Source organism: Bufo gargarizans, chromosome 6 (genome assembly GCF_014858855.1).
Source record: "Bufo gargarizans isolate SCDJY-AF-19 chromosome 6, ASM1485885v1, whole genome shotgun sequence".
Taxonomy (NCBI): domain Eukaryota; kingdom Metazoa; phylum Chordata; class Amphibia; order Anura; family Bufonidae; genus Bufo; species Bufo gargarizans.
Window position 1 is genome coordinate 30,934,547 of NC_058085.1, and position 72,089 is coordinate 31,006,635.

Consider the following 72,089-nt stretch of genomic DNA (forward strand, 5'->3'; position numbering starts at 1 on the left):
ATGTAAACATTCACAGTGTAGGTGGAAAAAGTATGTGAACCCCTAGACTAATGACATCTCCAAGAGCTAATTGGAGTGAGGTGTCAGCCAACTGGAGTCCAATCAATGAGATGAGATTGGAGGTATTGGTTACAGCTGCCCTGCCCTATAAATAACACACACCAGTTCTGGGTTTGCTTTTCACAAGAAGCATTGCCTGATGTGAATGATGCCTCGCACAAAAGAGCTCTCAGAAGACCTACGATTAAGAATTGTTGACTTGCATAAAGCTGGAAAGGGTTATAAAAGTATCTCCAAAAGCCTTGCTGTTCATCAGTCCACGGTAAGACAAATTGTCTATAAATGGAGAAAGTTCAGCACTGCTGCTACTCTCCCTAGGAGTGGCCGTCCTGTAAAGATGACTGCAAGAGCACAGCGCAGACTGCTCAATGAGGTGAAGAAGAATCCTACAGTGTCAGCTAAAGACTTACAAAAGTCTCCGACATATGCTAACATCCCTGTTAGCGAATCTACGATACGTAAAACACTAAACAAGAATGAATTTCATGGGAGGATACCACAGAGGGGACTGTATGGTGGAGGGGCTGAGGCATTATGGTTTCTGAGGACACTAAACGGAAGAACATAACTACAGGGGGCATTATAAATACTGGGGAGCTTCAGGGTGAGCATTATAACAGTAAGGAGCAGTATAAATACTGTGGGTACTTTAAGAGCATTATAACAGTAGGGGGTGATATAAATACTGGGGCACTTCAGGGTGAGCATTGTAACAGAAGGAGGTGATATAAATATGAGGGCACTGTGGGGGCATTTTAAATCCAGGGGACATTAGGCATTCTTATTACTACTGGGGGCTCTTATAGATCCGCATTATTTCTACTAAGGGCACTGTGGGGGCCTTATTACTACTGACAAAGCCGCTGAGGTAAAACTCGCGTTGAGGTCCTGCGCTTAGGCTCACTATATCTCCTTGGGTTTTTGTCATGTCTTCAGGTACGTCCTGTGTTAGGTGTAGTTAGACACCATTACACACTCTGCTATACTGTATATCACATCCATATTAGGCCTATGTTATCGTTCAGGCCGTATATATGTTATCATTGTGCTGTGCTATAGACTAGGCTGTGGATAGACTTTATTAAGCCTGTCATATACATGTTGTCTATGGCCACCTAGGACGCAGACTTTGGATCTCACTGACACCCGGGGAATTCTCATATATTGTGGTATCACGTTGTATAGTCCCCCATTGGGGTGTTTATGTTATTTCTATCAGTGGTACACACATTGGGTGTCTGAGTCACAGTGTCTGACCTGGTACCCAGTAAGTGCTTACCAGCCTTGTGGGGATACATGACAGTCCAGTAGTATATTTTTCCCTTCGCTTCTCTGTATCCTTTTTTCCATCTTGCTTTTTTCTACATATTTTAATATATAATAAAATTGATACTATTTTGAATATTATTTCCACTGGCTTTTTTGCTATGACATTGGATGTTTTTCCAGGTGGAATGTTGTGCTGTCAATCATAGACAGAGAGGTTTTGTAGGTTTGCAAACTATGGAACTCTGCCTGAGGAGGTGGTGATGGTGAGTTCACTAAAAGAGTTCAAGAGGGCCCTGGATATATTTCTGAAGTGTAATAATATTACAGTCTATAGCTACTAGAGATGGGTTGTTGGTCCAGGGAGCTATTCCAATTGCCTGACTGGAGTCGGGAAGGAATCTTTTTCCCCTAAAGTGGGGAAAATTGGCTTCTACCTCACATATTTTTTTTTTTGCCTTCCTCTGGATCAACTAGTAGGATAATAGATGTCTTTTTTCAGCCTTATAAACTATGTTACTATGTTACCCTGCTTACCACTGTTTAAGGACAGGAGAGAACACAGGAGAGGTGAGAACTGATTATATATCACCACTAGAACATCCTGCTTATCACTGATTATAGTATACGGACAGGAGAGAACTCCGGAAAAGTAAGAACTGATTCTCTATCACCAGTAGAACACCCTGCTTATCATGGTTTTTGATAAATAGGAATCCTATGGTGGATTTACACTACAAAATTGTTAGGCCAATTATCAGGAACTAACGTTACTTCGAATACTCATTCCTGATAACAGGTCTGTGTAACTGTGCTGCCAATTAACAAACACTTGTTCATCGGGTGGGTTCATCATTCATACAGCACATTAAATCATTGTTTCTAGGCAGCAGACTGTGATGTGTGAATAGCGATCTGCTGCCCAGAAGCAATGAATCTGTATGAGGATGAGCGATGGCCGTGGCGTTGAGGAGATCTCTGCATGTAAAAGCAGCTGTTCACCTCAACTGACGAGCAGGCAATTATTGGAAAGGAAAGGTTCCTTAATAAATGAATTACACAATATTAATACCATACAAATTTTTTAGGCTATCGGGTATTTTTTTTTTTCATTCAATACCATGCTGTTGGCCAATATGGGGAAGCAGGGAGAGGAGCACGATGGGGGCACTCTTTAGGGGCTTTTTATACTGTCACACATTATGGGGGACATCATGGGGCTTCTACTGGGGACACTATATAGGGGCATTATATTTGTACTGGCACACTATAGGTATTTTTTGACTGTCACACATTATAAGAAGAATTATTACTATGGGGGGGGGCGCATTATGGTGAGCTTTATTACTACTGGGGGATTATGGAGAACATGATTACTAGTATGGTCACTATGGAAGAATTATTACTTCTGGGGCACTGTGGGGACATTAGTACTGTTGGAGGCACTGTAGGGGCACAATTACGACTAGCTGTGCTCTGGCAAAGAATTATTACCATTGGTGGGACTTTTGGATGCACTAGTACTGTGGGAGGCACCCTGGCACAGTGTTGGGGAAATTACCCCTGCGTCTATGATTATCGGGGTTCAAATCAAAGAAGAAATCATATGTGCACATATTGAGAAAATCTGATACAGTCAAGATGGCTGGATCAGTAATCTGCTTTATTGTAAATTAATAGAGTCTTATACCATGATTATTGGTAGACGCCTAACAGCCGTGTGTCACATAACATGAGCAGAAACCACAAAGACAGAAGAAACGAAACATCTTATCAGAAAAGAGGATGCGAAAGTGACCAATAAGAATTTCCATTTCTAAGAATAGAGAAGGTGGTCAACTGGTCCCTGGCACCTGCAAAAAAGCTGACATTCACTAACATCTTAGTGAACTCTGGCCTTCTATCTCTCACAATTACCCCATTTTGAGAAATCTTTGGAACTGTTATTACCCAAAGGTACTTCAGAACAAGCTAACCTTATTCTGCCTTAACAGGATTCCCTTCACGGTGGAACAGTATCACATATTTCTCAAAATGGGGGAATTGTGAGAGATAGAAGGCCATCTTGTCTGTGAACCAGAGTTCACTAAGAGGTTAGTGAATGTCAGCTTTTTTGCAGGTGCGAGGGAGCAGTTAACCCCCCCCCCCCCCACCTTCTTACAAACTTTATTATTAAACATAAGTATAAGCTTCATTACAATGTATATAACTAGTATAATTAGTACCACTTGTGCTATTGTTTGTATGTGTTCCAATAGCCAGCCACCGAGCCCTTTGAACCAATTGGCAGGATTTAGGAAAGAAAAGGTGTCACCCCACCATGAGTCTTTGTCTGCATTATTTTCCTCTAACCATTTGTCTCTCATGGCTTTCACCTTTTCTATTACAGCTTTTACCTGTAGGTTACATCGGGGATCTATATAATGGCAACAAGCAGGTCCTACAACCTGACACATACCTCATTCCTTTGCTGTCAGGTAGTCTAAAACCAAGGTGTATTGATTGGTTACAATGATTATCTGGTTCTGGAAAATGTTAGATGTTATTCTAGCAATTAAATACTGGTTGTTGCAGGCCAGATTCTTACCCTTTACAGGATCTATACCAACACACTGCACCAGTATGTTCGGGTTAGAGTCATTGCAGCCGAATTTGTCATGATGACTAAAAGACATACCTTTCTACTGTATTTGCAAACAATAACAGTGTGTCCAACTTGGAAAGCATGACACATTGCACCACATGTTCTAGTTCCAGGGGGTAGAGCTATAATCAACTGGTGGCACTGATCTGTTTACCATGAGCCATGGGGGCTCAGCCCATCCTGCAATGGGTAAGGGTACTTCCCCGTCTCTAGTTTTAGACTTAACATGCTTCATGCCTGAGAAAAAGATAGTAGAGTTGGACAGGTCAGTCAATTCAGAAAAACTTAATAGGGCATACTGGCTGAACTCACTGGACTGTGAGTACAAATCCAACAGTCTCTCAATTTTTCAATGTCATTCAGTCCTTCGAAGAGTACCTGATGGTGCCATATCAAAGCATTGTCCCATTCATCATTCAGTGGACGAAACACTGCTGACATGCTCATGGTCAGAGCCACTGTCAGCAGAAGGACCTTCAGCCTATGGTTCCAAGACTGTCTTGCAGTGAGAAGCGTGTATCCAGTTGGGATTTCCTTCCACCTTTACAGCGGTGTGGGTGGTCAACAGTACTTGAAAGGGACCATCAAATTTGGATCTAGTCCTTTTCTCACATGCCTCTTTATCACCACCCAGTCTCTGGGCTGCAAGCTGTGAGTTCCTTCTACTGAGTCAGGATCTGGAAGTGAAGCAAACACTTGTATATGCAGGTGTTCTAGCCTTTTTGTGAGGGCCCGCATGTAACTGGTGAGACTGTCATTATTCATCTGCAGCTGCTTAGGAAAGTATAACCCTAACATGGGGGCATTTGCAAACAAGATCTCAAATGGGGACAACCCTGTCTTCTTGTTTGGGGTGTTCCTTACTGAATACAGGGCCAGAGGTAAGCAGTCTGGCCAGGGCCTCTAGATCTCCCGCATGGCCTTTTGTATTTTCAGTTTCAATGTGCCATTCAGGTGCTCAACTCGGCCACTGCTGGGGATGGTAAGCTGTATGGAAGGCTTGGGTCAACCCTAATGCTTGTATAACCTCTCTCATCACTTCACCTATGAAATAAGAACCTCTGTCTGACTCAATAACCTCAGGAACACCATACCTGCATAACAGTTCAGTGACCAGTTTCTTTGCCATATCCTTGGCATTGGCTCCTCACGGGCAGACAGGATTTTTCCCCAGCTTCCATGGCTGGCCTTCCGGTCGGACCACTTACTCTGCCCCCTTGTCTGGCAATTCCTCCAGACTCTCGTAGGCAGAAATCTCTTGTAGTCTCCGTCAGTCCCGTCCCTGCGCTCAGAGTCCAACCTCCTGCCAGGGGTATTCTTTTGCCCTGGTTAATTGCTACCTGGGAGGCACCTGACACACAACACAAACTACAGAAAACACAGAGAAGAATATCCACAATAGAGTAAAACGTTCCTTCTCAGTCTGAGGTTCTAAGGACCCAAAATTTTAACACCAGTTACTACTCACAGTATGATCATCGTCCAGCAGACAGACAGCAGTGACGTAACGAAACAAAGCAACTAGAGGTAGGCAAGATTGCTTACTTTCTCATCGGGCCTCGGTCCCCCCCTCAAGTGCCTTTCGAAACACACCGGAGGTCAACTATGTCGGCTACCTATGCTTCATTCTCAGACCTCACCGGACCAAGACCTAAAGCCAGAAGTGTTAATTTAGCAAAATATTCTATCAGTTTTACAGGTCTGTGTTGTTTTTTTCATGTTGACCATGATGAGGAGAACTGGAGTAGTTGTTAGAAGCGTATTTACCACATGTGGACTGAGTGTGATCCGAAACAGCTACCATTCTTAGACATTCTCATCATCAAGAATCAAGACGGTTGTCTTGAAACAACAATTTTCCGAAAACCAACCTCAACGAATTCCCTCCTGAGGTGGGACAGCTGTCATCCTTTCCCCCTCAGGAGGGGGATCCCTCGAGGCCAATACCTAAGAATAAGGAGAAATTGCTCCAAGGAGGCAGAATTCCAAAAACAGGCGGCAGACTTAAAAAAACGCTTCATGGATCGGGGTTACCCCACTGGCACACTAACACCGGCCTATAAGGCCGCAAAAGCCCGCACTCGTAGTTCCCTTCTCACTCCCAATAAGACAAATAGTACTGACAATATGTCTCCAACAGAGACACAGGAGACACGTCTGATCAGTACATTTAATGAAGCTTCTGCAGGTGTAAGAGAAATCATACATCCTGAGACACTGGCATGTACTCAGGATGGACCCTGACCTTTGTGCCACCATAAAGGAATACCCCATATTAAACATACAGGAGGGGGAAGAGTGTACGTGACTGGACGGTGAACAGTCATTTCTCCCCTAAGCCAGCGCAAAAAACCTGGCTAGATAAAGGAGTTCATGGTAACTACCGATGTGGAGGGTGCATAGCCTGCAAATACATGCAGTGTGGAAAATCCTTCAGGAGCAGCAATACAGGGAAAACATATGTTGTCAGAGATCTGATAAACTGTAAAACCATAGGGGCTGTTTATAAAATCACATGCACCTGTATGAAAGAATATGTTGGTAAAACAAAAAAGTTGAGAAGGAGAATCAGCGATCATATAAATGATATCCACAACTGTCTGGACACTACAGTCTCGCACCATGTACGTGTTGCGCATGATCGGGACCCAAGATGCCTCTCCTTCATGGGCATCGAAAAAGTGAAGCCACCTTTAAGAGGTGGCGATTGGGATAAAAGAATACTCCAGTGTGAGGCGAGATGGATATTCTACCTCAAGACGGTATATCCCAATGGCCTCAATGAACAACAGAGCTATACATGCTTCATTTGAATGTTAAGTGATGATGAACGCCATGGCATCTGGTGCGCACTGACCCACGGGTGCTAATTGTTCCACCGGTGTGCATTGATCTATGGGGGCTGTTTGTCACACTCTGACATGAAGCGAGGGAACATTAATGCTGATATAAGTGATGAAGACCTAACATATAGGAAGATATAATGATGAGAGAATGAATTATTGGCGTAGGAATGCATCTTTTTGTTGTTCCGCATATCCCCTTTATCTGTACCACATGACTAACTACATGTATGCATCGGTATGGACGAAAATCTACCTAACAAATCCATATTCGAATGATTGCATTATATGAAGTTACCATCCGGCATCTGAGACGTCTATCAGCGTGAAGTGTCTGCGCGTCATCCGGTTACCTAGTGACGGGTGACGCTCAGACACAACTTCCGGCAGCCTAGGCGATCATGTGACGCGACGTTCCGGTGTAATGGAGCGCATGGAAACGGCATGCGTTCCACCGGGAGAGGGTGGAGCAGTAGGGCGGAAACAGCTGGAGGCGCTGATTTTAAAAGGTGACACAGCAGTGTATGCTGTGTCTCCACACTGCTGGCATCTTGCAGTGAGGCAAGGCGAGGGTATCGTTGGGGATACTTCCCTATACCCCTGAGGGCATGTACCACTGACAGTCCACACCGCTTTGTATTTACAAAGAAAGAAACTCTCTGCTGAAGCAGTAAGTTGCAAATACATACCTAAGAATGTTATCTGGATGCATATGAAATTGAGCACATTTAGTGATTGTGTTTTTGCCGCATTTACTTTGTGTTTTTATAAAAACCTTCTGACTTCAATAAGCCCCTGATGAGTTCCATCGTTATTGGAACGAAACATGGCATGTAGGGCAATACAGTGAGGGAAATTACAGGGAATAGGCCCCATTTTAAGGACAGGTTCCGTATGGGGTCGCCCCTGTCGGGGCGGGTGCTCCGTGTCATTGAGGCAGGTTTATGAGGATAGCCCCTAACCATCCATATAGGGAGGGCTCTAGACCAAGGCATTATAGGAGTGTCCAGACTGCCATATTATCTGAAGCATTTTGGCCAGACTGCCATATCATCTGAAGCACTTTGGCCACCATTGCCTATACCACACAGGAGCACTACGCCACCCACCATCTATTAAATCGTATGTCTACCGGACGGGGTAAGATCCACCCGTTATTATTATTTTCTTACACACGTTTCTGGATGGTGGTAATATATGTGTTTATATGTATGTATGTTATTTTGTCTTTTGTCCCACTGCAACCACCAATGCTTTTAGTGAAATTAGAGTAAAAGTTATATTAAATATACTCAGTCCACATGTGGTAAATACGTTTATTGGAGGTGTGACATATCTCTGCATATAAATACCTGGTGCATAGAGATACATTACTGTACACTAGTTGTTAGAAGCACTCCGGAGTGATCAATGCCACTAGTGTGCAGATCAGGACCCCAGAAGTGGAGGGTTTCTAAGAAGCTGATGAAGTTGTGCAGTTTCCATCTCCTTGACAGTGTTCTGGGTGTCTATTGACCCCCCTCCCCTTTATCTTCAACTGCACCAGCTTCAAAAAAGTTCTGGTAGAGGGGCTAGGGGGAAGTAATATGACAACATAATCTCTTCTAATGCTGCTTTCTGTAACACCTTTCAGAAAGCCATTCAGATAGAACTTGAGACAAATTATTCCTTTTTTTCTTCTTGTTTTTAAAGGTTTAGTGGTCCTTGTCAAATTTTCAGTGCACATGGTGGATATATAGGTGCGGAATATAGGTGCTTTATCTGAATTCTATTTGCTTGTTATAACAGATATTTATTGGTAACTGGATACATTTCTTAATCATCATTTAGTGCTGTTAATTGCATTACCTTTCTTTTGTATGTCGCTTGACCTTTATATAACTGTAACCAATATATTTGTTCTTGTATTGTAACTTCCCTGTATGAGTTTGATGGTGGCAAAGAAGAATTGATTTTTGATTAAAACAATTGCCACATTCAGAACATGATTATGGCTTCTCTCCTGTGTGAATTCTCTGATGTTTAACAAGATCAGATTTCTGGCGAAAACATTTCTCACATTCTGAACATGAAAATGGCTTCTCCCCCGTATGAGCTCTTTGATGGTTGACAAGAGTTGATTTCAGAGTAAAACATTTTCCACATTCTGAACATGAAAATGGCTTCTCCCCAGTGTGAGTTCTCTGATGCGTAACAAGCGCCGATTTCTGGGTAAAACATTTCCTGCATTCAGAACATGAATGTGGTTTCATCCCTGTGTGAATTTGTCTATGTTTCAAAAGAATTGATCTGTTTGTAAAACATTTCCCACATTCTGAACATGAATATGGCTTCTCTCCTGTGTGAGTTCTCTGATGTTTAACAAGATCACATTTCTGGTGAAAACATTTCTCACATTCTGAACATGAAAATGGCTTCTCCCCGGTATGAGCTCTTTGATGGTTGACAAGAGTTGATTTTAGAGTAAAACATTTCCCACATTCTGAACATGAAAATGGCTTCTCCCCAGTGTGAATTCTCTGATGTGTAACAAGCGCTGATTTCTGGGTAAAACATTTCCTACATTCAGAACATGAATGTGGTTTCATCCCTGTGTGAATATGCCTATGTTTCCAAAGATTTGATCTGTTTGTAAAACATTTCCCACATTCTGAACAGGAATATGGCTTCTCTCCTGTGTGAATTAACTGATGTGTAACAAGATGTAATTTCCTGTTAAAACATTTCCCACATTGTGAACATGAAAACGGTTTCTCCCCTGTGTGAGTTGTCTGATGTCTAACAAGATCTGATTTAATGCTGTATTGTTTCCCACATTGTGAACATGAAAATGGGTTCTCCCCTGTGTGAATTCTTTGATGTATAACAAAAGCAGATTCTAAACATGAAAATGCTTTCTCTCCTGTGTGAGTTCCTTGATGTTCACCCCTTCCGAGACTTTTATTTTGCTTAACAGTCTGTGATGAATCAGTTGATAGGACCTGTTTGAAAGGATCAGATAACAGATTTTTGCTTCGAATGTCTGAAGGTATATCTGTGGCAATGGCATGTTCTTCATATGCATCTTGTGTGATACTCTGATTTTCTAATTTAAAATCTGAAGTCATCAGATGTCCCTCTGAGCTCTTGGTAAAGTTATCTGCCAAGAATACAACATAAAAATAATAAATTAACAGTATAGCTTGGATGGAAAGTAATAATAATAATATCAACCTTGGGAGATAAGCAGGGCCCATATAGCCCACCTGGGTTTACAGGGTATGTTCATAGTCAGATATCCCAGTCCATTATGGCCAGGCCTGTGGAGAGACGAATACTTACCTGCTCCTGCCACTGGGTCCTGGCTCCTTAGCGCCTCCACCCTCTTTATTGAACTTGGGTCCCCATCCGGTTTGAGACCACTGCAAGCCAATGACTGGCTCCAGCAGTAACCTGCCCACTTTGTGTCACATCCATAGGTCACGTAATGCAAGAGAGGCAGGCTACCACTGCAGCCAATGACTGGTTACAGTGGAAGCAGATTAGATGTTGACACTAGGGGAGCTGATGGCAGCAGAGGTGGCTAGGATCAGGCAAGTATATTTATCTCCACAGGTATGGCACTAACTGGGAAACCTGTCGAAAGAGCCCCAAAAGATGAAAAACCCTTTTAAAGGGGTTGTCCCACTTCATAAAATAGGTTTTATCTAATCTATTTACCCCCACACAACATATCTTCCTATCCATGTTATTATCCAAAAGCTACCTTTCATTCAAAAAATCATGTAAAGCGATTCCTTTGTTGTTTTCTGTATCCCATGGATACGGCCTCTTTCGTCCGGCCGCATCGCTGTGCCGCGCCTGCGCACAACAGCTGAACCAGTACTCGGGCCGCCTCTCCATTCTTACAAGTACGCGAACGCCCGCGCATGCGCAAATACAGCAGGCGGGTGCCGGAATCAAATAGCCGGCACCCGACCTCTATGACAGGGAGCGGGACCTTAGGGGTTAACTGCCGCTGATCGCAGCCCCCTATCATAGAGGTCGGGTGCTGGCTATTTCACTCCGGCACCCACCTCCTGCATTTGTATTAACATTGGTGGCGCAGTGCGCCCCCCCCCCCCCCCCCGTATAATATACATTCAGTGCGGCCACCCCCCCCAGTATAATATACATTCAGTGCGGCCACCCCCCCCAGTATAATATACATTCAGTGCGGCCACCCCCCCCCCCCCCCAGTATAATATACATTCAGTGCGGCCACCCCCCCCCAGTATAATATACATTCAGTGCGGCCACCCCCCCCCAGTATAATATACATTCAGTGCGCGCCCCCCCCCCCAGTATAATATACATTGGTGGCGCAGTGGAAAGTGCCAATGAGGGTTAAAAAAAATAAATAAAAAATTAACTCACCTCCACCAATTGATCGCACAGCTGCCGGTCTCCTGTTCTATCTTCAGGACCTGTGGTGACGTCACTGAGCTAATCACATGGTCCATTACCATGGTGATGGATCATATGATGTACCATGTGATGACCACAGTGATGTCACCAAAGGTCCTTTCACAGGTCCTAAAGATAGAACAGGAGACCGGCAGCTGCGCAATCAATTGGAGGAGGTGAGTTAATTTTTTTATTTATTTTTTTAACCCTCATTGGCACTTCCCACTGCGCCACCAATGTTTATTATACTGGGGGGGTCCGCACTGAATGTATATTATACTGGGGGGGCGCACTATATGTATATTATACTGGGGGGGGCCGCACTCAATGTTTATTATACTGGGGGGGGGGGGCGGGACCTCACATACGGCTCCATGTGGATGACTCATACACATGAACGAGCACGCAGGGTGAGTCATGAGGAGGCGTGGCCTTCACTCAACTGCCTGAGAACCAGGAAGTTATCAGGACATCTACTGCTGATAAGATTAAAAAAGCAAAGTGGGACAACCCCTTTAAGTCTCTCACTGGATTCAATACAGAAGTTCTTATGACCTGTAAGAACATGGATGCAAACTATGATCCTAAGAATACGCTTGTGAACGTAATGCCCCTTCTTACAAATCAGAGGCACTGCTTTGTATCTAAGATCAAAATAAAATAATGCCTTAAGAGTAGAAAATGCTTTAAGGGCTTCAGAAGACCAATCGTAGATGACCTGCACATTAACAGGGGACACTCTCCATCGCAAACTCATATTTCCCCATGAGTCTCTCTCAACTTAAGAGGACTCTTTTGCTCTCAATAAGATTTTTGTTAAATTGAGAAAAACGAAATGAACAAAGAGTGTAAAAGAAATTCTGAACACTCATCTCAAAAATCAGCATGAAATTACTAAAAATATAAAAGATAAAGAAGGGTCTCCTGATTGCCGGGTCCCTTTCAATGACACAAAATATACAGGTGAAACTCCAAAAATTTGAATATCGTTCAAAAGTTCATTTATTTCAGTAATGCACCTATAAAGGTGAAACTAACATATGAGACTCATTTCATGCAAAGCGAGATACTTCAAGCCTTTATTTGTTATTATTTGGATGATTGACTTACAGCTTATGAAAACCCCAAAGTCACACTCTCAGGTCCCCTTTGCTCAGGGGGTATGGATTAATGAGATGACTAGAGTGTGACACTTTGAGCCTAGAATATTGAACCTTTTTACAATATTCTAATTTTAACACGAGACAGAGACATTTTGTTTGTCAGGGCAATGCAGTGTAAAAGTGATCATACCTGCCTGTTCCTGTCAATCAAAGTGCAGAGAGCGTGGCAGTGGCAGAGAGAGCAGAGCGCCTAGGTGTAACGGCAATGCACCCAGTTCTCCTAGAGGCTCATTTGTACATATTAAAACTTAGGGTACTTTCACACTTGCGTTAGAGGATTCTGGCAGGCAGTTCCATTGCCGGAACTGCCTGCCGGATCCAGAAATCCATATGCATACGGATAGCATTTGTTTCCAGATGCGGATCCGTCTGCCAAATGCATTTAAAAACCGTATCCATCTCTCCGGTGTCATCTGGAAAAACAGATCTGGTATTTAATTTTTGACATTTTTAAAAGGTTCGCGCATGCGCAGATCGGGAAACCGGATCCGGTTTTCCAGAACACTTGGTATCGGATTCGGCATTAATACATTTCAATGGAAATTAATGCCGGATCTGGCATTCCAGCAAGTGTTCTGGAATTTTGGCCAGAGAAAATACTGCAGCCACATACCGTAGGAGTGACTGAACTGAAGACATCCTGAATGCTTACGGAACGGAATGTTTTCCATTCAGAGTGCATTAGAATAAAACTGAAGTGTTTCTCCCCCCCCCCCCCCCGCCCCGGTATTGAGCCCCTGTGATGGAACTCAATACTGGAAAACTTTAACGCTAGTGTGAAAGTACCCTTAGGACCATGGGACCAACACAGATACCTTCAACTGCAAAGTGCAGATGCAACCGGTCAGCCAGTGTCACAGGTACAGATCTGCTGACAAATGCCCTTTAAAGAATTCGACATAAAATTATTGTATCCAGTGAAGGAGTAGAATCTGGGAGACCTCTTTGCCTTACTTAGTGGTTACTACTCACCTGGGCGGTTATCTGTAGGAAGGTCCTCTATACTCTGCTCATCGCCCCTCACATAGGTCTCTGTAACATATATGATGTTCAGATCTTCACCCGGATTCAGAACCTAAGAAACAAATATTGTAAAAGACAGTTGGAAAAGTCGTGTGGAAGGTTTGGTTTAGAAAATATCATTAGTTGGTAAAACATTCAAAATCTGAGAGTTGGGATTATCTGGCCCAAATATCTGCAAGTCTCCTGCATAAATCCCACCTGGTGTTTCTTTATTCCAAGCACCAGACATTAAATTGTGTCTTAGGCCTCTTTCACACTTGCGTTGTCCGGATCCGGCGTGTACTCCACTTGCCGGAATTACACGCCGGATGCGGAAAAACGCAAGTGAACTGAAGCATTTGAAGACGGATCCGTCTTCAAAATGCTTTCAGTGTTACTTTGGCAGCCAGGACGCTATTAAAGTCCTGGTTGCCATAGTAGTAGTGGGGAGCGGTATACTTACAGTCCGTGTGGCTCCCGGGGCGCTCCAGAATGACGTCAGAGCGCCCCATGCGCATGGATGACGTGTCCATGCGATCACGTCATCCATGTGCGTGGGACTCCCTGACGTCACTCTGGAGCGCCCCGGGAGCCGCACGGACGGTAAGTATACTGCTCCCCCGCTCCCCACTACACTTTACCATGGCAAACAGGACTTTAGCCTCCCGGCAGCCATGGTAACCATTGAGAAAAAGCTAAACGTCGGATCCGGCAATGCGCCGAAACGACATTTAGCTTAAAGGGAACCTGTCACCGGGATTTTGTGTAATTAAACCTGAGATGAGTCCTGTCCCTGACTCATCACACGTACAGGACTCATCTCAGGTTAATTTGCATATGTATCAAATCGTGTTTTTTCCACAATAAAAGCACACACAGCTATGGGGACTGGGTATTGCGGATGTGCTAGCGGCCATCTAGCAACCGATGTCCTCAGCTCTATACACAAAATCCCGGTGACAGGTTCCCTTTAACCCCTTAAGGACCGAGGACGTACCGGTACGCCCTATTTCCCGAGTCCTTAAGGACCGAGGACGTACCGGTACGTCCTGACTTAAAATCTGCATTCCGGCGCCGCGGGGGTTAATCGGAACGGGACGCCGGCTGAAATCATTCAGCCGGCATCCCGTAACAATGCAGGGGGGGGTCATTTGACCCCCCCCCGTGTCGGCGATCGCAGCAAACCGCAGGTCAATTCAGACCTGCGGTTTGCTGCGCTTTTTGCAGTTTCTGATCCCCGCGGTCCCTGACCGCGGGGATCAGAAACTTCAGAGTGCCTAAAATCAATATTGCGCACCCCCCCTGCACCCCTGCATGATTTGATGGCGGCGGGTGGTGCAGGGGGGGTGTCGCAGGCAGTGGGGGCGTTGCGGGCATTGCATAATCGTTGGCGTCTAGTGGGTTATACCAGGGTGCCAGCACATTGCTGGCACCCTGGTATAAACGGCTGACATCGGTGATGCGATGTCAGCCGTTTAACCCTTTCCATGCAGCGGTCCGTACGGACCGCTGTATGGAAAAGGTTAACAGCGCAAGGAGCTCCCTCCCTCTCCGATCGGGGGGCTGCTGTGCCTTTGCAGCCCCCCGATGGGAGAGGGAGAGAGCCCCCAGAGAGCCCCCCGAAGCCCCGTCCTCACCCTTCCCCGTCTGCGAAGTTGTGACAGACGGGGAAGGTTCCCATGGCAACAGGACGCCTGCTCAGGCGTCCTGCTGTCCATGGTGCTGAACAGATCTGTGCTGAAAGCATAGATCTGTTCAGTGTAAGTAAAATACAGTGCAGAAACCTATATAGTTTCTGTACTGTATTTTACAGACATCAGACCCACTGGATCTTCAAGAACCAAGTGGGTCTGGGTCCAATTTTTTTTAAAAAAAGTGAAAAAAGTTAAGATAAAATAAAAAAACATTTATCACTGAATAAAAATAAAAATAAAAAAATACACTACACATATTAGGTATCGCCGCGTCCGTAACGACCTGATCTATAAAACGGTCATGTTACTTTCCCCGCACGGTGAACGCCATAAAAATAAAAAAATAAAAACTATGAGAAAATTGAAATTTTGCCCACCTTACTTCCCAAAAAAGGTAATAAAAGTGATCAAAAAAGTCGCATGTACGCCAAAATAGTACCAATAAAACCGTCATCTCATCCCGCAAAAAATGAGACCCTACTCAAGATAATCGCCCAAAAACTGAAAAAACTATGGCTCTTAGACTATGGAAACACTAAAACATGATTTTTTTTGTTTCAAAAATAAAATAATTGTGTAAAACTTTTATAAATAAAAATAAAGTATACATATTAGGTATCGCCGCGTCCGTATCGACCGGCTCTATAAAATTATCACATGACCTAACCCCTCAGGTGAGCACCGTAAAAAAAAAAGAAAAAAAAAGTGTAAAAAAAGCAATTTTTTGCCATCTTACGTCACAAAAAGTGTAATAGCAAGCGATCAAAAAGTCATATGCACCCCAAAATAGTGCCAATCAAACCGTCATCTCATCCCGCAAAAAATTAGACCCTACTCAAGATAATTGCCCAAAAACTGTAAAAACTATGGCTCTTAGACTATGGAGACACTAAACAATTTTTTGGTTTTAAAAATGAAGTTATTGTATAAAACTTACATAAATAAAAAAAATTGTATACATATTAGGTATCGCCGCGTCCGTGACAACCTGCTCTATAAAATTACCACATGATCTAACCTGTCAGATGAATGTTGTAAATAACAAAAAAAAAACGTGCCAAAAAAGCTATTTCTTGTTACCTTGCCGCACAAAAAGTGTAATATAGAGCAACCAAAAATCATATGTACCCTAAACTAGTACCAACAATACTGCCACCCTATTCCGTACTTTCTAAAATGGGGTCACTTTTTTGGAGTTTCTACTCTAGGGGTGCATCAGGGGGGCTTCAAATGGGACATGGTGTCAAAAAAACTGTCCAGCAAAATCTGCCTTCCAAAAACCATACGGCGCACCTTTCACTCTACGCCCCGCTGTGTGGCCGTACAGTAGTTTACGGCCACATTTGGGGTGTTTCTGTAAACAGCAGAGTCAGGGCAATAAAGATACAGTCTTGTTTGGCTGTTAACCCTTGCTTTGTTAGTGGAGAAAATGGGTTAAAATGGAAAATTAGGCAAAAAAATGAAATTCTCAAATTTCATCCCAATTTGCCAATAACTCTTGTGCAACACCTAAAGGGTTAACGAAGTTTGTAAAATCAGTTTTGAATACCTTGAGGGGTATAGTTTCTTAGATGGGGTCACTTTATGGAGTTTCTACTCTAGGGGTGCATCAGGGGGCTTCAAATGGGACATTTTGTCAAAAAAACTGTCCAGCAAAATCTGGCTTCCAAAAACCATACGGCGCACCTTTCACTCTACGCCCCGCTGTGTGGCCGTACAGTAGTTTACGGACACATATTGGGTGTTTCTGTAAACAGCAGAGTCAGGGCAATAAAGATACAGTCTTGTTTGGCTGTTAACCCTTGCTTTGTTAGTGGAAAAAATGGGTTAAAATGGAAAATTAGGCAAAAAAATGAAATTCTCAAATTTCATCCCAATTTGCCAATAACTCTTGTGCAACACCTAAAGGGTTAACGGAGTTTGTAAAATCAGTTTTGAATACCTTGAGGGGTGTAGTTTATAGAATGGGGTCATTTTTGGGCGGTTTCTATTATGTAAGCCTCGCAAAGTGACTTCAGAGCTGTAGTGGTCCCTAAAAATTGGGTTTTTGTAAATTTCTGAAAAATTTCAAGATTTGCTTCTAAACTTCTAAGCCTTGTAACATCCCCAAAAAATAAAATATCATTCCCAAAATAATTCAAACATGAAGTAGACATATGGGGAATGTTAAGTCATCACAATTTTTGGGGGTATTACTATGTATTACAGAAGTAGAGAAACTGAAACTTTGAAATTTGCTAATTTTTCAAAATTTTTGGTAAATTAGGTATTTTATTATGCAAAAAAATTAATTTTTTTTACTTTATTTTACCAGTGTCATGAAGTACAATATGTGACGAAAAAACAATCTCAGAATGGCCTGGATAAGTCAAAGCGTTTTAAAGTTATCAGCACTTAAAGTGACACTGGTCAGATTTGCAAAAAAATGGCCTGGTCCTTAAGGTGAAAATGAGCCCGGTCCTTAAGGGGTTAAGGCCGGATCCGGATCAATGCCTTTCAATGGGCATTAATTCCGGATCCGGCCTTGCGGCAAGTGTTCAGGATTTTTGGCCGGAGCAAAAAGCGCAGCATGCTGCGGTATTTTCTCCGCCCAAAGAACGTTCCGGTCCGGAACTGAAGACATCCTGATGCATCCTGAACGGATTTCTCTCCATTCAGAATGCATTAGGATAAAACTGATCAGGATTCTTCCGGCATAGAGCCCCGACGACGGAACTCTATGCCGGAAGACAAGAACGCAGGTGTGAAAGAGCCCTTACTCGAAAGTGCTGTTGCCAAGTTGTGTGCCTTAGGCTGCCCTAAATTGATTGTGCACCTGTATACATGGAGGCAACACCAGGCCCTGTCTGTATCACAGGAGGAGGGGTTGAGAGTCAGTCCAGACCCACGCAGAACGTGATGCTGACGTGGTGCTAAGCAATGTGTTGTATTATATTAGTGTTGGGTGCGAATATGCGATTCGCAAATATTAATTGCGAATATCGGCACCTTGAGAATTCGCGAATATAGTGCTATATATTCGTAATTTCGAATATTCTAGATTTGTTTTCATTAGTAACCTCTTCCTGGGCCAATGAGAAGGCTGCAATGTCTTTGTCTGAGCTTAGCAACATCCCTAGCGACCAATAGGAAAGTTGCCTACCACTTACTATATAAGACCCAGTGTAGCTGATACATACATGCTACGGACATAGTGCTGTGATGTCACAAGTTCACAACAATACATAGTGCACCAATCAGTAATATGTAGTCAGACCTGCTAAAATGTGAAGTTGCACGTATTGCGGCAAAATATTTGTATCATTAATTGCCGATTATATTGGAGCACTCTATCTGCATACAAAGCTGTTGTAATGTTCTGCCGTGCCAACCATTTTCTCCAGTCTCAGGAAACTTCTAGCAGCTTGAAAAATGTAGCTATAGTGACCCACACCTGTATTTTGAATGCATTATGCGAATATTACATTGCCAATTTTTTGCAATCAAGAAAATAAGCTCAAATTTGCGAATATATGATGAATATTCCCAAAATATTGCGAATTCGAATATTGCCCCTGCCGCTCATCACCATTTGTTATCTGTATCTGTATGTGGTCAGACTGCATGGGATGCCTGAGGACCTCGATCAGAGCAGGCACAAACAAAGCCATCACTGAGTGCACCAGTGGGCCAGAGATAGAGCGTCAGGAAGCCTGAGTGGAGCAGTGGAGCGGCCCGCAAACGGCAGGTCGGCAATCCAAAGCCAACGGCCGCGTTCACCCAGCATCACGGATGAGGACCCATTCACTTGAATGGGTCAGCAATTCCGGAGATGTGGAACGGAACACTAGGTTATAGGCTAGGGAGTGACAACAGCACCCCTCTATATCAGCAGCACACTGACAACTGTAGGCATATATCTGGTGACTAGCTTCAGAGAGAGCTATATATAGCACACAGCACTGGCTGTACTTGGCCTATGGAATCTGGTCTATAATTCAACCACTCACCCACATACATCCGCCTCAGTGATTATTACGTACACTGCTTGATACAATTAGTACCATACACACTGCTTGCACACAGCTATGTTTGGAAAGGTCCTATCTGTAGCCAATCATCCAAATCATATTCACCGTGATCCCTATTAATGCTCTACAACCTGTTCAGGAAACAGACATCTACAAGTAATCTCCTACATTGGGAGAGCGGGCACCCATTGGCCCTGAAAAGAGGCATCCCCAAGGGGCAATACCTCAGGGCCAGGAGGAACTGCTCCGAATTGGGTGAATTCAGAGCAGTCGCAGCAGATTTGAGGTGTCTGTTTGTGAACCGCGGATACCCACAGTATAAACTGAGAAGGGCTTTTCATCACTCTATGAGTGTTGATCGTAGCAAACTTCTGGTTCCGTAGGTCAATACTAAAGACGATTGCACACCTAAAATCATAGCCACTTATGATAAAGCTCACCAACAGATTCAGGATATTTTATAGTGCCACTGGCCGATCTTACAGTCAGATCCAGATATTGGGACACTGATCCCGGATCGTCCATCTATTACCTATCGCTGTAGTTCTAACTTACGGGATCGTCTGGTACACAGTCTATACACATGCCCTAAACCTAAAACATGGCACAAAGTGATACATAGAATTTCTCAGATTTTAATAGATTATCCCAATAAAGTATTTTTTGTTTTCTTTTAATACGTTTATCAGGCTGTATCAGCTGTAATCCTGCCATCTCAACCTTTCTCATTATACAGGAATAAAACATATAATACTGGTGGATAAAACAAGACCAAACACAAGATCTTCACAGCCTTCTACAAATCATAGGGAACATTTTAGGAGACCTTATCTCCATCTACCTGATCATCCCGTGGGACATTGTGATGTTCTTCTGAACCATCCTGTGGAAGAAGAGGACTGGGACATCTCTCCGGTGTTCTTATCTCTTCCTTAACTGTAGGAAACACGTCCAGTGACTGAATTCATTCCTTACATACAGATAATGAGAGGACATGTGTATTTAGTCATGTCTATTACCTTGGTATGTGAGGGGCTGGTGATCCTCCATCATGACGTCCTTGTACAGATCTTTGTGTCCTTCTAAATACTCCCACTCCTCCATGGAGAAATAGACGGTGACATCCTGACACCTTATAGGAACCTGACAACACAATGATACAGTCATCACCCAGATCCCTTCATAGTGTTCCTGTATAATGTCCCAGCATTCCCAGCAGTGTCACCTCTCCAGTCAGCAGCTCAATCATCTTGTTGGTGAGTTCTAGGATCTTCTCTCTATTGATTCCCTCATGTATCAGGGGGTGAGGTGGAGGCCACGTGATTGGGCTCAGGGTTCTTCCCCAATCTTCAGACACAGGGGCCTGACAGCGCTCACTAGAGGTCTTCTTCACTACAGTGTAGTCCTGGTTATGGAGAGACACAGTAATAAATATCACTCCATACATCTCCAGAGTCCCTCACCTCTCCAGTCATGTCCATCTGTTAGTAACATAGATAAGATGATGTAATGTGACATCATCAGAATATCTCACCTCTCCAGTAAGACGGAAGAGGATCTCTAGGGTGAGATTTATTATACTCTCTGCCATCTTGTCCCTGTCCCTATCCATTCTTGAAGGGTCAATCAGGAGAAGGATCTTATATAGAAGATATACACTGAGCTGGTCCTATATTGTAGGAACCTGAATAGAGAGAAGATGAGAGGATGTAAAATCCTACAAAATGCCACGTAAAATACAATAACTGGAGATAAGAGGAGACATTAGAAGAGATAACAAAGTGCAGATGTTGTGTTCTCTCTCTTTTTGGATAAATTGGAACACAAGTTGAATAGCTTAGTCAAGGCTGTTCCTCCATGTGTGAGGTCAAAGCAATTTTATGGTATGTCACACCTTCCTACAGTGAATTAAAGACGTCATCAGTGATGCCAGAATGAACAGCACATGACCGCTATAGACCATCATAGGCCTCAATGGTCAGGCGATATACATACTGCCATCGGAGCTCCAACCAATACTGTCCCTGCAGTGATGTGAACAGACTGAAGGAGACCACAGGAGCCTCAGTGCTGGAGCAGTGGAGGATTCTACAGGTCCTATGTTATCCGGGTAATTGTAAAAGGCGGTGGAATATGTTGGCGATACATAAATAAAGATTATTATTACTATATAGACAGACATTGGATTGGCAGATTTTGTTTTGACAGCTCCTCACAAGCATTCAGATTTATTTTTAACAAGCAGCATGATTAAATACAGCGGTCTTAAGGGGGTTGTCTTACCTAAGTAAATAGCATTTATCATGTAGAGGAAGTTAATACAAGGCACTTACTAATGTATTGTTATTATCCATATTGCTTCCTTTGCTGGCTGGATTCATTTTTCCATTACATTATACACGGCCAGGACTGCAGGAGAGATATAGGCAGGAGCTTTTTCCTATTTTATACACTGATATAAAAGGCTTCTCACACACAGCAGAGCCAACCCCAAGACGAAGGCAGCAGCTGAATCGCGTGTCGGGGAGGACACATCCCCTACAGATGTCTGTCATAAGGGTTGGTGATTTTACCTCATTGTATTTTACTATTATTTATTTCAGGCACTTTACTTGAGAATTTCCTTTCGACGTTCTACGATTTCTTTCTGGTCAGCGCCTTACACTGGAGGCTCTTTCATATTTATAATCTACGAGCAGAATTATCCGTCTTCACACCGGCCCCCCATAGCAGTGACATCCACAGTGCCCCCTGTATTGCTAACAAATCAGATAACTTGCTAACAAATGCACTATTTCAGATTCAGATACTCTGTACACAGAGACTGCACACTGCAGTTTAAGAATAGTAAAATATGTAACATTTTTTAAGGGACTCGGGATAGATAGGTAAATATATGTCCTTTTTAGCAAAATTAGGTAAATTCACCAACACCAAATAGAAAACTGACATACAATAAAAGGTTAGACAAAATATAACACACAACTACTAATTCCATGATTACACCCAATCTTCATCTAGAGTCCTGACCTCATCCAGAATGAAGGTACTTACATCACCAACTGAGTGACCATCATCTGACTGCGACACATTAGCTGGAAGCCGGTTCAGCGAGAGACGTCAGAGACTCGATTGGGAAGAACATTTTTCTACGCAGATACATCTATCTCATAGATGAACTCCGAGTGTTTACCCGAAAAGATTTCATACTGTTTTAACCAAAGAGCTTCACCCCCTAATGGAAGGTAGCTAGATTATGTAATCCATGATGGTCACTGTGTATACCTTGTTTATCTGTTATTATTCTGGACCTTGGGTCGGCCAATTCTCAGATCCACAATAAATCAGAATCCCAAGACAAGCTATACAGACAATGCTACCTCTCCCGTACACACATTTATAACCAGGTCCTTGTTTATGCAGAGGTCCTCTAATAAACGAGACAATACCTGGTACAGATTTCAGACCGGTCTTCTTTGCTCAGTCTATCAGATAAAATGAACAAAGCCTTCCACAAACATTTCCACACCGGTTTCATTTCATCTGATAGAAATGGACAAGGTCTCAAATAAACAGTTAAGACAAATAACAAGGACACAGTTTAACTATTCAAGTACAAACATTGCCAAAGAGCCTTCACTTCATCCAGAGGTGAGAAGAATTATATCAGACCCAATGGATTCCAAATGATGAGAGACATATTCATATTCGGACTTCGCCCCCACAACAGTGCCATCCACGGCGACCCCACAACAGAGCCATCCACGGCGACCCCACAACAGAGCCATCCACGGCGACCCCACAACAGAGCCATCCACGGCGACCCCACAACAGAGCCATCCACGGCGCCCCTACAACAGTGACCTTGTTGCACTCCGCTTGGTGTGCTAGAAGTAGGGTTTCCACCCCGTTCGTATACAATAAAAAAAAACTCCAGCACGAAACGGAACTTGTGAAATTAAAGTGGTATTTACTGAAAGGCGGATGTACAAATCGCGACTTCTCGGCCAATGAGGCCTTTTTCAAACTACAGCAAAACAATAAGATAAACAATACTATAAGTCTGATAGACGGAGCCGGCTGTAGGGACAGGAGTATACATAACTATATATAATAGACCATCGGTGATTCCCGGGGCTTTATTACTATATTTCTGCAGGGGATCTGTGTCTCAATATAGTCATGGTCAACTATAGTAGTCAAAAACTAATATAAAATACAACACAAAATAAAGTATAATATAAAGATACTATAAAGTAGGTGTCCCCAGCGGTAGTGGTCTATGCTTCAGGCTAAAGACTATATTAAAGCAATCCGTATAAAGGTATATAAAAGGTTAACCAGTGAAGGTGCGATGCACGATCCCTCAGCCGCCCTATACAAATAACTTCGGGAATTAATTTTTACTGTAAAAAACCTTGATACAGAACTCGGGTTCGGTTCCAAGTAATATCTTCGGCTCATCGGAGCCAATACATTCTAATACTATAGTGAGCGCTCGCTCCATACAGCTAACAGACACCCGCCGGCCCCATTCACTGTAATACATGCTGAGAAGCGGCCGGGGCGGAAACCACTGCACGCAGCAGGATTTGTCCGGACACTTCTCGGCATATTTGCCGGATCGCCGCTGGTCGCCATTATAGTGAATGGGGCCGGACAGCAAAGCTTGAATGCAGAGAGACATCTGTGGATGTGGTGAGTGTTTCACTTACCTGGGGTCGGACGTGTCCTCCTCCTCTGACAACCCTTCACCATGGAGCGTTCTGTGACTGCACTTCTTCCAGAGTCTACAGGAGTCAGGCTCCAGGCTGTGCTGTAGGAGGAAGTAAAGGACCTGTGATGTCATGACCATGTGATCAAATGTAGGAGGAGTCTTGGTCCAGGTTGTGTTCCAAGAGGAAGTAAAGGACCTGTGATGATGTCATGACCATGTGACCAGATGTGGGCGGAGTCATACGCCAAGTTGTGTTCCACGAGTAAAAAGAAGGACCTGTGATGATGTCATGACCATGTGATCAAATGTGGGCGGAGTCATGCTGCCGGTTACGTTCCAAAAGGAAGTAACCTTTTGTGATGCCATGACCATGTGATCATGTGTGGGAGGAGTCAGGCTCTAGGCCGTGCTGTAGAAGGAAGTAAAGGACCTTTGATGATGTCATGGCCATGTGTGGGCGGAGTCATGGAGATCACATGACCAGGTTTATCTGCTCTGTGTATGCAGGGCTCTGCTGTGCTGTTTGTAATTCCAGGGTGTATGTAGCAGTGCTGTAGAGCTGTAATGTTTATGTAGCTGAGCTGTACGCGTGTAATGGCTGTGTAGTTAAGCTGTATGTGTCTAATGTTTAAAGGGGTTGTCCGGATACAGAGCTGAACCCAGACCTGTCCCTGTGTTCACCCAGGCAGCCCCCCTGACATGAGCATCGGAGCATTTCATTCTCCAATGATCTCCCGTGCCCTGTGCTGTATCGCGCAGGGCAAGGGCTCTTTGTTTATAATAACACTGGTAGGCGGAAGCTTCCGCCCAGACATGTTCCAGTGACGGACAATTATGGGATTTTACTAAAGTATGACGTAAAGTCATGATTTTATTAAAGACACGGAGGCGAGTATTGCTTTAACCTTTCTTTACTTCTACCATAGCAGCAAAGAGAGAAAATGGTATACAAAAAAGAAACCATGGTAACAGACTCCTCCCCCTTATCCCAGTATATCCTTCCTTGTCTGTCTGAGCTCTTCCTCTTTCTTTGTGTCTCAAACAGCGCTGGTCAACCGGAACAACAGACGCCGAAACCACCGGGTAACGAAAAAACCCCTTGAACTCGTCGGCTTGGACCGCCACAACTGGACCTCCGACCGGAACTGTGTAACTCTAAAACATGAAGCCGTAAGCCTCTCAACCTAGGAAAAAAGGAAATAAGAGAAAAACCTTCTAAGAGCATAATCCAGTGCATTAGAAACATAGGATCCACTAGTTGGAAACACAGTAACAACTTTAAAATTCTGACCATACGGTAAATCAACAAAACATACTTACGTCAAAAACCCCAAGGGGTGGGTCCAGGGAGGGCAATACTCGCCTCCGTGTCTTTAATAAAATCATGACTTTACGTCATACTTTAGTAAAATCCCATAATTTTATAACAAGACACGGAGGCTCCTATTGCTTGTTTAAAGCTGAGCCACTATAGAATCAAAAGCATGCGAAGCCGGTCGGAAATAAAACTCCCGGAAAGTGGAAGATCTGGACCAATCCGCCAATCTCATAACATCCTCCAAACGAGCCCCAGATAACGTCATGGACGTAGCTGTCGCACTGCGGACCGAATGTGCCGTGAAGATAGACGTATCAATCCCGGAAAGGGATAGAATCCACTTGACCCAGCGAGATAACGTAACACTGGTAACCGGAGCAAACGGGCTGCGAAACGAAATGAATAAGTGGGGGAGAGAAAGAGACCGCAGTGGACGGGTTCTGTCCTCATACTCGCGTAAGCACGCTACAGGACATAGCTGTGGAGAAGTCGGAAAACGGGGGTAAGAGACCGACCGGATACTGGTTTTCGTGCGACGGGAAATGTTAAAGTGGACCCCCTCCGGGGTGAAGGATCTGGCGTCCCAATCCAAAGCACGCACATCCGAAACTCTCTTACAGGAGATTAAACAGAATAAAGTGACCAATTTGGCCGATAACTGACGTAACGACAATAGCTCATTTGAGGGCCAACTGACTAGAAATTGCAAGACATCCGACACATCCCAGGTAGACGAAAACCGTGGCCGAGGTGGTCGGGCCAAACGTGAACCCTTGAGTAAACGACAGACCAGGGGGTGTTGACCCGCTGGACGGCCGTCGACACCGTTGTGTCTGGAGGAAATTGCTGACCTAAAGACATTGATGGTGCGGTAAGCCTTCCCTGCCTCAAAAAGTGAGGATAAAAAGGCTAAGATGGAATTGACAGGGGCCGTAACGAGATCCAGAGTCCGGTCGACGCACCAGCGAGACCAAGAACCCCAGGCGGCTCGATAAGCCCGTCTCGTCCCGGGCGCCCAAGCGCAGTGCAATAAGAACCTAGCTGTTCCTGAAAGTCCAGCGCCTCCTCCTGGACTCCCGATATCTTGCAAGCTAGGAGGCGTAGCGACCCGTTCTGCAGGAGTGGGTGAACTTCTCCTGCAGGCCCTTGGAGTAGTGACACCTGAGTGGGAAGGAGAAACGGAAAGTCCACTAGAAGTTCCAGGATCTGAGGGAACCAGGACTGGGTTCTCCAAAACGGAACAATCAGAACCAGGTTCGCCAACTGCTGACGAACCTGAAGGAGCACTCGTGGAATGAGCGCGAAGGGAGGGAATGCGTACATCAACGCTCCTCCCCAATGTTGAAGCAGAGCGTCCACTGCCTCCGCCAAGGGATCCGGCCTCCAGCTGAAAAACCTGGGCAGTTGGGTATTCAAACGGGAAGCGAAGAGGTCGACTGCAAAGGGACCCCACAGAGAAGAAATAGCAGAAAAAACCGTCTCGTCTAACTTCCAGTCGCTGGAGTCCGATATGTAGCGAGAACTCCAGTCCGCCAGAGTGTTGTGAAGGCCTGGAAGGTACTCGGCCACCACAGAGATGTTCCTGTCGAGACAGAATTCCCAAAAATCCTTCGCCAAATGGGTCAGAACCACCGACCGTGTGCCACCCATACAATTGACGTACCTGACCGCAGATATATCGTCCATGCGGAGCCTGATGGCTGAGCTGACCACACCATTGGCAAAACTGCGAATGGCAAACGACCCTGCTAGGAGTTCCAGGGCGTTGATGTGAAGATGGGATTCTTCTGGAGACCATGGACCGCCCGTGGACACACCACTGCAATGTGCTCCCCATCCGTGCAGGCTCGCATCGGATTCTATGATCAGATCCGGTTGGGGACCCACGATCGCTCTGCCATTCCACACTGACAGGTTGTGGATCCACCATCTCATCTCGTCCGTCGTCTCGGCATCTAATGAGACCAAATCTGCGTAAGAGGCCCCCGACCGAAGGTGAGCAATTTTGAGGCGCTGCAACGCACGATAATGGAGGGGGGCTGGGAAAATGGCCTGTATTGAGGAGGCCAGAAGTCCGATTATCCTTGCCAAATGCCGCAACGACATCTGAGGTAGGCGTAGAGCATGCTTCAACTCCTTGCGGATAGCCTTGACTTTCGAGAGTGGAAGACTGAGGGATAATTCTTCCGAGTTCACCTGGAAACCCAAGAACTCTATGGATCTGGAGGGGGTCAAACAGGATTTCTCCTGGTTGACAATGAACCCCAAGTCGGAAACGAGCGTCACCGTCAAGTGGAGGTGTCTCAACAAGAGAGCCCGTGATTGGGCCATGATCAAGATATCGTCCAGGTAGACGATCAGACGAACACCTCTGCTGCGAAGCCAAGCCACCACTGGGCGCATGATCTTGGTAAAGCACCAGGGGGCGGAGGACAGGCCGAACGGAAGGCAGGTGAAGCGCCAGGCCTGACCGTTCCACAGGAACCGCAGCAGGTCTCTTGAAGAGGGGGACACTGGGACCGTGAGATAGGCGTCTTGGAGATCTATCTTGGCCAACCAATCGCCTGGAAGGAGCAGATCCCTCAAAAGATGGATGCCCTCCATCTTGAAATGTCGGTATTGTACAAAATTGTTCAGGGCTTTCAAATTGATCACCGGGCGCATCTGGCCCCCTTTCTTTTGCACCAGGAAAATACTGCTGATGACACCCCCACGATTCTCCGGTGCGCGTTCGATCGCGCCTTTCTGCAGAAGATCCGACAATTCCCTCTGAAATTGGGACCGTGCCGCATAGGACAGTGGTACCGTAGGGGGGGCTGGGATGGAGCTCGGATCGGCAATCAGATCTATTGTGAACCCCTGCACAGTAGAAAGGACCCATTGGTCTGAGGTTATGCCTGACCACACATGAGAAAAGAATCGGAGTCTGCCCCCGACTAAATGGTCTAAAAAAGGAGGGGGACGAAGAACATAACTTACCGAATGGTCGACGGGAGCCTGGATTCCCTCGGAAACCTCGTGACCTGAAGGGAGCGCCTCGTGAGGGAAAAAAGGACGGCTGAAGTCTCTGATCCTGGAGGGATGCTCTATAATTAAAGGATCCTCTGCCGGAACCTCTGGCATGAAAGTTGGAACGGCCGGACAGTCGGCCCCTAGCACTGCCGGCCCTGTTGGAAAAACGCCCTTGAAAGACTCGACGCATCGAAGTCTGGGCTTTATCAAGAGCCGTAAAAGCTCCTACATATTTCCCTAGCTCTTTAATAAAAGAGTCGCCAAAGAGCAACCCCTGGGCGTCCTTGCCCGCTTCAGTCAATGCTAAGTTCGAGAGCTTTGGCTCGATCTTAATTAGTATTGCCTTCCGCCTTTCAATGGCGAGCGAGGTATTGGTATTACCCGCTACGCATATGGCTCGCTGGGCCCAACCTCTCAATTCTATAGGGTCTACCTGGCTACCTGCCGCGATAGCGGACTCAGCCAAATCGAAAATCTTTGCTAAAGGACCTGTAATGTCCAGTAGCTTGTCTTGGACAGCCTTCAAGGCCGCGTCTAGCCCTTTACGGGGGTTAAACCCCGTCTTCGCCAGAAACTGGACCATCTTTGGATCCACTGATGGCGTCTCGCACACTTTGTGTGGTATTAAAGGACGAGGGCACTCCGCCCGCAACTTATTACGCGATTCCTTACTAAGCGGATTGCGTATGCGAGCCTCCATATACTGCGCCACATGTGTGGCGGGCATCCATTCCGCGGAGCGGGGATGATGCAGCTCCTCGGGGTTAAACAGCGGTTCCCCAGACGGATCCAATAAGAGATCCTCTGCTGATCCCTGTTGTAGTAACGGGGCTTCCGGGTCTAGATTACGAACCGGATCCACAGCAATATCCGCCAAATCGTCCTCCACCTCATCCGTCAATTCATAGACGTTGTCATGAGTCTCCTCCTCTGACTCCCTATCAGAGTCTGACCTAGGCTCAGGTAGAGACCTGGCAGTCTTCCATGCCCGCGTTTTTTCTGCCTGGCGGGTACAAGCTCGTTTACGCGACTGAAGCGCGTTGTCTTGGGATGGGGATGGCCCATCAATCTGAGGTGTTCTGGAGACAATAGGAGGTGGTCCTGGAGGTGGGACCAAAACCTGGGTAGTAGTAGCAGGGCGCGCCATAAGGGCCTGAGATATAGACTGGGTCAATGCAGATGACATCGAACCCATGGCGGTTATAATGGCATTAGATATGGATCTTTGCAGTGCCACCTCATGGTCGTCCGGGTGGATCACCTCGGACCTCCTATCCTGCGCAGGGGAACCCTGATCTACTTGGGGGGCTTCACTAGGGGCCACAGAGGCAACGGAATTTTTTCTGACAGACATGGTGAAGTAGCAAAAGGCAGGGGTTAGTCACCCCGACCGGAGCAGCAAAAATAGCACTAGAGGAGAAAAAGAGAAAAGGGGATAATGAAGCCAGGAATCATAGCCAGCTAGTGGGTAGACGAAATGGAATAAAACAGAACTTACAAGGCTCAAGAGCAGTGGAAAAAGACCGCCAGGAGATGCGCTGTGCAGAGCGGGATGTCCGGTGTGTGCAGAGCGGGGAAACGCACAGGGACGGCGAAATCTCGCGAGATCTCGCCGTCAGTAGCAGCCGAATGCGAAAAAATGCGAAAATGCGAAAATATGCGAAAATATGCGAAAAAACGCGCGCGAAATCTCGAACTCGCGAGACTTCGGGCGAGAAGGAGAGGAAGAAGAAGCAGAAAGCGCGCGCAATGGCGGCGCAGTCTGAGGTAACGAGGGACAAGGATGACAGGGCAGAGAAACGGATCACACGGGGGGAAAGCGGGGAAGCCGCAAAAACTGTTATAAGGACAAACCCCTAGGCAGAACGGCCACAGAAGTACCTGAACGAAAAAACATATACATATATATACGTACCCTAGATAAATAAATATATATATATACAGGAGAGAAATATGTATCTACGATAAGAGTCTAATCAGAATCTAATAAAGAAACCGAACGAACCGATAATCCAAGCACATAAAAATACAAATATACCAGACCCTGAGCAATGCCACAGAGCTGGAGAGTACTTATCTGCCTGGTAGCAGCAAAGAAAGAGGAAGAGCTCAGACAGACAAGGAAGGATATACTGGGATAAGGGGGAGGAGTCTGTTACCATGGTTTCTTTTTTGTATACCATTTTCTCTCTTTGCTGCTATGGTAGAAGTAAAGAAAGGTTAAAGCAATAGGAGCCTCCGTGTCTTGTTATAAAATTGTTACAGACACGGCGATACCAAATATGTCTATTTTTATTTATTGTTTTACATTTTACACAATTAGAGCATTTTTAGAAAAAAAAATCATGTTTTTGTGTTGCAATTTTCATAGAGCCATATTGTTATTTTTCTGGCTATGGTCTTATGTGGGTGTCATTTTTTGCAGAATGAGGTGATGTTTTTATTGCTACCATTTTGAGGTAGATGCGATTTTTTAATTTAATAACATTATGTTTTTTGGGAGGTCAGGTTTGGGAGGTTTTTTGGGCGCAATATTAATTTTTTTACAGCGTTCACCTGATGGGGTAGATCATATGATATTATAGAGACGGTCGTAGATACCAAATATGTCTATTGTATTTTTTTTTTCTTCTATTTTTTAAATAATGGATTTGGGAGGATTTCTTTTTTTTAAACTTTATTATTATTTTTTTATATTTAATATCTTTATTAATATATAAAAGAAGTATCCGTATTTTTCGCCCTATAAGACGCACCTAGGTTTTTGAGGAGGAAAATAAGAAAAAAAATATTTTGAACCAAAAGATGTGCTTTTGGTGGGTTTTGAACTAATTGTGGTCTGTGGATGGCGCACTGTTATGGGGGATCTGTGGATGGCGCACTGTTATGGGGGATCTGTGGGTGACACTTATGGGGGATCTGTGGATGGCGCACTGTTATGGGGGATCTGTGGGTGACACTTATGGGGGATCTGTGGGTGACACTTATGGGGGATCTGTGGGTGACACTTATGGGGGATCTGTGGATGGCACTGTTATGGGGGGGATCTGTGGATGACACATATATAGCATCTTATGCTATGTGTCATCCACAGATCCCCTCCATAAGTGTCCCTGTAGTGAATAACCCTCAATACAGGGGGTGGGGGTCGCATCTGCTTTTATAATGACAGCGGGGCCTGTGCAGTGACTGTATTCTACTACACGGGCCCCGCTCACTGTATAATCGTATCTGTAATAGTTAATTGTTATGTATATAATCGGGTAATCAGCGCCTGTATACTTACAACTGCAATCGCCCGGTAGCAGAGAGGAGGGAGGAGGCAGGCTGGGAAGACGGGCGCTGGCAACGTGAGTCACTACGTCACGCACCTGCGACTCCCACTTTATGAATAAAGCAGGCGGCATGGGCGCATGACGTAGTGACTCATGCTGCCAGCACCCGGCCTGCCTCCTCCCTCCTCTCTGCTACCGGGCGATTGTAGTTGTAAGTATACACAGCGCTGATTATGCGATTATATACATAACAATTAACTATTACAGATACGATTATACAGTGAGCGGGGCCCGTGTAGTAGAATACAGTCACTGCACAGGCCCCGCTGTCATTATAAAAGCAGATGCCGGCCCCCAGCCCCTCCTCCTTCACAGCTGATACACCCGCCGCGCGGCATCGCGGCGGGTGAATCATTGAAAATTCGGCAAAATCAGCAGCATTCGCCCCATAAGACGCACTGCTATTTCCCCCCCCACTTTTGGGGGGGGAAAGTGCGTCTTATAGGGCGAAAAATACGGTACACAAAGAAAAGAATTTGAGTAAATACTCAATATAGTTAATACCTTTTTTTCTTCTCCCTCTTCCCCCAACCCAAACCGCCCTCCCCCCCAGCCCTGTGATGCGTCCAACCCCCCCCCCCCCCCCCGACCCCCCCTTCAACAAAAAGAAAGGGGCAGGAGACAGGAAGAGAGGGAAGAAAAAAAAAAAAAATAATATAAAATATTACAGTCAATCAGATCTTCCAGCCATCCCATATCTTAATCTACTTCTCGTCTACATCTCTCTGCCTATAAAGAATCTGTTCATAATTTTTTACCTTATTAACCAAGTTCATCCAGGTGTTTAGGTCTGGAGTATGACGCGCAAACCAGGTCCGGCTGACCAAGAGTCTACCTAGAAGAATCTTTTGGTATTTATGACTACTTATTATGGAGAAATCATTCGGCAAGAACAATTGTGGCTCAAAGGAGATTCGTATTTTAAGTTTGTAAATAAGAAAGTTTTTGATGCTATTCCAGTATTCTCTAAGTTCCAGATCATATGGAGGTAATCCGCACCTAAGGTATCACATCTGTGGCACTTAGATGTATCTCTAAGCCCACATTTGTTTAGCCATATAGGGGTAACATATAATGTATGACAGATACTAAACTGCACTAGAACATGGTTGAAATTATGAGATAGTGAACCTAAATTAGTAAAAATATCCCCCCACCCTTCTAATTGTATATTTGGACAATCCAACTCCCAGGCCCTTTGTCCTGGTGATTGTGTATCACAAAACCGTGCCTTAAGTAATAGTTTATATATATTTGAAATCTTGATTCTTAGGGGTGTCATCCCTATCCAATCGTTAAAAATACAGGAACTGTCTATAGCCATCAATGATTTATCATCCAAACTATATAGTGCCCACCGCAACTGAAAATACCTAAACCAAGAGAGGTTTTCTACATTATGTGATAACTCTGTGAACGACTTGATCTCTATCCTTGACTACTTGTGAAATGTAAAAAATCCTATTCTTTTGCCAAAATGTATCCGTTGCAATACCATCTAACATCTGTAGATAAATGTAAGTGAACCCTTTACCCTCAACCATATTCTAGTAGTAGCCCACATTTTAGAAAGTAATTTTGTAGTCTCTTTATAGCCCAGCTCTTGACTAATCAATAGTCCAGATTCCAAAAGAGTAAATATGTTATTATATGAATAACTCCCTACTAGGCTCCTTAAAAGTGCACTATTTTTCCATTCATGACACATCAATAACTGGGCGGCAATAAAATAACCTTTGAAGTAGGGGAGGTTTAAACCCCCAAATTCCAATGGTTTGTATAGATATTCCAATTTTAACCTGGCTCGTTTTCTTCCCCACACTAAATCATTAATTATTCTTTCCATGGAGTTTAAAATATTTATCTTCTACCCAGATAGGTGTATTCCTGAGCACATACAGGAATTGTGGTAGAATCACCATTTTGACCAGTGAAACGCGATCAGCTCTAGATAGAGGGAGTTTCAACCAAATCCCTATTTTTGTATTTCGTTATTAATGGGATCAGATTGAGTTGGACAAAGTTTTCAACCCTAGGCGATATCATCAAGCCCATGTATTGAAGAGTATCAACAACATCCAACTGGGTTATCAAGACCTCCTTATGGGATAACGGGTCTATTGGCATCACACTGGTCTTAGACCAATTTATGTGAAGACCAGATAACCTCACCAAATAGTTTAACCATTCGGATGATTCTTGGCAGAGTCATTTCCGTGTGGTCTATAACAAAAAGGACATAATTCGCATATAATAAGGAGATACGATCTTCCACTCCTAATGTTCCAAAACCTTTAATTTGATCATCCTGCCTAATGGCCAGAGCTAGGGGCTCGATGTAAATGTCCAATAACAATAGAGATAGTGGACAGCCCTGTTTAGATCAAAACTAGTAGTCAGGATCCCATTAAGACTCAGTTTCGCTCAGTTTAGATCTATACAGTAATTTAAGGATATTTATGAATCTTTCCCCAAAACCCATCCTGGTCAGAACCCTCCAGAGGAAACGCCAATCCACCCTGTCAAAGGCCTTAGAGCAGGGATCTCAAACTGCGGCCCTCCAGCTGTTGCAAAACTACAACTCCCAGCATGCCCGGACAGCCAGGTATCAGCCTACAGCAGGGCATTGTGGGAGTTGTAGTTTTGCAACAGCTGGAGGGCCGCAGTTTGAGATGCCTGCCTTAGAGGCATCCAGTGACAGGATGGAGCGGGCGGCCCCCCCAGGGGACTGTATGTTGGCAAAGAGCCGATAAAGATTGTGATGAGTGCCCTTGTTTTGAATAAAGCCATTCTGACCCGGATAGACAATGGAGGAAATGACCCTAGAGAGCCTTGTGGCCAAAATCCTTGCGAGGAGCTTTATATCTGCATTAAGCAGTGAAATCTAAGCAGTGAAATCGGTCTATACGATCCCAGATCTGAGGGGTCCTTGCCTTTTTTTTTAATTAGTGTTATTACAGCTTCCATCATTGAGTCTGGCAGTTTCCCATCCTCCACCGATTCAGCAAAGACCCCCAACAATCTAGGGAGAATAATCTCCTTATATTTACTATAAAATTCATATGGGAGTCCGTCTGAACCGGGGGTGGAATTACCCGAACATAATTTAATTTCCCCATCAAGTTTCTGAATTGAGAAGTCTACCTCAAGTGCTTTCTTTTGGTCCAGGTAATAGTTGGAAAAACAATACCATCGAGATAAGAATCCATCATTTCATCTGTAATCTTAGATTCAGCTTTATAGAGATTAGAAAAATAATCCAAAAATGCTTTCTCTACAGAACCTTGTCCACTAACCATCCTACCATTGGCCAGTCGGACATTATCTATATATTTTTTTGATTCCTGGCTCGAAATTACTGTAGATAGAAGTTTCACAGGCTGCCCTGACTCTGTAAAATATTTTTGCCCCTTGTCCAACAAAAAGTTGGAGTATGCTTGTGTAGTCTTCTGCATATTTTCCTCTGTCTTATTTATATAGAAGGATTGTGTAGCTTTATTTATGTAGCTGGGCTGTACGCGTGTAATGGATGTGTAGTTGAGCTGTATGTTTCTAATATACAAATATTTAAATGGGGTTGTCCGGATACAGAGCTAAACCCAGACATGTCCATATGTTCACCCAGGCAGCCCCCCTGACATGAGCATCGGAGCATTTCATTCTCCAATGATCTCCCGTGCCCTGTGATGTATCGCACAGAGCAAGGGCATTTTGTTTATAATAACACTGGTAGGCGGAAGTTTCCACCCAGACGTGTTCCCTGTGATTGACAATTGTTCCGGATGAGGCGATACCAAATATGTCTATTTTTTTATATATATATATATATTTTAGACAATAAGAGCATTTTTAGAAATAAAAATCATGTTTTTGTGTTGCAATTTTCATAGAGCCATATTTTTGTTATTTTTCTGGCTATGGTCTTGTGTGGGGGTCATTTTTTGCAGGATGAGGTGATGTTTTTATTGTTACCATTTTGAGGTACATGTGATTTTTTTTATTGATTAACATTATGGTTTTTGGAAGGTCAGGTTTGGGAGGGTTTTTTGGCGCAATATTTATTTTTTTACAGCGTTCACCTGATGGGGTAGATCATATGATATTATAGAGCTGGTCGTAGATACCAAATATGTCTATTGTATTTTTTTCTTCTATTTTTTAAATAATGGATTTGGGAGGAAATTATTATTTTTTTTACTTTATTTTTTTTATTTTTACATTTTTTTATCTTACATTTTGTGTCCCTCATAAGGTCATACAAGACCTCTGGGGGACATTTAACTTCATTTTTTCCCCCCGACTATTGACATAGTAGCCCCAGTTACAGGGGAAATACACCCCCCAGAGAGGCTGTGCAGCACAATACAGCGCTGTACAGCCTCAGTGCAGGGCTGATCGAGGTCTGTGGAAGACCTGACCGCTCCTGCACTCTCCCGACCCTGGCGATCACATGACCAACAGCGCTTGTTCATCTAGAAGGCAGGGACACCGAGGAACAGGCTTTAAAGGGCTTCTGTCACTCCACTAAACTCATTTATTTTTTTTGGTCTCCCTACAATCCTTATGCTGCGATTTCTTAATATATATGGCTATTACACTGTTTGGTTCAGTAGTTCTATCAAAAAACAGACTCTTATATTATGCTAATTACCTCTCTAGCAGCAGGCAGGGCGGCTACCTGCTGCTAGCAGCCGCATCCTCCATTCATAATGACGCCCCCTCCTCATGTTGATTGACAGGGCCAGCGGACGCGCTCGTACTCTCACTGGCCCTGTCTGCGTTTTTAAATCTCGCGCCGGTCTTCAGTTGGAGGAGGACGCTCGCTCAGCCGCTCCATCCTCAGCGCGCCTGTGCCGATGACGTCACATGTACACCCGGCGCAGGCGCACTGAGGATGGAGCGGCCGAGCGAGCGTCCTCCTCTGAGTGCGCCTGCGCCAACTGAAGACCGGCGCGAGATTTAAAACGCAGACAGGGCCAGTCAGAGGACTAGCGCGTCCGCTGGCCCTGTCAATCAACATGAGGAGGGGGCGTCATTATGAATGGAGGATGCGGCTGCTAGCAGCAGGTAGCCGCCCTACCTGCTGCTAGAGAGGTAATTTGCATAATATAAAAGTCCGTTTTTTGATAGAACTACTGAACCAAACAGTGTAATAGCCATATATATTAAGAAATCGCAGCATAAGGATTGTAGGGAGACCAAAAAAAAATAAATGAATTTAGTGGAGTGACAGAAGCCCTTTAATGCTGCCCTAGCAGTTTTACAGGCTAGAACAGCGCTAAAGCCGGCCCATTAGTGCTGGTGAAGGCAAAAGGTTCACTGCTAGACTGAAGCCTCCACTTAGCAGTCTCTATGGAGAGCCCGGTACGTCACCGGATCTCCATAAAAAGCTCTTTTCCTGCGCGATTTAGTGCAGGACAAAAGAGAGCATTGGAGCATGAAATGCTCAAATACTCATATTAGGGGGGCTGTCCAGGTTCAGCTCCGAACCCGGACAGCCCCTTTAAAAGGTCCAATGTCTGTGCCAAAAATTTAGACCACAAATTTCAAAAAACAAATATAGATTCTTTTCTTAGGGATCTACGACATGATGAACACTGCCTGTGTATACTTCTGATGGTAGGGGTAAAGCAAACTTCTTTGAGGCAGCCATTTTAGCCGAGTCCCAATATAATACTAAATGAAATTTAAAAAAATTGTGTTATAAACATTAATTCACAGGTTGAAATAAATGTTCATTATCTACCCTATGATGCTATTGTCATGATCAGCGGGTGTGGACCACTGTGTCACATGACCAACTTCCAACGCTCCTAAGGGCGGTGTCTAAATGAACCTCTCATTCTTCACAGTACCCCAATTGGTAGGGATAGACTTTCCCGAGGAGAACACCAGGTCGTTACCTGTTAAGGGAGGTCTGGCACACAAAGCAGCTGGCCCAGACCGATCAGGGGGTACTGGTGCAAGGCACCAGAGGTACAGGCGTAGTCCACAGGCTGACTTATAACCAGGTGAAACAGTGCAGGACCAAAGACTGAGGCAGAGATGTAGTCGCACAATCAAAGGTCAGAGCACACAGCTCAGCTACTAGTCAGGCAGTCCGGGTCAGAAACAAAAGAGCCAAAGCAGAACAGGAAAGAGTCAGACACGTAGCAAAATCCAGAAGGCAGACATGGGTCTGGAGTACAGGAACTCTGGACGTAAGTATGTGGACCTTCGCAGGACACCAGGACCTATGATTTGCACAGGCAACTAGGAAGAGGGCAAGACCAGTAAAATAGGTGCAGGAGGACTCGGAATGGCCGGGGACCAATACTAATTACATGTGCTGGCTCTTTAAATTTGCTGAAGTGACATGCGTCGCCCTTTAACGCGCGCTCATAGGAAGAAGGCTGGGAGAAGACAGTGGCGAAAGCGGCAGGTAGAACAGTATGCACCCAGACAGAGTCAGAGGCCGTGGCGGTGAGTAAGGGAATGGCAGTTACCGCCGTTATAGTGCCCTACACCTTGTGCCCCCTCTTCTTGGATTTAAAACGAGACTTGAACCTATTTATCAAGCTTGGGGCATGGATGTTCTCCTCTGGTTCCCTAGATCTCTCCTCAGGACCAAAACCTTTCCAGTCCACAGGATAGTAGGTCTTTTTGCCACACTACTTGATATCCAAGATGTTTTTTACCTGAAATACATGGTCAGAATCTCCAGTCACAGAAGTTGAAATAGATGGATCAGCAAAAAAGCTATTAGGGCTGCAGCTAACGATTATTTGAATAATCGATTAGTTGCAGATTAATTTCTACGATTAATCGGGAAAAACGACAAAATTACAAAACAAAGCGGTTTATATGATTTTACCAGAAAAATTATGTTCAAAGGCCATATTAAAACAAATTGTGGATGGCACTGTTATGGGGGGAATCTGTGGGTGGCGCTGTTATGGAGAGGGGGATCTGTGGGTTGCGCTGTTATGGAGAGGGGGATCTGTGCACTGTTATGGGCATAACAGTGCACAGATCCCTTTCCCCATAACAGTGCACATATCCCCCCTCCCCATAGCAGTGCCATAGACCGATCCCCCCTCCCAATAGCAGTGCCATACACAGACCCCCCCTCCCCATAGCAGTGCCATACACAGATCCTCCCCCCTTCCCATAGCGGTGCCATAGACCGATCCCCCTACCCATAACAGCCCCGGCCCTGCTGCTCACAGCAGACTAATCACTCACTGCATCTTTATTTTACCTTACAATCGTGACACTCCAGTAACAACAGGCAGAGCGGAAGGCGGCGTAACGTCACTTACTCACGTGATGCACCTGCTCTGCCCACTTTATGAATGAAGGAGGCGGAGCAGGTGCGTCACGTGAGTAAGTGACGTTACGCCACCCTCCTCTCTGCCTGTTAGTTGTTACTGGAGCGTCACGATTGTAAGGTAAAATAAAGATGCAGCGACTTAAAGTAAACAGCCCGCCCGGCACCCGCCCGCATAGAAACGAATCCGCGATTATTCGATAACTGGATTCGTCGACAACGAATCCAGTTATCGATTATTATCGATTACATTGATTAATTGTTGCAGCCCTAAAAGCTATTTACAACTACTTGTTTTAGCAAGGACACATGGAAGGAGTTGGGAATCCGCAGACAGAGAGGCAGACGTAGCTTATAGGAGACCTCATTTATCTTCTTCCACACTTCAAAGGGTCCCAGGAACCTAGGGGGGAATTTGAAACTAGGGACCTTTAGGCCTCTTGCACATGACCGTATGTATTTTGCGGTCCGCAAAAAATATGGATGACATCTGTCACGGCCTTTGGCGTGCGCCGTGACATAGTTGCCGTGCATGCTGTTGCCAGCGGCAACGTGTTTTACTTACAGCATATAGGTGCCTCCTCCTTTCTCCTTGGGCCTTCCCTGCCTGGTGCCGGAGGGGTTAATTATCTAGCTGGTAGGGATTTAGGTGTGTCCTTGGTGTGACCACGAGGTTTATTTTACCTGTGGCTTCCAGGCTGGAGTAAGTGTACTCCAGCCTTGTTGGGTATTGGAGCTCTGCTCCTTTCCTGGGTGAACCTGCCCAGTCCTTGAGGGCCACCTTGTTGGACATAAATTGTCTTCCTTTTGTATCCTCCTTTTACCCTACCTCACTTTGTATGTTTGGTGTGGGTTTGCGTTCAGGGTGTGTTGTACGTCATGTTGTAGTTACATGTCTGGTCTGTTGATGTTGTTTGTCCCAGCATGTATGCTAGACGTTTCCCCATGTGTTACCAACGGAAGGGGCTTTCATGGTTTCCCGGAGGGGTAAACCAATAGTCAAGTCAGTGAGCTGCTATCATCCTGTTGCAGCGGCAGGTAAGTGTCTTGTTTCCCAGACCTGTTATCCAGGTGGGAGTCAGGTCTCTGGGTGGTTCCTGCTTATTCTGTTGAGGGCTCACTCTCTTGTCTCTATTACTGTTGTGGTGTTTTTCTAGGGGTCAGGTGTACCCACTATAGAACATGACAGTAAGAGTTGTTTACTTTCTTATGTTGTTTCATGTACAAGGGGTCAGGTGGACCCTCTCTTGTACATGACTGTAGTTCCGTTGCTTTTCCCTTTGTCTTTGTTTGTTTGGCCTATGGAGACTCCGGTTCGTCTGTGTCCTTGAGGAACTGGTAGTATCCTATTCCTGACCCCTATGCTAGGGATTGTTAGGGTCAGTAGGGCCCAGGTTACAGTGCATGAGTCCTCCCACCATTAGGAGACGCTCATACAGTCAGGAGATCAGGGCTAGGATGAGGGTTGTATTGGAGGTTTTCTTCTTCCCTATTCTTGCTTACAGGCTTGGTTTCATCCTTTAATACCTACCGGATATGGTGGGGAATTTTCCCCACTCCCCATCGTGACAACGTCCGTGTGCATTCCGCATTTCGCGGAACGGAACAGCTGGCCCCTAATAGAACAGAACTATCCTTATGCGGACAATAATAGGACAAGTTCTATCTTTTTGAGAAACGGAATGAACACATAGAAACATAGAATGTGTGGGCAGATAAGAACCATTTGGCCCATCTAGTCTGCACACGGAGTACCTCTCATTTTTTTGGGACCCATTGAAATGAATGGTTCTGCATACGGTCCGCAATAAAAACGGAACAGATACGGAAAGAAAATACATTCGTGTGCACGAGGCCTTAAGCAGATATTTTTAGGGGAGAGCCATACTTTGTCTCCTGATGAGAACTGAGAAAGTCTTCTTTGTGTCTTGTCTGCATTTCCTTTCATATGTGTCAAAGCCTTGCTAATGCAGTCTTTGGTGTGACGCCATTCTTCAAGCAATCTCTAAAGGAAGAATCTGCAGATGGAACCCCAGAAGACATGGTAACAGGGAGAGGGGCACGAGGATGTTGTCCATAAACGGCAAAGAATGGTGAGGACCCAGTAGACTCACTAGAATGTTTATATTATAGAAAACCTCTGGCCAAAGTAGAAATTGTACCTAGTTTTCAGGTTGGGCAGAGACAAAGTATCAGAGATAGTTATATAGTATTTGATTTAGCCGCTCTAACTGCCCATTAGTCTGAGGATGATATCCAGAAGAAAAGTCCAATTTTATCTTGAGCAGCTGGCAAAGTGCTCTCCAGCGCTTAGAGGTAAACTGAACTCCATGATCAGAAACTATGTGCAAAGATAGTCCATGCAATAGTATTATGTGCAGTACAAACAATTTGGAAAGTTTTGCATCAGATAAAGAAATTAAGTCAGCCATTTTGGAGAAATGGTCCAAAACCACCAGATAGCTGTTCATCTGGCAGATGTTGGAAGTTAGTTGACAAAATCCATGGCAATGTGTTGCCACGGGGAGTCAGGAATGGGAAGATGAAACAGCAGACCAGGTGGTTTGGTCCTGGATATCTTATTCCGAGTACAGATGGTATGGGCAGGCACGTAGTCACGCACATCATTTGGAAGTGTGGGCCACCAGTAGTGGCATGATAAAAATTCAAAAGTCTTGCGAATCTCAGGATGACTGGCCAACTTGAATCCATGACCCTAGTACTTTTGGCAGGTGTCACAAAAATCTTCCCAGGAGGAATGTCTTTAACCAGGACAGGAGCCATGATAATCATTCGAGTGGGCACGATAATGTACTGGGGTTTTTCGTGCTGGTCCGAGGAATCAAGCGACCAAGACTGAGCATCAGCCCTGACGTTCTTCTCAGCTGGGCGGAAATGTAACTTAAAATTAGAACAAGAAAAGAATAATGCCCATCTGGCTTGGCATGGATGTGAAGGCCGTGCTGTTGGAAGATATGTAAGATTCTTGTGGTAAGTGAAGATGACCACTGAATGTTAGGCACCTTCCAACAAATAACGCCTTTTCTCCAAGGCTAGTTTTATGGCCAGAAGTTCTCGATTTCCTATACAGTAGTCCCTCTCAGCAGGGGAGAAGAGCTTGGGAAAAAATGCAGGTGACATCTTGCCCATTTTTCTGTAATAAAACTGCCCCACCTCCCATGGAGGAAGCATCCACCTTTAAGAAGAACTGTCTGTAAACATCTGGATGGTGAAGAATAGGTGCTGATGCAAAGGGATTTTTTTTATTGAATAAAGGTGTCTTCTGTCTCTGGAGTTCACCCCTTTAATGGTAAGAGCAGAGATAAGGGATGTGAGAGACGAAAAATTCGGAATGAACTGGTGATAAAAATTTGTGAAGTACATGCCAATTCTCCACTTCATTCAGCTCCTCTGTAGCCATCTGAAACCCTGTGTCAGCGACCGTATACCCCAGGAAGGGCAGAGAAGCTTTCTCATAGTTGCACTCTTCAATTTTGGCATATAATCAATTCTTCCGGCTGTAAAGCTAACGGTGCATGCCTTCAGTGAGAAGTCAGATCTGGAGAATAGATCAGAATATTATCCAGGTAAACTTTCACGCAAACATAGAACAGGTCCCAGAAGATGTTGTTAATAAATTATTGGGACACCGCAGGAGTATTACATAGACCAAAAGGCATGACGAGATACTGATAGTGACTGTCATGGGTGTTAAAAGCGATCTACCACTCGTCTCCCTCATGAATGCGGAAAAGATTGTACGCACTGAGCAGGTCTAATTTTGTGAAGATCTTAGCTCCCCAGATCCTGTCGAAGAGTTTGGAAATTAGTGGTAAAGGGTACTGGCTTTGGGTGATTCTGTGCAGGCTGGTTGCTTTTGGCCTCGTGCTGGCTGTGGTGTCTAGTGTGAAACTGCCCGTGTACTTGTTTACCCCTTTGACTGTATCTGTATTTCTGTTCCGGTATTCTGGTGCAGTGTTCCTGGTTGCCATGGGCAACAGTCCGTACTGCAGGGTTCTGAGGTTTGTGTTTCTCCCCGACCTGGAAGGGTTAATCTCCCTGTGTTGTTTCCAGGGGTGTGTCCTCCCAGGTGCCCTCATTAGGCAACCTTATCTTCCTGTGAGCTGGTTGCTGGGGGTCAGTGTTTGTGCTTTTGTCTGTAGGTCAGTTCTCTGCTCGTTTCTGTCTCTACTCTGTCTATGTGTTGGTTGTTGTCCCTTTGCTGCTGATCCTTGGGGTCATTCTGTCCGCACTTTGGTGTGGTTTCACCTGATTCTGCAGTTATGTCATTTGTCATGTTTTCAGTTACCCGTTCAGTATGTGTAAGCCTAGCAGTGCTTAACTGCATCAGATTCTGATCTGTACTTGCCCTGTCTTTTGTATCCTATTATGTTCCCTGTTTTCGCCTACCAGAGTGTATCTGCATCTGAGCGCCTAGCAGTGCGTAACTGCGTCCGTTATCTGTTTACTGCTTCTGATGTTTTACATAGTAACATAGTATGTAAGGCTGAAAAAAGACATTTGGCCATCCAGTTCGGCCTGTTATCCTGGAAGTTGATCCAGAGGAAGGCAGAAAAACCCCTATGAGATTGAAGCCAATTTTCCCAACTTAAGGGGAAAAAAGTCCTTCCCGACTTCATAGAAACATAGAAACATAGAATGTGTCGGCAGATAAGAACCATTTGGCCCATCTAGTCTGCCCAATATATCTGAATCCTATGAATAGTCCCTGGCCCTATCTTATATGAAGGATAGCCTTATGCCTATCCCATGCATGCTTAAACTCCTTCACTGTATTTGCAGCTACCACTTCTGCAGGAAGGCTATTCCATGCATCCACTACTCTCTCAGTAAAGTAATACTTCCTTATATTACTTTTAAACCTTTGCCCCTCTAATTTAAAACTGTGTCCTCTTGTGGTAGTTTTTCTTCTTTTAAATATGCTCTCCTCCTTTACCGAGTTGATTCCCTTTATGTATTTAAAAGTTTCTATCGTATCCCCTCTGTCTCTTCTTTCTTCCAAGCTATACATATTAAGGTCCTTTAATCTTTCCTGGTAAGTTTTATCCTGCAATCCATGTACCAGTTTAGTAGCTCTTCTCTGAACTCTCTCTAGAGTATCTATATCCTTCTGGAGATATGGTCTCCAGTACTGCGCACAATACTCCAAGTGAGGTCTCACCAGTGATCTGTACAGCGGCATAAGCACTTCACTCTTTCTACTGCTTATACCTCTCCCTATACATCCAAGCATTCTGCTGGCATTTCGTGCTGCTTTATTACATTGTCTTCCCACCTTTAAGTCTTCTGAAATAATTACTCCTAAATCCCTTTCCTCAGATACTGAGGTCAGGACTGTGTCAAATATTCTATATTCTGCCCTTGGGTTTTTACGCCCCAGGTGCATTATCTTGCACTTATCCACATTAAATTTCAGTTGCCAGAGTTCTGACCATTCTTCTAGTTTTCCTAAATCATTTTCCATTTGGCGTTTCCCTCCAGGAACATCAACCCTGTTACATATCTTTGTGTCATCAGCAAAAAGACAAACCTTACCATCGAGGCCTTTTGCAATATCACTTATGAAGATATTAAACAAAATTGGTCCCAGTACAGATCCCTGTGGAATCCCACTGGTAACATGACCTTGTTTTGAATGTTCTCCATTGACTACAACCCTCTGTTGTCTGTCACTCAGCCACTGCCTAATCCACTCAACAATATGGGAGTCCATGCTCAATGACTGCAGTTTATTGATAAGTCTTCTATGTGGGACAGTGTCAAAAGCCTTACTAAAATCTAGATATGCGATGCCTACTACACCTCCACCGTCTATTATTTTAGTCACCCAGTCAAAAAAATCTATAAGATTTGTTTGACATGATCTCCCTGAAGTAAACCCATGCTGTTTTTCATCTTGCAATCCATGGGATTTTAAATGTTCCACAATCCTATCCTTTAATAGGGTTTCCATTAATTTGCCTACTATTGATGTCAGACTCACTGGTCTATAGTTGCTCGATTCCTCCCTACTACCTTTCTTGTGAATGGGCACGACATTTGCCAATTTCCAATCTTCCGGGACGACTTCAATCAGAATAATTCCCTGGATCAACGACCCCCCTCTAGTAGCTATAGCCTGTAATATTATTACACTCCAGAAATACATCCAGGCCCCTTTTGCACACTTTTAGTGAACTCACCATCACCACCTCCTCAGGCAGAGAGTTCCATCGTCTCACTGCTCTTACCGTAAAGAATCCTCTTCCATTTTTGTGTACAAACCTTCTTTCCTCCAGACGCAGAGGATGTCCCCTCGTCTCAGTCCTGGGGATAAATAGATGATGGGAGAGATCTCTGTACTGACCCCTGATATATTTATACATAGTTATTAGATCTCCACTCAGTCATCCTTTTTCTAAAGTGAATAACCCTAATTTTGATAATCTTTCTAGGTACTGTAGTCCCCCCCCCCATTCCAGTTATTACTTTAGTTGCCCTCCTCTTAAGCCTCTCCAGCTCTGCTATGTCTGCCTTGTTCACAAGAGCCCAGAACTGTACACAGTACTCCATGTGTGGTCTGACTAGTGATTTGTAAAGTGGCAGGACTATGTGGTCATCACGGGCATCTATGCCCCTTCTGATGCAACCCATTATCTTATTGGCCTTGGCAGCAGCTGCCTGACAATGGTTTGTACATCTTAGTTTGCTGTTCACTAAAATTCATAGGTCCTTATCCATGTCAGTGTTGCCCAGTGTTTTACCATTTAGTATGTACGGGTGACTTGCATTATTCCTTCCAATGTGCATAACCTTACATTTGTCAGTGTTAAACCTCATCTGCCATTTATCTGCCCAAGCCTCCAATCTATCCACTTCCATCTGTAGCAGTATACTGTCCTCTTCCATGTTAATTACTTTACACAGTTTAGTGTCATCTGCAAAAATTTATATTTTACTGTGCAAGCCTTCTACAAGATCATTAATAAATATATTGAAGAGAATAGGGCCCAATACTGACCCCTGAGGTACTCCACTAGTGACAGTGACCCAATCTGAGTGTGTACCGTTAATAACCACCCTCTGTTTTCTATCACTGAGCCAGTTACTTGCCCACATACAGACAATTTCTCCCAGTCCAAGCATTCTCATTTTATATACTAACCTTTTATGCGGTACAGTGCCAAATTGACACGGTGGGGAGTGGGGGAAACCCCCCACCATGCAGTGTCAAAGGGTAAAGGGGGATCAGCCTGGCCAAAAAGGAGTAATAAGGGAGCAGGTCACCTCCTACAACATCCCTAATCCTCTCCCTGACTCCTCACCGTATGAGAGGACCCCGATTGTAGCACAACTCATACTCAGGATTTCTAGAAACCCTGAGTCGCCCTGGTAATCCCTCACCAAGGAGCAGGGAAGAGTCGACCTGTTCATCCCAGTAATGGAGGAACAGGAGTCTCTATCTGAGGCCAGGCTGCAAGGAGAGGGGAACACATACAGCATAAGGAAAGTGAAACCAATACCTGCCACAGACACACTGACTGGAACCCGTCCACTACTGCTGCTGTCCACACCAACATTAAAGGACACAGCACACACCACAATCCACACAGGAACCCAGGACCCCCATAGCTGCAATAACATGAGACAGGGGAATGTCTAGTAAACATGCTGGACACCAATCACCACCAGACATGTAACACCAAACTAGACATACAAACACCCTGAACATAACCCACTCCATACAAATAGGGACAGGAAGGGAAGGAGACACCGGAACAACATTGATGACCACAAGGGTGGCCCTCACTGGACAGATGGAACACCCTGGACTGGAGCAGAGCTACAGCACCAACCACAGCTGAAGTACCACTGACTCCAGCCAGGAAACCACAGAAGATATAAGCCAAGTGACCACACCCAGTCAGGGAGTTAACCCTAACAGCACCAGACAGAGGGAGGCGACAACTTAAAGGGGAAGTGCACACACAATCATACTAAACCACGTAACCGCCGGCAACAGCATGCGTGGCAACCATGTCACGGCAATCACCCGGAAGGCCGAGACACTGCCACCGCATGCTCTCACAGCAACACATTGCCACAGGCAACCGCAAGTGTGGCAACAGTGTCACAGTGTACACCATAAGCCATGACACAAATGCTTTGGAGAAGTCCAGATATACGACATCGATTGATTCGCCTCTGTCAAGTCTAGAACTTGCCTCCTCATAGAAACTAATTAAATTAGTTTGAGATGACCGATCCCTCATGAAGCCATGCTGATGTGGCGTTATTTGCTTATTTTCATTGATGTACTCCAAGATAGCATCTCTTAGAAAACCTTCAGTTTACCTACAACAGATATTAAACTTACCGGCCTATAGCACAATAGTAGTGAAAATAAAAATAAGGCGGCACTGCCGGTCATCACCCAAAAAAAAATAATGTACCCGGTCCTCAACTACCGGTTCCTTTTAAGATGCATACGGCGGTGAACAGCCTTGACAACAGGTAATGTGACCATGTGGAGGATAATAGATAAGGCGGCACTCACCAGCGTGAATAAAACGATCCTTTATTGGTACAAAGGTAAAATCTTAGGGCTTGGAGCATGCAGTGTGTGAATTCTACCTTTCAATACCTCTGACTGTCTGTTATACCCCTCCTCAGTGTTGTTTATACGTTTTAGCCATATGGATTGGCCGTAAGGTATAGACTTCTTGACACGGTCCGGGTGAAAGCTTTTGTGGTGCAAAAGGGAGTTTGTGGCTGTGGGCTTTCGGTGGCCGCTCGTCCGCATGCCATCCTCTCCAGCCTCTACATGTACGTCCAAGAACTCAAGAGAATGAGCCCCAAATTTGAGGGTAAATCTCATGTTCATGCTGTTACCATTATTCAAGTAGGAAACAAACTCCCCGCATTGCAACTCCCTTTTGCACCACAGAAGCTTTCACCCGGACAGTGTCTAGAAGTCTATACCTTATGGCCAATTCATACAGCTAAAACAACACTGAGGAGGGGTATAACAGACAGTCAGAGGAATTGGAAGGTAGACTACTTAACAGAGGATATAAAGAGAGGGATGTAGACACAGCGAGAAAGAAAGCAGGATCCTTCATTCAGCAAGAGTTACTGTACAGAAAAAGGAGAAATGTCCGTAATGAAATGTAGAGATTTGTATTCACATTCAAGTACAGTCCAGCAGCAGGACTTATCAAACGTGCTAGCTGTAATAATTGGAATATCTTGAAAAATGAGGAAGGGTTGGAAGGGATCGCAAACAATAGACAACTCATAGCCTTTAAAAAGTGTCATACTATAAAAGAAAATTGTAAGGAGTAGATTCAGGAACAAAGGGACGAGCAATTGTCTGTCGTCCAGTAGACCAGAGGGCAATTTTAAATGTGGGAATTGCTCCTTCTGCAACTATAATAATCAAAAGAAATATCTGTCTTTTATTCATCACTTGCAGAAGTAATTATGTTGTCTATTTGATCACTTGCCATTGCGGAGCCTTTTACATAGGGAAAACTATTTGTCCCCTGTTTAAAAGGTTTAGAGAGCATCTAAATTCCTTTAACCCCTTAAGGACTCAGCCCTATTAAACCTTAAGGACTTGGCAATTTTTTGCAAATCTGACCAGTGTCACTTTAAGTGCTGATATCTTAAACGCTTTGACTTACCCAGGCCGTTCTGAGATTGTTTTTTCCGTCACATATTGTACTTCATGACACTGCTAAAATTGGGTCAAAAAAGAAAATTTTTTTGCACCAAAAAATACCAAATTTACCAAAAATTTTGAAAAATTTGCAAAGTTTCAGTTTCTCTACTTCTGTAATACATAGTAATACCCCCAAAAATGTTGATGATTTTACATTCCGCATATGTCTACTTCATGTTTGTATCATTTTGGGAATGTCATTTTATTTTTTGGGGATGTTACATAGCTTAGAAGTTTAGAAGCAAATTTTGAAATTTTTCTGAAATTTTTCCAAATCTCACTTTCTATGGACCAGTTCAGTTCTGACGTCACTTTGTGAGGCTTACGTAATAGAAATTCCCCAAAAATGACCCAATTTTAGAAACTACACCCCTCAAGGTATTCAAAACGGATTTTACAAACTTTGTTAACCCTTTAGGTCTTCCACAAGACTTCATGGCAAATGGACATAAAATTAAGAATTTCGATTTTTGGGGAAAAATTTTCCAATATAATCCAATTTTTCCAGGAACAAAACAAGGGTTAACTGCCAAACAAAACTCAACATGGGTTGCCCTGATTCTGTAGTTTGCAGAAACACCCCATATGTGGTCGTAAACTACTGTTTGGCCAAACGGGAGGACATAGAAGGAGAGGAACACCATATGGTTTTTGCAAGGCAGATTTTGCAAGACTGGTTTTGTTTATACCATGTCCCATTTCAAGCCCCCCGTTGCACCCCTAGAATAGAAATTTCAAAAAAGTGACTCCATATAAGAAAGCACACCCCTTAAGGTATTCAAAACTGGGTTTACAAACTTTGTTAACCCTTTAGGTGTTCCACAAGAGTTAATGGCAGATGGAGAAACAATTTAGGAATTTCTATTTTCAGGAAAATTTTCCATTTTAACCCATTTTTTCCAGTAATAAAGTAAGGGTTAACTGCCAAACAAAACTCAATGTGGGTTGCCCTGATTCTGTAGTTTGCAAAAACTAAATAACAAATGTAGAAACAGTTTTAGAATTTAAATTTTTTGTTACCTTGCCTCAAAAAAAGTGTAATATAGAGCAAATGTTATTTTTATAGAGAAGATTTTTACGGACACGGCGATGCCCAATATGTATGGCTCTCAGACTTTGGAGATACTAAACAGGCATCCTCAAACTGCGGCCCTCCAGATGTTGTAAAACTACAATTCCCACCATGCCCTGCTGATGGCTGTAGGTTGTCTGGGCATGCTGGGAGTTATAGTTTCACAACATCTGGAGGGCCGCAGTTTGAGGATGCCTGCACTAAAACTAACATTTTTTGGGAAAAAATTGTTTCCGTGTCTCCAAAGTCTGAGAGCCATAGTTTTTTATGTTCTTTAGGGGACTGTTGGGGATTATAAAAATGTAGTACTCCACGGAAGTGTGATACTCCCTGAAGCAATCAATAACGCAGAGGCCCGGATGATTGGGGCAAGTGTCACATTGAGTGGTGGTGTCCTTCCGTATCCCCCTCCTGTGACACACTCTGCACTTTTTTGGGGTTAGTCCCTTCTTTCCAGTATGGGGGACCACACCTGGAAAATGTTGGCCAGGGACGATCCGGGCGCCTCCAATTCCCGAGGTACTCCGGCCTGCTCTTTCCCGGTCTGAAAAGATCAGGTCTTTGAGGACTGCCTCATAGAATTGGAGGAATGTCCCTGTGCTGCCAGCGCTTCGGGATAGTACAAAAGTGTTGTACAAGGCAACCTGTACCAAGTAGACCGCAACTTTTTTGTACCATGCCCGGGTTTTGCGCATGGCACTTTATGGCTTGAGGACTTGATCAGAGAGATCAACTCCTCCCATATACCGATTGTAGTCGACGATACAATCGGGCTTGAGGACCGTTGCTGCGGTACCTCGCACAGGGACAGGGGTGGTGCTGTTACCGTGGATTGTGGATAGTATAAGGACATCCCTCTTGTCCTTATACCTGACCAGCAACAGGTTTCCACTGGTAAGGGCACGGGTCTCACCCCTGGGGATAGGTACCTGGAGGGAGTAGGTAGGGAGGCCACGTTGATTTTTCCACACGGTCCCACAAGCGGACGTGGATCTGGCGGCAAGGGACCTGAACAAGGGAATGCTAGTATAAAAGCTATCCACGTACAAGTGGTAACCCTTATCTAGCAGTGGGTACATAAGGTCCCACACGAGCTTCCCGCTAACACCCAGAGTGGGGGAACATTCTGGGGGTTCAATAAGGGAATCTCGCCCCTCATACACATGAAATTTGTAAGTGTACCCTGAGGTACTCTCACAAATTTTGTACATTTTCACGCCATACCTCGCCTGCTTAGTGGGAATGTATTGGCGCTGAGTCATTCTCATCCTCACTGGGGCTCTCGGAGTCGGAGGCAAGCTGGGCGTATACCGCCTCCAACGAGAACATCCGGCAGGCCATGGGTATGTGTGTGTGTATAGTACAGACCAAAGGTTTGGACACACCTTCTCATTCAAAGAGTTTTCTTTATTTTCATGACTATGAAAATTGTATATTCACACTAAAGGCATCAAAACTATGAATTAACACGTGGAATTATATACATAACAAAAAAGTGTGAAACAACTGAAAATATGTCATATTCTAGGTTCTTCAAAGTAGCCACCTTTTGCTTTGATTACTGCTTTGCACACTCTTGGCATTCTCTTGATGAGCTTCAAGAGGTAGTCACCTCAAATGGTCTTCCAACAGTCTTGAAGGAGTTCCCAGAGATGCTTAGCACTTGTTGGCCCTTTTGCCTTCACTCTGCGGTCCAGCTCACCCCAAACCATCTCGATTGGGTTCAGGTCCGGTGACTGTGGAGGCCAGGTCATCTGGCGCAGCACCCCATCACTCTCCTTCATGGTCAAATAGCCCTTACACAGCCTGGAGGTGTGTTTGGGGTCATTGTCCTGTTGAAAAATAAATGATGGTCCAACTAAACGCAAACCGAATAGAATAGCATGCCGCTGCAAGATGCTGTGGTAGCCATGCTGGTTCAGTATGCCTTCAATTTTGAATAAATCCGTGTCAGCAGCAAATAAATCTGTGTCACCAGCAAAGCACCCCCACACCATCACACCTCCTCTTCCATGCTTCATGGTGGGAACCAGGCATGTAGAGTCCATCCATTCACAGTTTCTGCATCGCACAAAGACACGGTGGTTGGAACCAAAGATCTCAAATTTGGACTCATCAGACCAAAGCACAGATTTCCACTGGTCTAATGTCCATTCCTTGTGTTCTTTAGCCCAAACAAGTCTCTTCTGCTTGTTGCCTGTCCTTAGCAGTGGTTTCCTAGCAGATATTCTACCATGAAGGCCTGATTCACACAGTCTCTTCTTAACAGTTGTTCTAGAGATGTGTCTGCTGCTAGAACTCTGTGTGGCATTGACCTGGTCTCTAATCTGAGCTGCTGTTAACCTGCGATTTCTGAGGCTGGTGACTCGGATGAACTTATCCTCCGCAGAAGAGGTGACTCTTGGTCTTCCTTTCCTGGAGCGGTCCGCATGTGAGCCAGTTTCTTTGTAGCGCTTGATGGTTTTTGTGACTACACTTGGGGACACTTTCAAAGTTTTCCCAATTTTTCGGACTGACTGACCTTCATTTCTTAAAGTAATAATGGCCACTCGTTTTTCTTTACTTAGCTGCTTTTTTCTTGCCATAATACAAATTCTAACAGTCTATTCAGTAGGACTATCAGCTGTGTATCCACCTGGTCCCAACCCCATTTATAAGGCAAGAAATCCTACTTATTAAACCTGACAGGGCACACCTGTGAAGTGAAAACCATTTCAGGTGTCTACCTCTTGAAGCATATCAAGAGAATGCCAAGAGTGTGCAAAGCAGTAATCAAAGCAAAAGGTGGCTACTTTGAAGAACCTAGAATATGACATATTTTCAGTTGTTTCACACTTTTTTGTTATGTATATAATTCCACAAGTGTTAATTCATAGTTTTGATGCCTTCAGTGTGAATCTACAATTTTCATAGTCATGAAAATAAAGAAAACTCTTTGAATGAGAAGGTGTGTCCAAACTTTTGGTCTGTACTGTATGTGCGTGTGTGTAAAACTTTATTGTATGTGCGTGTGTGTGGGCGCACGGGTGTTCACATACTAAAAAGTAAAAAAAATAAAAATAAAAAAAAATTAACAAGTGTTAGGAAAAAAAAAAAGTTCAAACTTGCTGATCAGCGGTGGGGCGGGCGATGCGCTAACAGTGGCACGCAAAAATGGTGGGGGGGCAAGTGGCAGGGGGGTGGTCTAGGGTCTCAAAGCTAGAAAACAATAAATTTAGATAAAGTGTTTTATTTTTTCCTAACTAACTTTTCCCTTCTATCCCTGCCTAACGGTGCCTCTCCCTCACTGACCCTAACCTACCTGGAGGGTGATGGGTGCCGACGACGGGGGGGATCGCAGGAGCTGGTGAGGATGGTGCAGGTGCCGAAACAGGAAAAGGAGGGGAGAGAGGAGCGCCGGGAGTTTGAATCTCCCGCCTCTCTCTCCGCACCAATCAGCACCACCTCTCCCAAATGCTCGGACTGTGATTGGTGTGTAATCACACCACCAATCACAGTCCTTTTCCGGTTCATCGGGTCACCGATGCGGGGGGTCCCCCCCTGGTGTTGTGACAGGATGCCCGCTGAATGATTTCAGCGGACATCCTGTTGCGATTAACCCCCGCTGCGCCGCAATAGCGATTTAAAGTTAGGACGTACCGGTACGTCCCGAGTCCTTAAGGACTCGGCAAACGTGGCGTACCGGTACGTCCTAAGTCCCTAAGGGGTTAAGACAGGTAAGGGATGCACCAGGCTTATTGAGCATGTTCGCAATGAACATGGTGGAAACTCAGTGTATTTTCTTTGCTGGGATTGAGCAGGTGCCACCGGGCACTCCTACAAAGGGAATCAAAGTGGATAAAGAAAGCCTATGCCTTGGGCCCCTTGGGACTTAATGACAGAAATGATCTGCAAGGGAGGTTAGCGTCCTGGTTGCCTAGGCAACCTGCCGCTGTGACGTGTATAAGATGTGCGTGTTAGCGCAATTAGGTCACTGGCCTGACGAAGCGTAACTTAGCGCGAAAACAGCAGTTGCCGCCGACTCTATCTGTGTCTTCACTCACTGCATGCTCCAGCCCGAAGATTTTACCTTTGTACCAATAAAGGAATGTTTTATTCACGCTGGTAAGTGCCGCCTTTTCTATTATCCTCCACATGGTCACATTACCGTCCTATAGTTTCCGGGCTCTGTTTTTGGACCCTTTTTGAATATTGGCACTACATTTGGTATGTGCCAATCCTGTGGAACACTCCCTGTCAGAGGGAATTAAAGAGGTTCTCTGGGATTTGATAATAATGGCTTATCCTAAGGGTAAGTCATCAGTATGAGATCAATGGCGTTCCAAATCCCAGCATCCCCACAGTCAGATTTATGAGGAAGCCATTGCGCTCTGTAGGCACTAAGGTCTTATGAGGAGGGTGTGGTGCTCACGAGAACTCTAGTGAGCATCGTGGTTTACTAAAACAGCAGGTCTGCAAGGGGGCTGAGAAATAGATCCTCGCTGATCTCACATTGATGACCCATCCTGAGGATAAGTCATTAATATGAAAATCCTGGAGAACCTATTTAATGCAAAGCAGATGAAAACATTTTACATTTTTTCACAAATGTTTTAAAGACAGTTTTTATTTTATACAAAACGTGCTCCGGATTTAAAAAACAAAAACAAAACAAAAAACACAAAACCTAGGAGTGATTGGCTCTGAAACTAAGATATGTAGGGGCCAAATAAAATTTATAATCACCAAATTTTAATACTTGTATATCTACTTCTGAGTAGTTACCCCACAATAACGGGCCCCTGCCTGGCATGGTAGACGCCTATGTGCACAAACTAAGCAATCACCTACAGAATATATTAAGCGTCTAAAACAATCTAAGGGAACAGAAGAGGACTATTCCTCGCCCCCCCCCCCCCCCCAGCCGCTCAAAAATGTATTGTCATTAGTTCTAGAAGTATTGTCAGGTGTAAGACATCCAATTAAACCCCAAAAAAAACTAAAAAACGAAACAATCCAGAGCTGGTGGGCATACAATAAAAAATAATCAAGGAATCACCCACTAGTAAAATCATTTAAGATGAGTAAACCACATGACTTGGGTGTAGCTACAGGTACATTTTGGTCAGGGTGTACAGATTTAGATTATATTCCTTTACGAGGATGAGTTATGGCTTCTACGTAATTAGGCAATCCTAGCCTGGGTCACTTTTTGGGAGAACTTGCACATTAATGATGAAATGTGCCCAGTAAGACCAGAGCTGATGGTTTACTGACAAGCCCATACTAGCAGAAGAACCCGGCATCGCACAGGGATATTTCATTTAATGTTTCTGTGTGTCTCCACTGCCCCTCACTCTTTAACACTGAACCCCCCACAGTGCCCCCACCTCCTTACAATGGGACGTCTACAGAAGCCCGTCCCCTTAACTTTGAGCTTCACAGCAGCCCACCCCTTTAACAGTGAGGTTCACAGCACCTTACTCCCTTGACATTGACCTTCTCAGGGGCACCCCCACTTAACAGTGACCTAAACAGCACCCTGCCCCTTTAAGTGACCTCCACAGTGTCTGTCCCTTTAAAAGTGACCTCCCCAGTGCCCGCCCCTTTAACAGTGACCTCCACAGGGCCCTGCCTGCCCTTTTAAGGCTAGGGCTACACGACGACATGTGTTGTGCAACATTTTGTCTGAACAATTTTTATAATGATAGGCTATGGTGTCGCACTGCGACATGCAACATGTTGCGACTGCATAATGACAGTCGCAAAATAATCCATCCAAGATGGATGCATGTAGCAGTGTAGTTGTGCCCTATGTGTCGTGCAACTTGGGTTGGCTGGGTTGTTATGGAAACCTGGAGTAAAGCTGTATGTGTGTGGAGAGTAAGGGCCTGCAAACTTCTATTGGCTGATAAGGGATGTGTGTATGGCAGTTGGGATATGAAGAGAAAGACTTACAGGCTTGTATTGGCTAATGCAGGTCATTTTTTGTCATTGCCCCGTTGACCCCCAACAATGCGGCCCCCTTTCCCCCGATCAGCCAGTGGGCAGGGTGGTGCCTTTGGGAAACTTTATTTATTTATTTTTTATTTCCTCTCACCAAACATTTTCCTTTAGAGAAAATGTATGTATATAACAAAACTTACTTTCACTTTTAAATGAATCCGTCAGTTGATCGGTATTCATTCAATATAGGAGACCATGTGTGTTAAGAGACCTTTACAGTGGCCCTGATCATTGCTCCAAACCCTTAGCTTACTCTGGTAGCTGAAAGCAAGGTGATATTTTACCTCCCTGTAAAAAGTATGTTTTGGAATAAAGCCAGTTAGTGACCACCATAAAAACAGGTAAGGACGGTCACTAACAAGCTAAGCATGATGATGTCTTCTCTTATTTGTGAGTTTTTTTGTGTGTAACCAGGGCTGATACCGTCTTAAAACATTTCCCACATTCTGAACATGAAAGTGGCTTCCCTCCTGTGTGAATTCTCTTTTGTGTAACAAAAGCAGTTTCTGGTTAAAACATTTCCCGCAATCCGAACATGAAAATGGCTTTCTCTCCTGTGTGAATTCTCTCATGTCTAAGAAGAGCTGATTTATGCTTAAAACATTTCCCACATTCTGAACATGAAAATGGCTTCTCCTCTGTGTGAATTCTCTGATGTGTAATAAAAACAGATTTCTGGTTAAAACATTTCCCACATTCCGAACATGAAAATGGCTTCTCTCCTGTGTGAATTCTCTCATGTCTAAGAAGAGCTGATTTATGCTTAAAACATTTCCCACATTCTGAACAGGACAATGGCTTCACCTCTGTATGAATTCTCTGATGACTAATAAGATCTGATTTCTGGTTAAAACATTTCTCACATTCTGAACATGAAAATGAATTCTCCCCTGTGTGATTTATCTGATGTCTGACAAAAACATTTTTATGGCTAAAACATTTCCCACATTCCAAGCAGGAAAATGGCTGCTCTCCAGTGTGAATTCTCTGATGGATAACAAGATGTGATATCTGATAAAAACATTTCTTGCATTCTGAACATGAAAATGGCTTCTCCCCTGTGTGAATTCTCTGATGAATATTAAGATCTGATTTCTGGTTAAAATATTTCCCACATTCTGAACATGAAAATGGCTTCTCCCTTGTGTGCATTCTCTGATGTGAGACAAGTTCTGATTTATATCTAAAACATTTTCCACATTCTGAACATGAATATGGCTTCACCCCCGTGTGAATTATCTGATGCGAGACAAGTTCTGATTTATATCTAAAACATTTTCCACATTCCAAACATGGAAATGGCTTCTCCCCTGTGTGAGTTATTTGATGGGCAGCTAAAGACGATCTGAAAGAAAAACATTTCCCACATTCTGAACATGAATATGGCTTCACCCCTGTGTGAATTCTCTGATGTACAACCAGATTCGATTTATGCTTAAAACATTTCCCACATTCTGAACAACAAAATGGCATCTCCCCTGTGTGAATTCTCTGATGTCTAATAAGATCTGATTTCTGGTTAAAACATTTCCCACATTCTGAACATGAAAATGGCATCTCCCCTGTGTGAATTCTCTGATGTCTAATACGATCTGATTTCTGGTTAAAACATTTCCCACATTCTGAACATGAAAATGGCTCCTTTTTTATGTGAGCAGTTTGATGTTTAACATCTCTTCTGTGACTTTTATTTTGTGTTACAGTCTGTGATGAATCAGAAGGTTGGACCTGTTTAAAAGGTTCAAGTGATAGATTTTTGCTGTGAATGGATGAAGAGATGTCTTGGATATTGGTATGTTCTTCATATGTATCTTGTGTGATACCATGATCAAATACTTCAAAATCTGAAGATATAAGATGTTTCTCTAAGTTCCTGGTACAGTCATCTGCCAAGAATAAAAACAGTGCTATTGAGGGAGCTCACAGGAATATAGCTCAGCCTGCTATATCACCTAGCTGATATAATGAAAATATTCAATTATTGGCTGGCTTTATTTAAAAAAAGGACAACATATATATATATAAAAACAAATATACCATTTATCTCTATTATTGTCTAAAATATGTCACAATTAATCCTCTATTTCATACAAAACCTTAAATTAACCTTCACACATACAATAAATATGGCCAATAAATTAAATTACTCATATAGTACTTGAATTGAGATAATGTACAATCACGGTCCCTCTCTTAGTTCTTTGTGTGGAGCTCACGCACTATTTGGAACAATGTTGTATTCCACAGTGATATTATGAATATTTACAAGATATCCTGTTGTTATTTTCTTGTAATGAGCTAAATGTCTAGCGGTAGTCTTATTATTGCCACTTTGTTAATATATTCATCTCTTCGCAGCATAGTTCAATGCATAGTATATTCATTCAGTGTAACAGCATTTAGGTTATATGTAGTATGATGCTTCTCCGCTTACCAGACTCCCGACGTTCAGTTTTTATACGGCTGGCAGCAAGATACGTACGTGTTTGTTTCCTTATACAGCTGCGATTCTCTTATGCTGCCAATTCTATTAGTTATCCTGCGCGATAGTGTTGCCACTTACTTGACCGTGCATGCGGCTTGAGAATTTCAAGACGCTGACTTAACCCCTTAAGGACCCATGACGTACATGTACGTCATATCTTGACGGGACTTAAAGAACCATGACGTACATGTACTTCATGAGGTCTGCGGGGCTCTTGTGGAAGATCAGGGTGGAATTGCGGCACCATGGCTGCTCTTACAGGCAGGCAGCCATGCAGAGAGAGCAGCATGGTGCCGATCCACCCCCCTACAGCTCCAAGCGCTGCGATTGGCCGATCAATGTGTCAGTCACATTGCAGCGCAGGGAGTTGTCAGCAGCTGCGGGGAGGGTCGGGAGGAGGTCAGGGGACAATGGCCGGTGCTGAACTGGTCAGTAGCGGTCACATCCGAGGTGGGGCAGGGGACACCAGTGTTTTGGGTCCCCAGCCAGCGCTGTGATAGGCTGGATCAACGCTCCAGCCAATGGCAGCGCTATAGCTGCACAGGAAGAGGCAGAATTCCCTGCAAGCAGTCATTCTAGCTGGTGGCTACTTGCAGAGAGGTTCTGTGCCTTTCTGTGCTGCTGTAGCTTGGTGTACCACCACTGCAAATTTAACCCCTTTGCTGCTGAAAAGAAGAAAGAAGAACAACATCTGGAATAGCTGCAGATTTTTATTTTTATTTGCATCTGTTCCAGATCGCTCCGTTCCTGTCCCTTGGCACTGTTATGGGGACATCTGTGGATGACACTGCTATGGGGACATCTGTGGATGACACTGCTATGGGGACATCTGTGGATGACACTGCTATGGGAACATCTGTGGATGACACTGCTATGGGACATCTGTGGATGACACTGCTATGGGGGGGGGGGGAAATCTGTGGATGACACATATATAGCATCTTATGCTATGTGCCATCCACAGATCCCCCCAATAACATTGTCTCTGCAGTGTGAATGACCCCCAATACAGGGGTGGGGGCCAGCATCTGGGAATGACAGCGGGGACTGATGCAGTCCCTGTATTCTAATGCACCGGCGCCGCTCACTGTTGTATAGTCTTATCTAACCTGCATTGTTAAGATATAATAATCATGTGTAATCCAGCTGTATTACGGTACTTACAACAAAGTTCCATAGCAGAGAGCAGGGAAGAGGCAGGCAGGAGGCAGGACGGGTGGGTGACGCATCACTCACTACGTCACGCACCAGTGCCGCCCGCTTCATTCATAAAGTGGGTGGCGCAGGTGCATGATGTAGTGAGTGACGCCCCGCCCGCCCTCCCGGCCTGCCTCCCTCTCTGCTACGGAACTTAGCTTAAGTAATACAGCTGGATTACACATGATTATTATATATTAACAATTCCTACAGGTTAGACAAGATTATACAACAGTGAGCGGGGCCGGTGCAAATTGCAGCATTCGCCCCATAAGACGCACTGCTATTTTTCCCACTATTCTGAACGAATAGGCTGTTCCCAGAGTGCTGTATCAAGGCACCTCAGTGGGAAGTCTGTGGGAAGGAAAAAGTGTGGCAGAAAACGCTGCACAACGAGAAGAGGTGACCGGACCCTGAGGAAGATTGTGAAGAAGGACAGATTCCAAACCTTGGGGGACCGGCGGAAGCAGTGGACTGAGTCTGGAGTAGAAACATCCAGAGCCACCGTGTACAGGCGTGTGCAGGAAATGGGCTACAGGTGCTACATTCCCCAGGTCAAGCCAGAAACAGCGGCAGAAGCGCCTGACCTGGGCTACAGAGAAGCAGCACTGGACTGTTGCTCAGTGGTCCAAAGTACTTTTTTGGGATGAAAGCAAATTTTGCATTTTCCCTCATTCGGAAATCAATTTGCCAGAGTCTGGAGGAAGACTGGGGAGACGGAAATGCCAAAATGCCTGAAGTCCAGTGTCAAATACCCACAGTCAGTGATGGTCTGGGGTGCCATGTCAGCTGCTGGTGTTGGTCCACTGTGTTTTATCAAGGGCAGGGTCAATGCAGCTAGCTATCAGGAGATTTTGGAGCACTTCATGCTTCCATCTGCTGAAAAGCTTTATGGAGATGAAGATTTCATTTTTCAGCACGACCTGGCACCTGCTCACAGTGCCAAAACCACTGGTAAATGGTTTACTGACCATGGTATTACTGTGCTCAATTGGCCTGCCAACTCTCCTGACCTGAACCCCATAGAGAATCTGTGGGATATTGGGAAGAGAAAGTTGAGAGACGCAAGACCCAACACTCTGGATGAGCTTAAGGCCGCTATCGAAGCATCCTGGGCCTCCATAACACCTCAGCAGTGCCACAGGCTGATTGCCTCCATGCCACGCCGCATTAAAGCAGTCATTTCTGCAAAAGGATTCCCGACCAAGTATTGAGTGCATAACTGAACATAATTATTTGAAGGTTGACTTTTTTTGTATTAAAAACACTTTTCTTTTATTGGTCGGATGAAATATTCTAATTTTTTTAGATAGGAAATTTGGGTTTTCATGAGCTGTATGCCAAAATCATCAATATTAAAACAATAAAAGGCTTGAACTACTTCAGTTGGTGTGTAATGAATCTAAAATATATGAAAGTCTAATGTTTATCAGTACATTACAGAAAATAATGAACTTTATCACAATATGCTGATTTTTTGAGAAGGACCTGTATATACATACACACACACACAGTTGCAAGAAAAAGTATGTGAACCCTTTGGAATGATATGGATTTCTGCACAAATTGGTCATAAAATGTGATCTGATCTTCATCTAAGTCACAACAATAGACAATCATAGTTAGCTTAAACCAATAACACAAATAATTAAATGTTACCATGTTTTTATTGACCACACCATGTAAACATTCACAGTGCAGGTGGAAAAAGTATGTGAACCCTTGGATTTAATAACTGGTTGAACCTCCTTTAGCAGCAATAACTGCAACCAAACGTTTCCTATAGTTGCAGATCAGACATGCACAATGGTCAGAAGTAATTCTTGACCATTCCTTTTTACCGAACTGTTTCAGTTCAGCAATATTCTTGGGATATCTGGTGTGAATCGCTTTCTTGAGGTCATGCCACAGCACCTCAAATCGGGTTGAGGTCAGTACTCGGACTGGGCCACTCCAGAAGGTGTATTTTCTTCTGTTTAAGCCATTCTATTGTTGATTTACTTCTATGTTTTGGGTCGTTGTCCTGTTGCAACACCCATCTTCTGTTGAGCTTCAGCTGGTGGACAGATGGCCTTAAGTTCTCCTGCAAAATGTCTTGATAAACTTGGGAATTCCTTTTTTCTTCGATGATAACAGTCCGTCCAGGCTTTGACGCAGCAAAGCAGCCCCAAACCATAATGCCCCCACCACCATACTTCACAGTTGGGATGAGGTTTTGATGTTGATGTGCCTCTTTTTCTCCACACATAGTGTTGTGTGTTTCTTCCAAACAACTCAACTTTGGTTTCATCTGTCTACAGAATATTTTGCCAGTACTGCTGTGGAACACCCAGGTGCTCTTGTGCAAACTGTAAACGTGCAGCAATGTTTTTTTGGACAGCAGTGGCTTCCTCTGTGGTATCCTCTCATGAAATCCATTCTTGTTTAGTGTTTTACGTATCGTAGATTCGCTAACAGGGATGTTAGCATATGCCAGAGACTTTTGTAAATCTTTAGCTGACACTCTAGGATTCTTCTTCACCTCATCTTTACAGGACGGCCACTCATGGAGAGTAGCAGCAGTGCTGAACTTTCTCTGTTTATAGACCATTTGTCTTACTGTGGACTGATGAACAGCAAGGCTTTTGGAGATACTTTTATAACCCTTTCCAGCTATATGCACGTCAACAATTCTTAATCGTAGGTCTTCTGAGAGCTCTTTTGTGCGAGGCATCATTCACATCAGGCAATGCTTCTTGTGAAAAGCAAACCCAGAACTGGTGTGAGTTTTTTTATAGGACAGGGCAGCTGTAACCAACACCTTCAATCTCATCTCATTGATTGGACTCCAGTCGGCGGACACCTCACTCCAATGAGCTCTTGGAGATGTCATTAGTCTAGGGGTTCACACACTTTTTCCACCTGCACTGTGAATGTTTACAAGGTGTGTTCAATTTCAGTTAGTGTCAGTTTACATTTTTGCACGAACGGACCATCAGTGTAAGTGCATTTTGCAACCACTGAGCAGCGATCAGTAATGTCCATTACTGATCGCATCTGCTCAGTTTGCGCTTTAAGTTTTTTCTGCAGAAGACCTTTTTTTACAACTTTTCTTCAAAATTGAATTTCAAATTTATTACAAGCCCCTTCACGTGTGAAAACACTACATACACAACCCACACTAAATAAAGGTTTACACATTTCACACCCAAATAAAATAAAATGTCCCATTCATCCCGAGTGTAGTCAGCTGAAGAGGCATACGCCATCCATGCCTCCGATACGGAGTCTGCCAGTGAGGAAGAAGAGGATGCCACTTTCCTCTATTCCTCTACCCCCTTTAATCATCCGCTGATTAGGGACCCTCTAGAAGCCGCCCCAGGGTAGCAGAGGAGGCAGCCCCCCAGAGTGCGCCCACATGGACCCCACCCCCTGACAATTATCAGCCCCAAATTCCTGAGTTTGTGGGCAACTCAGGAATTCTGATAGATTGTGCAGACTTCACTGAGCTAGATTTTTTCAAAATCATCTTCTCTGAAGAGGTTGTAAATCTAATGGTGGCCCAAACCAATTTGTACGCCCAACAATTCATTGCTCAGAACCCTAGTTCACCATACGCTAGACCCCTAGGTTGGACCCCAGTAGATGCAGCAGAGATTAATACGTTTTGGGGACTCATGCTGCATATGGGCATAGTAAAGAAGCCAAACGTTAGGCAATATTGAAGTTCTGCCATTTTCTACCAGACTCCAATTTACAGTCAGACCATGATCCGGAAGCGATTTTAATCAATCCGAAAATTCCTACACTACAATGACAATACACAGTGCCCACCACAAAATGACCCAACATTTGATCGACTGTTCAAGGTTAGGCCTGTCATTGACCACTTCAGCAACAAGTTTGCTGAGGTGTACAACCCAGAGAAAAATGTCAGTGTAGAGGAGTCCCTATTGTTCAAAGGGAGGAATAGATTCCGCCAATACCTGCCTAGCAAACGGGCAAGGTATGGCATAAAAATATACAAACTCTGCGAGAGAGTTGATCCGGGTTTACCACAAATTCCACGTTTACGAAGGGAAAGATTCCAGAATAGAACCCCCAGAATGCCCCCCCCCCCCGTCCTAGGAGTTAGTAGGAAGATTGTGTGGGAATTACTGCACCCACTGCTGGATAAGGATTACCACCTCTATGTGAATAACTATTATACCAGCATACCCCTATTCAGTTCCCTAACTGCCAGCGGTACTGTGGCTTGCGGCACAGTACGCAAAAATCAAAGAGGCCTCTCTAGATCCCTGGTAGGGCAACCACTGAGAATGGGCGAAAGTAGGGCTCTCCGCAATGAGAATATGCTGGTGGTTAAGTACAAGGACAAGAGGGACATCCTTGTACTGACCACCATTCACACTAATGCCAGCTCCCCTGCCGCTTTACAAGGTACCACTACCACTGTCCCCAAACCAGACTGCATCCTTGATTATAACAGGCATATGGGAGTGGTGGATCTTGCAGATCACATTATGAAGCCCTACAGTGCCACACGAAAAACAAAAGTGTGGTACAAAAAGCTGGTCGTACACATTGTACAGATGACAATGTACATCCTCTTTCAATCTTCAGGCCACAGAGAAACTTTCCTTTAGTTTGGTAATCAAGGCCTAAATTTTTCAAACCCAGGCCGGGGAAGGTCCCAGTACTTCAGGAAGTTACGGTGCCCGTGTTGTACCAGGGTAACATTTTACAGGTCAAGTCCCCCAAACAGCAAGAAAAGGAAGGACCCAAAAATATGCAGGGTGTGTCACAAAAGAGGGATAAGGAAAGATACCATTTACCAATGCGAAACCTGCCCTGAAAAACCTGGCCTGTGCATGCAGTACTGCTTCAGAAACTACCATTCTTCCATGGAATATTAGATTTTTATGCTCCCTGTAATATTCCCACTTTATATCTAATTTAGTCCACCTCACTTGAATATCCACTTTCCAACAACCACTACATATTCTTTTCTTTGAAACACCCGTTTGCTAAAAAGTACCCTTTCCACCACTTAAAATGTTCATATGGGGGTGCTGTTTCTGAAATGGGGTCACTTCTTGGGGTTTTTCATTTCTGGGGACCTCAGGAAGTTTTTTTTAATGCGACATGGCAGCTAAAATCCATGTCTGCCAATTCAGGCCTGCAAAAAACATATTTTGCACTTTGCCTGTAGAGGACTGCAGTGCGCCCATATAGCAGTCGGAATGGTCCCGGGTTATAAGTGGTGTATCCCAAGGTTCAGTGCTGGGTCCTCTATTGTTTCATTTATTTATTAAAAGGGGTTATCACAGTTATGGAAAAAAATAAAATAAAAAAACTCATCAGGACATACATATACATTAGTTAAGCTTGATTTCTTAATAGAAAAACCCATACTTACACCTTTGCATGGTTCTGTTATTCATGCTTTGTTTATATGCTGCAGCAAAGCTGTGGGAGTGTGTAACAATGCCTGAGCTCTCCCTCATGAATATTTGTTGGCGTGAATAATCTGACCTTCACATGATCATCTCCTAGCTCACACAGGCAGAAGATCTTCCTGTCACATTGCAGATACACCGATATATACAGTATGTAGCTAAGCTATATGGCAGCTATATGTATTGTAGGGATTTGCTCTGGTAGGCAGGGTAAGCGGTCGCAGTACAGAGGCAAGAACATGGTAGTAAAGCAAAAAGTTCAGTGTTTATTCACACCAAAGGAAAAAAGTGTTAATTCACACCGCACAAAGTCCACAGAACAAAGATGTCACCTGGCAGGCTGATTTGTCCACGGCAGTCCACAGCAGGCTTTAGGGCGCCTGATTCCCAGCAGTGTCACTCCAGCACAGTACCAAATGTTTAGGTCCCAAAACAGAGCCTGACTGATCTCCACTGTCAGGTGGAGGATACATTCCACACCCAACTGAGCTGCTGGCTGGGTTTTTAAACCCAGCCCAAAACCTGGCCTGGATGTGGGGAACAGCCACCCACCCATCTCTTTGACTGCTCCCAATAAGAACCGGCCCAGATTGGCTTTACAGCCACACTAAGTAAAACAATGTCAGTGAGCACTAGCTGCCGCTGACACATAAAATTCCCGGTTCTTATCTCACCGAGGCCAGGAACCTCGGTGACACTTACCTTCCATCAATGACGGACCCTTGCACCTTCCTACAGTATCTAAGCTATATGACAGCCATATGTATCTAAGCTATATGACACCTACTGTAGGTGTCATATAGCTTAGATACATATAGCTGTCACAGAGCGAAGATACATATAGCTGTCACAGAGCGAAGATACATATAGCTGTCACAGAGCGAAGATACATATAGCTGTCACAGAGCGAAGATACATATAGCTGTCATAGAGCGAAGATACATATAGCTGTCATATAGAGAAGATGCATATAGCTGTCATATGGCTTAGATACATATAGCTGTCATATGGCTTAGATACATATAGCTGTCATATGGCTTAGATACGATCGCAGGGAGGGAGCTGGCACACTGTTGAATCTTTCTGCACGGCTGCCGGCACTGGTAAGGATCGCGCATGCACGATCCCTCACAGGATCCATGGCAGCCAGAGCAGAGAGGGGGGCGGGCACACACACTCTGACGTTCTGTGTACAGAGCCGGGCCACTTCCTAAGGGAGCCTGGTGGATGATGTCAGGGGTCAAGTGACCCGCATCGGCAGTTAAGAAACACTGCAGAATAAATAATTAAGTAAATTACAAATGTATTTTTATAATCTTATAAGCCCCCATAACACATATAGATATAACTCTGATAACCCCTTTAATGATATTGAGGATGGTATTTATAGCACCATTTCTATTTTTGCTGGTAATACTAAGTTATGTAAAACTGTACAGTCTATGGAAGATGTCCATAAAATTCAAGCCGACTTGAACACTCTGAGTGATTGGGCATCAACTTGGCAAATGAGGTTCAATGTGGATAAATGTAAAGTTCTGCATCTTGGTAGTAATAATCTCTGTGCTTCAAATGTCCTAGGGGATGTAGCACTGGGAGAGTCACTTATAGAGAAGGATTTGGGTGTCCTTGTAGATGGTAAAATAAAAAAACAGCATACAATGTCAATCAGCTGCTTCCAAGGCTACAGGATATTGTCATGCATTAAACGAGGCATGGACTCGCGGGCAGGGATGCAATATTAACATTTTACAAAGTGTTGGTGCGGCCTCATCTGGAATATGCAGATCAGTTCTGGGCACCAGTCCATAGGAAGGACGCTCTGGAGCTACAAAGGAGTACAAAGGAGAGCGACTAAACTGATAAGGGGAATGGAGGGTCTTTGTTATTAAAAATGATAGACGTCTAAGGGGAGACATGATTAACCTATACAAATATATAAATGGGCTGTACAAAAAATACGGTGAAAAACTGTTCCATGTAAAATGCCCTCAAAAGACAAGGGGGCACTGCCTCCGACTGGAGAAGAATAAGTTCAGTCTCCAGAAGAGTCAATGATTCTTTACTGTAAGAACGTCTCTGGACGTGGTCACAGCAGGAACAGTAGACAGTTTTAAAAAGGGTCCAGATAAATTCTTAAAAGTAAATTACATTACTGATTATGAAAAGGTGTAGAAATCTTGGTCTCACTCCCTTCACACTGAGATTGGGCCGCTAAGTGAGATGAATAGGATTAGACAAAAGGCCCTGGGTATACCAGATTTACAGCAATTGAATTTCTTTGCGAAGTTTTTCGAATCACCCAAATCAAATTTTTAAAAGGTCATTCATCTCTAATTGTGATGTTTAGGTCTGAGGTAAGGACATTTCTGATGGAAGATCCTAAAGTTTCAATCTGAACAGACTGATGACAGTAGTGTTGATGCAGTTGTATTATGGTCAGCAACGGAGCCAAAGCTCATCACTAGGAGCTCGGTCTAGGGTTGTTTAGATACCAACATTTTTATTCAGTTTTGATACCATAAAAAAAAAAAATAAGTATTGCGATACTCGATACCATGTGAAAAAAATTTTATGGAACATCCGGACCATAATCGAACAGTCCTATCCTATTTTTAGGGGGGAAAAGGTGACACAAAAAAAAAAAAAAAAAAAAAAAGAATCGCGCATTTTTTCTTTTTTTTTACGACGTTCACCGCATAGGAGATTTTTATTTTATTTTAATAGTTTGGGGGAGGGAGAGACTGCTTCCTTCTTTCCTGTGCTGCTGAGGGAACATGGCGTACGATACCCGAAACAACCCTAGCTCGGTCAAAATGCAACATGCCAAAAGGACAAGAGCATGTTCAGAAACGTGGCCAATGATCAAAGACCGAAGGACAATAGGTTCCTGGTATAAAATTCAAAAAGACAAGGCAGTAGTGTGGTCAGGAGGAGAATCAAATACAGTAGCCACTAGCAATACATGGGAAGAAGGAAAGGAATTTAGCTCCATCACCAGGCAGTACATGCCAGGACGATTCCTCAGGACCATATCCTTTCTAATCATTGAGCTAAAGGATTGTTTTTATATGGACCTACTTGCAATCCAGAATTTGCCCAAGGTTTAATATCTGCAGAAATGTATCTTGATTTTTGTAAAAAAAAAACAACAACAACCTTGTAACCATAGAGTGCAGAAGGGACATACACTCCTCAACATTGAAATTGCAACGCAGTGAATGACAAGCCATCAGGTTATCATAACAGAGGAAGTAGCAGGAGTGGCTAAGATCTGCAAATGATGAAATTGTCAAGCACCTAGTTTCAGTCTGTGGCATGTGGGAGGGACATATTGTGAAAGCCAGGTTGAGAGCCACACAAAACCTCAACAATTGGATCATGTTGTTGTGTGATGATAGTGCTGCCATCTGTTCATCGATGTGCCAGTTATCACCACTTGTTGCAGATCGAGCGGAACATAAAGACTCTTGTGCCTCATAAGAAGACATTGGTATTATAGAAAGTGCATACTGGCTGGAGGGAAGAGGTTAGGTGGGGGGGTGGTTAATTTTTTGCCTCACGCAGCACGAAGGTTATGGGATTCCCTGCCCTCTGGCCACAAAGCACTGAAGGAAGGGGGACCCAAACTGAACTCTTACAACAGGCCCATGAGGCTTTTGCATCGCCCCTGCTTGAATTGAACTGTATCACCCCGGCACATCGCTATATAACTAGGCAGAGACGTCAGCACTGTTCAACATTGTGTGTCCTAGTAGTAGTAGAGATCTCTTCTGCACTGCAAGTGAAATTGGACATCGCGTCCCAAGCTTAGAGTGGAAAACAGTGTCTACATAAATGGTTACAATACATATACTAAATGTATATCTCACCTATATGCTACCACATTTACATCCATATTTAATTTAAATTTCATCTGAATCAGTGAATATAATGCTAAAAAAAACTGACAGAAAAGAGAACCTAAAAAAGTAACAAAACTATAGTATCCAGTGAAGGAGTAGAATCTGTGAGACCTCTTTACTTACTGGTTACTACTCACCTAGGCAGTTATCTGTAGGAATGTCCTCTATGCTCTGCTCATCATCCCTCACATATGTCTCTGTAGGATTAATATTGTTCAGATCTTCACCTGGATTCACAAGCTGTGAAAGAAATATTGTATAAGTCAGATGGTTGGAGAAGCGGTGTGGAAGGTTTTATATGAACAGAGACGATCAGTAATTAGAATGATGACAGAAGTGACCAGATAACAGGACTTATCTGACCCAAATATCTGCAGGTCTCCTGCATGAATCCAATCTGATTGCTTTATTATTCCAACCAGAAGCTTACAAGGCAGGTGGAGTAGCCCTTATATTCCATCATGAACATTAAATTATGTGTATTGTAAGAGAGTGTCTGGAGTGGTAGTGGATGGAAGATACGTCCCACTGGGGGTCGTGGCCCCGGTGGAGTAAGAGCCGGGTCTTTTGTGTTTTGTCAGCAGTAAGGTGCGGTCACACAGCGGTCCGGGCCGGCTCTTACTGGGAACAGGCAAAGAGCAGGGTGGGTGTCTGTTCCCCACGGACCACCATGGGTGGACGGGTTTCGGTTGTTGGTGTCAGTCTACACTGATCCTGGCAGGTTGGTTATCTCTGGCCTTAGTTGGGTAGGGAAGGAGTTAATCCTTCACTATGCTCGGTGGGTGTGGTCTGCCTGCTACACCCAGGGCGGTAAATATAGGTTTGATGCTTACTGACTGTGGGGCTGATGAAGTGTGGTCTCCTGTCTCACTGCAGGAAGCTGTACGGGAGGCTGATCGCACGGTCGGGCTGAGCTCTGTAGTCCGCTCGTCTAACAAAGACTGCCCAATTGCTGCAGGCTCAGCGAAGGACCAAAAGAAGGGATCCTGTGGCCGGAGCCAATCCCTTGTCCAGGCCAACACGGCCTGTCTAACCTGCACAAACATGGACAAACCCGCCCCACGGCAAGGTGTAGTACTGATCACGGATGTGAGAGACTGTGTGAAAAGGCACCAAGATGCCTGCAGCATTTAGGGCTCCGTTGTGGGAGGTGGGGTTTATGGACATTGCTGTTGTGTGAATTGCACAGTTTTGATGTGATGCACTGGAGTGAATAAAAGAGCAGGGTTTGGACACAAAGCCTGTCTCCTGAGCCTCTATACTGCCACCGCTACCATCTGCCTACCAGAGCAAACCCCCACAGTATATGTGTATATATCACGGTCCCTCAGGTGACCGTGAGGTAGCGGTTTCCTCTGGGTTTCCTGGGGGTCACACTGTACTTCTTTTTCCGGATGTTATACATATGGATTGGAGTCTTTTGGGGGTCGTTCACGGTTTGACACTGTAACCCGTGGCAACGTCTTCGCCTCCCTGTAACAGTGATGACCTGGCTGATGACCCGGCCAGTTCTTGACTGTGAGACACCTTTAATCCAGTGTTATATGTTTATATATTTATTTTTGGGTCGATACAGCGTGATGAGGATGGGGGAAGGGGGAACGGGGGACGTTTCGCCGCGGTGAGCCAGGGCGACGTCTCCATCACCTACCAGCAGTGAATCGTTGATTGTTGATACGGTCACTGTTGCTGTGATCCTTAGTTTAAATTTTATGTTTACATTTTGCGATCGGGATCATGTGACTGCAATCACATGACCCTGGTTTGGGTGGTAACTAATGCTCAGACATGCGCACATGTATCTGCCTTCAGGATCGGCCATCTTTGATTAGGTTCCTATAGAGGTTTTTTTGCGCTTGAGACATCATGAGATCAATTTGATCTCGCACATGCGCACAAGCAGATTGTGGATGCTCTCGGGACCGTGGTGCCCCACTGACACTGGGAGTTAATGTAACACTGGTTTTGTAAGTTTTTAATTAACACATTACACATTGGTAACACATGTGAATTTTTAATTATACCTGGTAATGCAGTTGTATTATGCAAAATGTATTTTTGTCACATATAATTGCACGTTGTTGGATGGTATGAACACAATCAATTGATGTATTTTTATTTATGAATTGTGATTATTTTTATTCTAATTGGATCATTTAGTGTAATGAATTGCCACACCTTTATATATTATTGTTGTAACACATCTGTATAGCTTGAGAAAAATCACAACAAGCGGTTGAAACGTCGCTGCTATTTTGACACTGGGTGAATAAACCACGTTCACTTTTTGATTATATCGGAGTACTGCTGGCTTTTTTTTACTTTTCTCTATTGAATTGGACCTTGGTGCCGGTTCGTGTTGGCCTGATTTTGCACCCTAACGCTAGTGTGCTGCGTCCTCAGGTGACTGATGTCAGGAAATCGAGGAGATTGGCTGAGCGTGAAGGAATCTAGCAGCCTCTTTGATTTCCCTTGATTCGGTGTTGATAGGGTTAATGACCACTTCCCTTTTCTCAGCTGTTGCTCATTGGTCATCACTTCCACCCTTTATAGTCTCACCCCACCCTTCTATGCGGTTTATAGCTTCATTTGGGTTTGGCTGAGCTGGTGCAAGATCCTCTCTGGGGTTCCGTTCTTCCATCTCTATAAAAGTTAAGTGTTGCGTTTGTTTGTATTTGTTATATTCCCTGTTGTTGTATCTGGGCCCGAGACAGAGACTTCCATTCGTCCATCTGGGGAGGAATGGGTTGTCTCTGGTCCTATACTTATTCCAGGGCCTTATAGGGAAATCAGGGCCTAGGTATCCTGCCTATAAATATTCCTACCTTCAAGGTCTATTCATATTGATAGGTAGTCAGGGCCCGGATTAGGGTTGTCTAAGAGGTGACCTGTTTCTTCAGTAGTTTTCAGGCCCAATTACTCTTGCCCTTTCCTCCTGTGTTCAGTATGGGTTGCAGCTCATGGAGGGTATGTTTTGTAATGTAAGAGTGGCTGAAGTGCATGTACAGATTCCAGGACATTTTAAATAGCCCTTGCAGTTAAGCAGAAGACTTGATGAACTGAGTTACGAGATTAAAGACGTGCACCATGCAGGGAGCATGGGTCAGCCCTCCCTGACATATCACAGACAAGACATGTTCTTCTCGTTATCAATAACCATGGTTACTTTCTCCAGTTGGCAACGACACAGCCAGTGTTCAATTTCATTATTGATGACGCTAAGAAGTTCCTCCCTGGTGTGGCTCAGTTCACCAAGGCTGAACAGGGGTAGAACCACGTAACAATGCCTAGCTATAGTGATTAGAACTGTATACTGAACCAGTTATATGTGTGTTTACTTACAGTTCCACCAATTGCAAATATCATGCAAATTCAATTGCAAACTACAAAGTTCACAATCCAAATTGCATACAACCATACCAGATCATACTCCACCAATCTGCAAATAGTTACTGCTAACTGCATACTGCAAATTGCGACCAAAT

At 44.3% G+C, this 72,089-nt stretch overlaps 2 protein-coding genes across 2 annotated transcripts; both read right to left on the reverse strand.

Annotated features, from left to right (window-relative positions):
* Window positions 1-8,115: 8,115 nt before the first annotated feature.
* LOC122940686 (gastrula zinc finger protein XlCGF17.1-like) lies at window positions 8,116-20,004 on the reverse strand. The gene is made up of 3 exons (XM_044297387.1): window positions 19,949-20,004; window positions 13,374-13,476; window positions 8,116-9,952 (listed from the first exon to the last, which is right to left on the reverse strand). Exon 3 carries the CDS (start codon window positions 9,918-9,920, stop codon window positions 8,802-8,804), a length of 1,119 nt encoding a protein of 372 aa, XP_044153322.1. The 5' UTR covers window positions 9,921-9,952; window positions 13,374-13,476; window positions 19,949-20,004; the 3' UTR covers window positions 8,116-8,801.
* A 4,730-nt stretch (window positions 20,005-24,734) lies between these two features.
* On the reverse strand, window positions 24,735-30,273 carry LOC122941578. Its single transcript, XM_044298927.1, has 2 exons — window positions 27,820-30,273; window positions 24,735-27,777 (listed from the first exon to the last, which is right to left on the reverse strand). Exons 1-2 carry the CDS (start codon window positions 29,506-29,508, stop codon window positions 25,279-25,281), a joined length of 4,188 nt encoding a protein of 1,395 aa, XP_044154862.1. The 5' UTR covers window positions 29,509-30,273; the 3' UTR covers window positions 24,735-25,278.
* Window positions 30,274-72,089: the final 41,816 nt, after the last annotated feature.

Excerpts from the sequence above, each read along its gene's own strand:
- LOC122940686 (XM_044297387.1), bottom strand. The coding sequence starts at position 9,920 with ATGACTTCAGATTTTAAATTAGAAAATCAGAGTATCACACAAGATGCA.
- LOC122941578 (XM_044298927.1), bottom strand. The coding sequence starts at position 29,508 with ATGTCTGTCAGAAAAAATTCCGTTGCCTCTGTGGCCCCTAGTGAAGCC. Across the intron at positions 27,778-27,819 it reads AGTATTTTCCTGGTGCAAAA|GAACAATTTTGTACAATACC; the intron begins GAAAGGGGGCCA and ends TTTGAAAGCCCT.